The sequence below is a fragment of the Zophobas morio genome, unplaced genomic scaffold, assembly GCF_036711695.1.
Source record: "Zophobas morio isolate AGI-343-1 ecotype UQ-CSIRO unplaced genomic scaffold, CSIRO_AGI_Zmor_V1 ptg000029l, whole genome shotgun sequence".
NCBI classification, from domain to species: Eukaryota; Metazoa; Arthropoda; class Insecta; order Coleoptera; family Tenebrionidae; genus Zophobas; species Zophobas morio.
The window spans coordinates 5,869,191-5,941,279 of record NW_026972134.1 but is presented as its reverse complement, the minus strand read 5'-3'; the positions used below and the strand labels follow the sequence as shown (position 1 = coordinate 5,941,279).

General features: G+C 34.1%; 4 protein-coding genes and 1 pseudogene across 4 annotated transcripts; 1 reads left to right on the top strand and 4 right to left on the bottom strand.

The window, feature by feature from the left end:
* Positions 1-137, bottom strand: part of LOC135137326 (alkaline phosphatase 4-like) — a 3,834-nt pseudogene extending 3,697 nt beyond the window's left edge.
* Positions 138-16,396: 16,259 nt separating this feature from the next.
* Positions 16,397-20,042, bottom strand: LOC135137631 (alkaline phosphatase 4-like). Its single transcript, XM_064067338.1, has 8 exons — positions 19,919-20,042; positions 19,680-19,787; positions 19,353-19,633; positions 19,120-19,180; positions 18,917-19,048; positions 18,701-18,867; positions 17,654-18,170; positions 16,397-17,598 (listed from the first exon to the last, which is right to left on the bottom strand). Exons 2-8 carry the CDS (start codon positions 19,762-19,764, stop codon positions 17,174-17,176), a joined length of 1,668 nt encoding a protein of 555 aa, XP_063923408.1. The 5' UTR covers positions 19,765-19,787; positions 19,919-20,042; the 3' UTR covers positions 16,397-17,173.
* A 20,270-nt stretch (positions 20,043-40,312) lies between these two features.
* On the bottom strand, positions 40,313-41,391 carry LOC135137469 (uncharacterized). Its single transcript, XM_064067134.1, has 5 exons — positions 41,250-41,391; positions 41,080-41,201; positions 40,803-41,025; positions 40,635-40,755; positions 40,313-40,584 (listed from the first exon to the last, which is right to left on the bottom strand). Exons 1-5 carry the CDS (start codon positions 41,293-41,295, stop codon positions 40,377-40,379), a joined length of 720 nt encoding a protein of 239 aa, XP_063923204.1. The 5' UTR covers positions 41,296-41,391; the 3' UTR covers positions 40,313-40,376.
* A 5,979-nt stretch (positions 41,392-47,370) lies between these two features.
* Positions 47,371-48,421, top strand: Sec22 (Secretory 22). The gene is made up of 4 exons (XM_064067202.1): positions 47,371-47,562; positions 47,624-47,733; positions 47,790-48,097; positions 48,147-48,421. The coding sequence occupies exons 1-4, from the start codon at positions 47,488-47,490 to the stop codon at positions 48,293-48,295; spliced, it is 642 nt and encodes a 213-aa protein (XP_063923272.1). The 5' UTR covers positions 47,371-47,487; the 3' UTR covers positions 48,296-48,421.
* Positions 48,422-61,350: 12,929 nt separating this feature from the next.
* LOC135137712 (uncharacterized) lies at positions 61,351-67,021 on the bottom strand. The gene is made up of 5 exons (XM_064067430.1): positions 66,885-67,021; positions 62,342-64,815; positions 61,904-61,921; positions 61,695-61,764; positions 61,351-61,463 (listed from the first exon to the last, which is right to left on the bottom strand). The coding sequence occupies exons 1-5, from the start codon at positions 66,946-66,948 to the stop codon at positions 61,351-61,353; spliced, it is 2,739 nt and encodes a 912-aa protein (XP_063923500.1). The 5' UTR covers positions 66,949-67,021.
* Between the last annotated feature and the right edge of the window lie 5,068 nt (positions 67,022-72,089).

The window sequence follows — 72,089 nt, the reverse complement described above, 5'->3', positions numbered from 1 at the left end:
AAAAGAGCTATGCGATTTTTATTTCAAAATAATTTAGAATGACTAAACTCACTTTTATTAGTTTCGAAAATCACAGCAGCAATGTTCTGCGAAAAAATGAAAGAAAGAAGATACAAAACCAAAGGTAGGGTTGCCATTATGAAGAATATCTGGGAGCAATTGTAATGATAATTGATCTAAATGCAATTAAATTTTTGCTTTAAATAATAATTTTTCATGTGACCGAAGCATGTAAATTGACGTTGGCAAATAGTTGTTAAAGATTTCGTCCAGGGATTTGGAAATACTTATTTAAACAAACATTAAATATTTATTCGCACTGGTGTTTTATTGTACTATTTTACAGTTACTCTGCACAATTGAAAGTAGTCTTAGATAGTCTAATGAAACCAATAAACGAAAATTTCGCAAGTTTAATTTGTTTAAAAATTGATTATTTTAGTTGTTTGTTTTACGATATCTGTATGTTAATATATAATATGAACATGTTAATTGTATTACTTACGCGATAATCTTTGAATTATTTTATGACAAGTGTGCGGTATTAAGAAAGACGATTTCCTCTAACTTTATCCTGTAAATGTAGCATGACACTGCTAATCGTACTACAAATAAAAGGCTTATTGGATTATTTTAAAATTATAATTTGTTTATTGTCAACGAAATAGCTACAGATCTGTAATAATTAAAAATGTCGCACCCGTTTTCGGTAATATTATACTAATGAAACATTTTATTTGTTTAAAAAAAATTTTGTTTCCGCTTGAGAATTATATATGTTGTACCAAGGCGGTAGAAGATTCTTTAAAGTGAATAAATAAAAAAATCATGGTACTTATTGTTACTATTATTACGTGATCGTCATATTTATCTGTTTAAAAAAATTCTCCTTCGGCGTCTACCAACAAAGTCGCTGAACTGCGTCAGATTCAGTGGCCCGTGTATTTGAGAGATCTTGAAGTTTATAAGTAGGAACTTAGTTTGTCCCCAAAAGAAGCGAGAAATACATCCTCTGTGCGTGAAGTAACTTTTTTAAGTCTACACCAATCTTTGAAGATTTTGAATGACTTTTCACATCGCTCTCTTGATTTGGACGGTAATAGATCTTCGGTAGAAGTGGCCACAGTTTCACTCACATCAAATGGAATGCCATGGACATCCTTACAATCGTTTTCATATTCTTCCATCACTAATTTATAAATTATTAACCAACAACTATTATACATGCACAAAATTGTTAACAATTTATTTATTTATATCTTGTTGTTTGATTTAACTATTAGTAGTCTACAAATTGACAAACTTAAGTAGTATTTGTCGAACAATTTTTTAAACAATAACAAAATTGAATTTTTCGTTACCAATAAAATATTTCAAGGGTATCATCTACAAATAAGATATATAACATTCTATTTAAAGAAAAAGCATCACAACTCGAAGGAAGATGAAGTCACAAACAAGTTCATCAACTTAAAAAGAGAGTTAGGAATAGAAATACAAACTGACCTGTTTTCCACAAATACCATTACTTTTATTACTAAAAGTAGTAAATAGTTTCCTCCATGTTATAACATGTTTTCGATCATTTTTTTCTTTTCTGTTTTGACGTCTTTCGTGTTTACCATGTCTTATAGGCTTTATTTTCTAAAAATCATATAATCCTTTTGGTCGTTGTTTAAGGTAGGTAAATTAAGTATAGACATATTTACAAACTGATATAAATTTACGAAACTGAAGTGTATGCGAGTGTGGGAGTGAAAGCGAAAGCAAGCACGCAAACGAAATAATCGTAAATAAATTGTAATTTAGGAGTATGATTTATGAAATAGGAGGCGGAATAGTATATTATTAGCCAAGGTTGCAAAGCCAAGCATTCTAGACCGAGCGCAAATTAGAACCCGAGACGCGCAGCGTCGAGGGCTTTGAAGCGCGAGGTCTAGAAGTGGCTTTGCAACCGTGGTTAATATACTATTTTTTTCGCCAGTAAAAACCATAAGACAATAAATTGATAATAAACGTTCAATTTTTTGACGCAACATAATTTTGTTTTGATTTCTAATCAAACTTAATCTAAATCTTCAACACAAAGAAAACCGTTTACACTCGTCGCTGAATTAATCATTTTATCTTCTTCCTTCTACCAACTACCATGCGTATACTCAAGTAATGTTAGGAGCACACATTTATTCATTTTTTAAGAAATAATCACATCAAGTATTGTGTACATAACCTCAATCGTCTTTTTGAACTCGTGGTCGCAAAAGTTGAATTTGCTACCTCTAAATGAGTCGACATTTGCATGCTTCATGGCTGCTAGTGAAAAAAATAATTTAAAAGAAGAATCTAGGTCATCCCGGCCCTGCTTAGTAATACCATAATAAAACAATATGAGATCAGTTAGTCACTGGAACATAATATTTATCATAATTAAAATAAAACCAAGGATGAATTGTACAATATTATCAAACCATACGGAGGAAAAAGTGTCGTAATAATAATAATTAAAACACGTATTAAAATAATAATGCGTTTATTCGTTGAGGCTAACAAGGGGAAGATGTATGTCACTTCAGAGATAAACATACAGTGCTCCAGGCTCCAAGTACTTCCAGTCCCGTGTCCCATGTTCCCATTTCCGCTAACACGGCCTTTCGTGACGAACAAGTGTCCCACTCGGTTGGAAACTGGGAGAGTACCTAGAATTTCAACTACTCAGAAAACATCACACTGATTACACGTAACATTAATTTATAATTTTCAAAACTGAGCGTTTCAGGACTGTGCCTTGGTAGTTTAACCTGTAAATAATAATGTGAGTTTGGCCAAACCGCATTAATAAGCCCCAGGCAACATGATGTCGTCTTTTTCACGTGAATAAATGGTCATCAATTACGTCATAGTGACCAAAGATTTCACGTGATATTGACGTACCAATGACGGTCAAATGTCTCGTCCAGATGACGTCATTTTCTGACGAACTATTGACGTGATGTACTGACGTCTTAGAGTCGTCATTTTGTAACGAACTATTGACGTGATGTGCTGACGTCTTATAGACGGCATTTATTGTCCATTTTAAGACGTTTTTTATATTTTGATTTTTAGAAAAAAATATACAATAAATAAAACGCTGAAATACTTTTATATTTTTATGTTATTTACCTTAAATAAAATATTATAATTCGTTATAATCACCAGGTAAACCCCAAAACAAAATATGTATTAATTAAAGTTAAAACAAATTAGTGTAAAAAATTTAAATGTACTACAGTTCTGTACAACCAACAATGAACTTCAATAAACAAATAAAAAAATATATGTCAATTAAACAAATTAATGATAAACTACTTTTAAGAACACAAACAAATCTACATACAGGTAATTACGAGTCAAATTACTATAAACAAAAAAAAGGATAATATACAATATATAATCAAAAATAAACGTTGCAATAAAATATGCTATTTAAAGAAAAATCAGTTTTAAAAACACAAAGAAATCTATTTAGTTACAAAGAATATTAAAAGAAAACTATAATAAACTATAAATCAGTCTTAAAAACACAAACAAATCTATTTACAAAAAATATATAAAAAAAAAACTAGAATAAAGGGAAAAGACAGTTGAATCGCATTGTTGAAGTTACTTGCTTTGAAAATACACTGTAAAACTTTCTAATTCACGACGTCTTGACTGTCCCCAACACACAAAAAAGTACCGTTAAGAATTAATTCTGTTTTAACAATCATATTAATAACCTAACTTTTTTAAGTTTGCCTTTATTTATTGCACTGAAAAGAAAAACCCATTAGAGTGCATGGATTAATGGAAATGCAATCATTTTTTCGTCTATGGGCAATAATAGCCAAATTATTAAATTTAAGGGATTACAGCTTAAAGCAGAAGACAAATTCTGCATTTTAAAAATGCTAAATTTACTTGAATCTAACGGATAATCGTAAAATGGTTGCATTGACAAAAACGTATAGCCTATCAGGAAAATCTCGTTGTCAATACTTTTTACAATGAAGCGAAATGTGCCATGTATAGTAAGTAATCAAAAATATCCTAATATTACAGGCATCTACCTGTATATAATATCCAATACCTATTATGTGTTGCATTTCCGGAAGCGGCCACTGACCCTTTTGGGTATCTTTACCTGATTTTGTAAATAGCACTGTAATTTTAGTACTTCTGTAACCGTCCTATATTAAACATCAAAACCGAACGCTGTCCATTATTTCAATTATAACAAACAAAGGTCCTTCGAGCAATATCAAGGTACAATTCGGAAGACCATACATGGTCGTATCAACCGGATTACAAAAAACGTTGGTACTACGATTCGGATTGTACGAAACATTGGCACTTCAAGCAGGAGCATTGGTCCCTGGAGCCGGAACAATTATGTTATATGTATATATGAATTCATTGTATTTTTTTAACTTACAAAGAAATCTACTTATTCTAATAGGCAAAGATAATCTTGTAATTCTTCAAAATTTGTTTAGGTGTGGTCTTGGCGGCATAACTTCTATTTTTGTTTTCTTTTTCAGTAGTCAGATTTGATGACGTTTCCATGTTGGAGATTTTTTCACTCGTTTCCTTTAGCATTTCTTTCGTTTCGCACATGTGTTTTGTATTTGTTTCAAATCTAGAATAAAACTATGTTCGTTAGCATTAGTACATAAATAATTACAGTAATATACCTTTTTTTTATGGCGCCTCATTTTCAAAAACAATCACCGTAAGTTCTTCATAATCAGTGGGAGTATCTTCAGTGATTAATGGTGGTCTTTCTTAAAAAAACTGCTTTTGTTATCTACGTACTGTTATCAAAAATAACAGAAACATGTAAAAATTAAAATGATTACTTTATTAGTTATTAACTTACCTAGTGTAAATAAGTATAACCCACACTGTACAGAAATTTTCACAAAACTGCGTGAGTAACGGATACACGAGAAAGTTTCGGCAGTTGAGAACCAACTGGAAATATTGGGATGCTTCACTGTGAAGTGCAATAAACATAAATACCGAAAAAAGGGAAAGTCCGAATGCACGCCTCAAACATCTGATGTATTGTATGGTAAATACGGAAGTTGAGCATTATTTTTTCATTAGATGAAATAAATTTAATAAAACTAAATATTAAATCACTCTCTAATTTTTTTGGTAACCATCATCACTTTATAAACGTCTTTATAAAATCAAAATTCGACGAAGGAATTCTTCAAAACCTTGTCCCGTTTTAGGGACAATGGACAAAGAATTTTTATGACTTTGTTTGTGTCGTGGGGTCTTTTCACTATTATACGCTCAACCCCGGATGTTCTATTTATAATTTGCCAAGCAGGTACTTACAAAATAACACTTCCAGAGTATAAACAAGTTTTCAGAAATAATTATTTGATTTGAAATTATTAGATGAAAAAACTTGTCTTTGGTGTATTTCTAATAAAGCCGTTGTTTTTTTTTTTGCTCTAAAGATAATTAAGCATTATGACGGCCACTTTTTAAAGAATACGACGATCCACATCTAATTGATCATATAATCTATAAAAAAATGACCAAGAAAGGACGGCCTTTTGACGTCATTAATTGACGTCAAAAGTAAGTCATAAAAATCTCGTCATTATCACGTGATTTTTTGGGCGAATGACGTCGCCGACGAGTTATGACCAAAAATTGACGTGAATTAGACGACAGTCTGCTGCTTGGGGCTTAAAGTAACTTAACTAACCATGGTTATTTTAACATTAACACGCTGTTCCAGTACGTTCCAGCACCCATACCCGTACAAGCCACAGGCCATATGCGCTACCGGTCCAGGCTTCCGCAAGACCAGCACATTACGTGCCCATGTAAGCTCTGGGACCTAGCTACAAAAACCGCCCCTGCACTACTGGTCCAGGCTTCTGCAAGACCAGCACATTATGTGCCCATGCAAGCTCTGTGACCTAGCTACAAGGTACCCGGCCAGGCTTCCGTACATCCGGTAAGACCAGTGCCCGTACCAGCGCAACATACGTTACCTACGTCGAGTAGCTGACCCAGGGTTAATATTCTCCAAACCTGCCACTCCGACGTATTTTTTTTTTGACTCCGAATTGCCCCAGGGATGTCGCTAATCTCGAACCGGTCATGGTCCAGTAATTTGGTCACGCGAAATGGACCCCTCCACTTGGGCATCAGTTTCTGGCTGCATCCTGTGACTGGATTACACTGGACCTTCGTCATTACCAGGTCACTGGCCTGATACAAATGATTTTTCTTCTCCTTGCGTCAAACCGTTCCTTTTGTTTTCGCTGATCTTCGGCGATGCGGGTAATAATTTCCTCTCGGACCTTTGTAACATCAACTGGATCGGCCGCAGCATTCACAGCCCTGTTGGGTCTGACGCGGAAACCCATTATTAATGCCTTAAACCAATAAGTGCGCTTTATTAGTTCGGACGTTTTTTCAAAACCCAGGTGACCGATATCATCATGATGAAGTCTTAATAATTGGAATTTGATTGTTTTTAGAATTACTCCACGGAGTCCCCTAGCAGTTATTTTATAGACTTTCCCACCTTTTAATGTCGCATATTTTGATTCCCTTTGTGTTTTATTTCAAATTGGTACTCGGTTAGTGCAATAATCCACTTATCGATGCGATTATTTAATTAATTTTTAAGGAATGCGTGTCGTACTGCATTACAATCAGTTATGATGGTGAAGTTAATGCCCAGTAAATAATTTCTAAATTTTTTTACGGATTCAACTATGGCTAACGTTTCTAACTCAAAGGAATGGAAACGCTCCTCATTAGGACGTGTAGTGCGACTGAAGTACTCGGTCACGTGTTCGTTTCTATCGATTACTTGAACGAGAATGCCTGCGATTCCAAATTGACTTGTATCCGTATATAATTTGGTTTCCAAGGAAGCATCAAAAAGTTTTAGAATAGGTTCTGCTACAAGTAATGATTTTTAAGGACAGAAATGAATCGTTTTGGTCTTTATTCCATGTCCACTGAGTATCCTTTTTCAATAATTCACTAAGAAGTTTGCTTTTAAATGCATAATTTGGAATACATTTACGAAAATAGCCTGTGAGACCTAAAAACTGACGTACTTCATGGACACTAGTTGAGGTTGGAAATTGTTCCACTGCATAGATTTTACGAGGATTAGGTTTAATTTCAGAATTAGGTGTAAGTGTAATATCTGAAACAATGATCTGACCTGGAACGACTAAAATTTTTTCTAACGAAATAATCAAACTGAAAATTCTTATGCAGGCAATAAACACATTTTGTGTCCCGCTGTTGACAAATACATGCGGAAGGATGAAATCATCAAACTTATCCTTTAAGCTGTTCTCATTGACGAGAAATAATCCAAAAAGGTTTCCAGGATTTAGAAAGGTTTTTTGAGCTGTCTAGATCTTAAAAAATGAAAAGCTTAATTTAGATGAGCTCCATATTAACAAGAAAATTTTATTAGTTACTAGCTGACCCCGTGAACTTCGTTTCACCTACAATTTAATTCTGAATCTGCAAAATCGAATGCTTTGAAATCTTGCAGATGTTTTAAACATATGATAAGCATAATAAATTTTTATTCAAAATATATTTACTTATCCCCTCCAAAAAATGGAATGAATGAATCCTATCTAAAATGTCCAAAATAGGATGAGACTATACTTGTGATTTATCATTCCATTCATATTTTTTAGTTTTGCTTATAGGGGGTGTCTCAAAAAAATTAATCACTGAGTCAATTTATTTTATTGATTGAATCAAGAATTGCAAAACTGAATTTTGAAATATTGCAGACGTTTTGAAGTTACTGTTTGACATGGTAGGTTTTCAATCAAAGTATATCTGTTTATCAAGCCCAAAAACTTGAAGACGTCATCTCAAGATTTTGCCGAATAAATCCCATTTAAAATGTGGAAAACATCATCAGTATATTTTCGTAATTTATCGTTGCATTCATATTTTTTAGATTTGCTTTTACAGTGACAAAAAAATATATGGATCAGTCAATTTATTTTAGTGAATAACTCAAGAGTTGCAAAAATGAATACTTTGAGATCTTGCAGACGTTTTAAAGTTATTGTAAGCATGGTAAATTGTTAAGAATATTTATTTATTCCCCCCAAAAAATTGATGGAATGGCTCACTCGATTTTCGCAGATAATTTTGGAAATACAATACAGTTATTTTTAGTATTACACTGCACCAATCCAAGGTTGTATACGTGTTGATAGTAAATGTTGATTAGGTCATCACAAAATTGTGTGAAGAACAGACTCAACTCGAAAATGCTGAATAGGTTTCATTATTCTTTTGGTGCGAAGGAAGTTCTGTCGAAACAACGTTCGATCAATTTTTTGACAATGGTTGATATAAATAAAACTCAAAATACGAAGTATCTACTCGAATATCAAATCAAAATATTTCTAGTTTTTCTAGATGATACTAATACTTCAGTAAGTAACAGTTGATGCTCAAGTAGCATCTCGATACAACAAAAAAGGACAACAGTGACAGTGTTCAACCATCAAGGCAAAAGTCGAGTCACCAAAATATAAGTTAGCATGGGGTAGAGACCTTGAGATGGGAATCTCTATGGCCAGTGTTAGAAAAAACGCACTGCACAATTTATGCATAAATGAAAGTTAATTACATGAAAAGTTTTCGATATTCCTGCTCCTAATGTGTTTTTCAAATTTAATGCACCTTTTGACGACGTCCCACGTTCATGAAAGTCACCATGTTTATTTAAAATTCACTCTTACGATCCTACTGGTTTTCTACGCTGCTTTACAGACAGCTCAGTTATTTGCACCCCGATGCTCATTTGTAGATTAAATGCTCACAAAACGCGTAGATATTCAGTTTGTGTCCGGGGAGATACAATGTTTCCAAGTAGGTACTCAGTACATAGAGTAGATGCTCAGGTACATAAGAGTAATAATGAAGTAGGTACTTCCCCAGGCAACATGATGTCGTCTTTTTCACGTGAATAAATGGTCATCAATTACGTCATAGTGACCAAAGATTTCACGTGATATTGACGTACCAATGACGGTCAAATGTCTCGTCCAGATGACGTCATTTTCTGACGAACTATTGACGTGATGTACTGACGTCTTAGAGTCGTCATTTTGTAACGAACTATTGACGTGATGTACTGACGTCTTATAGACGGCATTTATTGTCCATTTTAAGACGTTTTTTATATTTTGATTTTTAGAAAAAAATATGCAATAAATAAAACGCTGAAATACTTTTATATTTTTATGTTATTTACCTTAAATAAAATATTATAATTCGTTATAATCATCAGGTAAACCCCAAAACAAAATATGTATTAATTAAAGTTAAAACAAATTAGTGTAAAAAAATTAAATTTACTACAATTCTGTACAACCAACAATGAACTTCAATAAACAAATAAAAAAATATATGTCAATTAAACAAATTAATGATAAACTACTTTTAAGAACACAAACAAATCTACATACAGGTAATTACGAGTCAAATTACTATAAACAAAAAAAAAGGATAATATACAATATATAATCAAAAATAAACGTTGCAATAAAATATGCTATTTAAAGAAAAATCAGTTTTAAAAACACAAATAAATCCATTTAGTTACAAAGAATATTAAAAGAAAACTATAATAAACTATAAATCAGTCTTAAAAACACAAACAAATCTATTTACAAAAAATATATAAAAAAAAACTAGAATAAATGGAAAAGACAGTTGAATCGCATTGTTGAAGTTACTTGCTTTGAAAATACACTGTAAAACTTTCTAATTCACGACGACTTGACTGTTCCCAACACACAAAAAAGTACCGTTAAGAATTAATTCTGTTTTAACAATAATATTAATAACCTAACTTTTTTAAGTTTGACTTAATTTATTGCACTGAAAAGAAAAACCCATTAGAGTGCATGGATTAATGGAAATGCAATCATTTTTTCGTCTATGGGCAATAATAGCCAAATTATTAAATTTAAGGGATTACAGCTTAAAGCAGAAGACAAATTCTGCATTTTAAAAATGCTAAATTTACTTGAATCTAACAGATAATCGTAAAATGGTTGCATTGACAAAAACGTATAGCCTATCAGGAAAATCTCGTTGTCAATACTTTTTACAATGAAGCGAAATGTGCCATGTATAGTAAGTTATCATAAATATCGTAGTATTACAGGCATCTACCTGTATATAATATCCAATATTATGTGTTGCATTTCCGGAAGCGGGCACTGACCCTTTTGGGTATCTTTACCTGATTTTGTAAATAGCACTGTAATTTTAGTACTTCTGTAACCGTCCTATATTAAACATCAAAACCGAACGCTGTCCATTATTTCAATTATAACAAACAAAGGTCCTTCGAGCAATATCAAGGTACAATTCGGAAGACCATACATGGTCGTATCAACCGAATTACAAAAAACTACGATTCGGATTGTACGAAACATTGGCACTTCAAGCCGGAACATTGGTCCCTCGAGCCGGAACAATTATGTTATATGTATATATGAATTCATTGTATTTTTTTAACTTACAAAGAAATCTGCTTATTCTAATAGGCAAAGATAATCTTGTAATTCGTCAAAATTTGTTTAGGTGTGGTCTTGGCGGCATAACTTCTATTTTTGTTTGCTTTTTCAGTTGTCAGATTTGATGACGTTTCCATGTTGGAGATTTTTTCACTCCTTTCCTTTAGCATTTCTTTCGTTTCGCACATGTGTTTTGTATTCGTTTCAAATCTAAAATAAAATTATGTTCATTAGCATTAGTTCATAAAAAATTGCAGTAACATACCTTTTTTTTTATGGCGCCTCATTTTCAAAAACAATCACCGTAAGTTCTTCATAATCAGTGGGAGTATCTTCAGTGATTAATGGTGGTCTTTCTTAAAAAAACTGCTTTTGTTATCTACGTACTGTTATCAAAAATAACAGAAACTAGTAAAAATTAAAATGATTACTTTATTAGATATTAACTTACCTAGTGTAAATAAGTGTAACCCACACTGTACAGAAATTTTCACAAAACTGCGTTAAAAATGAAGTGAGTAACGGATACACGAGAAAGTTTCGGCAGTTGAGAACCAACTGGAAATATTGGGATGCTTCACTGTGAAGTGCAATAAACATAAATACCGAAAAAAGGGAAAGTCCGAATGCACGCCTCAAACATCTGATGTATTGTATGGTAAATACGGAAGTTGAGCATTATTTTTTCATTAGATGAAATAAATTTAATAAAACTAAATATTAAATCACTCTCTAATTTTTTTGGTAACCATCATCACTTTATAAACGTCTTTATAAAACCAAAATTCGACGAAGGAATTCTTCAAAACCTCGTCCCGTTTTAGGGACAATGGACAAAGAATTTTTATGACTTTGTTTGTGTCGTGGGGTGTTTTCACTATTATACCCTCAACCCCGGATGTTCTATTTATAATTTGCCAAGCAGGTACTTACAAAATAACACTTCCAGAGTATAAACAAGTTTTCAGAAATAATTATTTTATTAGAAATTATTAGATGAAAAAACTTGTCTTTGGTGTATTTCTAATAAAGCCGTTGTTTTTTTTTTGCTCTAAAGATAATTAAGCATTATGAAGGCCACTTTTTAAAGAATACGACGATCCACATCTAATTGATCATATAATCTATAAAAAAATGACCAAGAAAGGACGGCCTTTTGACGTCATTAATTGACGTCAGAAGTAAGTCATAAAAATCTCGTCATTATCACGTGATTTTTTGGGCGAATGACGTCGCCGACGAGTTATGACCAAAAATTGACGTGAATTAGACGACAGTCTGCTGCTTGGGTCGTACTTCGAATATGAGTATCTACTCAGTTTTATTCATACCACCCAATGTCGCGCTTCAATGTTTGATTATGTTGATTATGAGCACAACGCTGATCAACTTCCATATCCGAATTACCCATGAAATAAATCATTGCGGTTTGCACCTGAGGTAGTTCGCCGCACATTTGATTGACTTCGTGGACCTATGTGAGCTTGTCGTCTTCTCGGCATTTTAATGAACTTCATAAAACGACACAGAATTATTTTCACAGTCAATCAAATCTGTAAATGTTGTCTTGAGAATTTTAAAATATTGAAAACTTCAAATTAAATCCTCGAATAACGGTAAAGTTTTAGGTTTAGTCGAAACCAACAAAGTGAATATAGGTAAAAAGAATGGCATATCAAAATGAATAAGAAACTTTCGCAATGTGTAATTAAATTCACTTTAACCAAGACTTTTCTTAAAATAAACGGACGCTTTTTTTTACGAAAAAACAAAGAACGATTTGAAATGCAATATACTTTTCACAATCACACGGAAGAATTAGTTTTGTATGACACGTCAGTTAGACGACAGGTCCGTCAGAAACGCCAACTATTGAAATTAATTCGAAGTGGCGATTCCCATACAAAATTTTTAGAATTTTTTTATTTTTTAACTTTCTTTTAAGTTATCCTTATTTTTTTTATTTATAAACCATCCCCGTAATATAAAAAAAATTTCAAATCGGTCAAGCCGTTTTTGAGTCTTAGCGAGACTAACAGGAACAGCAATTGATTTTTATTTTATAGACGATTAAAAAATGGGGGTTGGTGGTAGAAAGGTGAAAATTTAGGGTTATGTGTATTTTTTGATGCCAAATCTTAAAAAAATAAAAATAAAAAATTTTGCCCAAAAAATAGACAAACATTTTTTAGGGTGACCCACCCTTATCACTTACGAGTTTAAAAAATAGTTTACAACTTATTGTCAGACCTACCGAATATGCACAAAAAATTTCATACAAATCGGTCAACCCATTTCGGAGAAGTTCGGTTACAAACACTGTGACGCGAGAATTTTATATACATATAATGCATTATTATTTTAGAACAAATTTCATTACCATAAAAAAGGTTATATTGATTCGACCTTAAAAGATAGACATATGCTGTCGCGGACTTTTCTTTAGATCTTTTAGAGGGGAACAATTTCGTCATACATGATTTTCACGTAACTTTAACCGTTTAAGCAGCGTAAGCAACGGAAGCTGTCAAAGGAGGAATAATTTTCCCGTTTTTCCGAATTTTTCATTGCTACTTCGCTCCTAATTATTGTAGCGTGATGTTATACAGCCTATATGTAGATATGATACATGGACTATCCAACACAAAAAGATTTTTTGAATTTGAACCAGTAGTTTCTGAGATATGCGTGTTCAAATAAACAAAAGCTTCAGCTTTATTATATAAGTATAGATTTGATTAATTATTTTTTGTTTGTATTTCAGATTTAATTGTTACAAGTAATTTTAAATATTCTTATAAGAGCAGTAAGTGAACATGAGCAAGAGCCTGATTTAAACACTCGACAAAATGTAAGATTTTCTATCGTAGGAACATGAATAAATAACTTCAGTGACTTCAGTAATGTAGTCAACCACCCACAGCTCCGTGCATTCAAAATTATTATAAACGGTACGTTTTACAAGTATCGTCAAATTGGGACAAAAGGTTTATTGAAATAGACACATCACGCAATAACTAACATTTTTCTCAGCTTCAAGCAATTGGGCAATTCTTAAAGATTGTATTTAAATGGAAGTGTCTTAAATCTAAATGTCTAATACCACATGGGAGGCACATGATATGAAAATAGGAGCAGTTTTGAATTTTAGAAGCATTAGAAATATCTGGTTGAAGACCAGTCACAAAAGAGAGGCGCTAGAAGAGAAGCAAATAAGATTGCATGTAAGATGCAAGAGCTGGAATTTTTACAGAATACCTAACGAGCCAATTTCAAGTTGATCATTTTGTACTAACGCAATTCACTACAATAGTTAACTTTCCATTGCAATTTGCAACATCAAATTGCGTGACATTTAGTAGGTTACGCAAGTGGTTGAAATATTTGGCTTCGTTATCTCGAAAAATAACGCTCGTCCTGAAGTTTTAGCATGTGTTGCTGTTAATTTATTCGAAAATCCTAGTGGAAGTGATCGTGAAAATGAAGAAAGATTGGCGAGAGAGCTAAGGTGTCAACGTTGCATTAACGATAATTTTCAACTTAAAAATGCATGATAATTGATAACTATTGACATAAATCGGTGCCGCAAAGTTGTGATTTGCGTTATCGCAAGTACCCTCTAATAAGTCAAGTTCTACAAAATGAGAATGTCAACTTAGACATCTGTACACAGGCAGGTCTGTATCCATTATTATTATCCGTTCACGTTCTTTATATAGTAGGGTTGGCCAAGAAAATCTAGTGAGTTTTTGTGGTGTTCGATGCAGAAGAATAAAAATTCCCGGAACTTTTTTCGTTAGGTTATGTTTTATTAAATTAAAGGTTAAAAAATATGCCAGAAATATAAACATTGTTGCCGATACTTTCAGTTTTCAGTAGCAATGACCAAGTTAACGGTATCAATTTCTTAGAAAGCATCAAACTTTACGCTATTTAAAACAGTTATTCGGCTTTTTGTAAGTGTTTATTTCATATGTAAGGAACAAACACTAAAGTTTCACTTAAACATTGTTTTTATATGAATGGGGGTTCTACATACGACTATTGTCGCATGCCACATTTAGCATCTCATCTTTAATTCTCAATCATCAGTTCGTTCTGCTCGCCCACTCTTCTTAGACATGGAAATTTCGATTTTTGTGAACAGCCTATTTCCATATCTTCCAACTTTTTTCACTTTTCTAAGATTACTAAAAGAGTTGGTAAAAGACAACAACCTTGCTTTAGTGCTTTGATGGGTTTAGCTCTTCTGAAACATTTTTCCGGCCTTAAATTGAATGATTTACCTATATAGCTATTACTAATGCTTACGTAAGTGCTCTTTATTTGCTTTTACTAAGTACTTCCAAACGCTTATTAATAAGAAAGTTACTATACGTCTTCTCCAGGTCCATGAAGAGTTACAAAAAAAAAATGAAAATGCTTAAAATTTGGTGCAAAGTAACAACGTGGATGATCTAACTAAAATTATACTTATTTTGTTGTACGTCAGGTAGTTTTTCACATAATACCTTGGTAAATTTAGAACGAAAGATGCGTAAAAATATCATGCCCCGACAAGCTACAATTCACTCCATTTCCATTATTTCGCCATGAAAATCTGTATCATCACCGTCATTTTCAAATTCAGATTTTGAATCAGATTCACCTAGCGAAATAATGAGAGGAGATATAGATTCGTACGAAAGATTTTCCATATTTTTTTCCCAATCTGCCAAAATAAGTTTTTCACAATGTTTCCAAAAATTTTGCTACATGCTTGGAGTACATTTAGAAAGCGCCTCTAGCCATAAATTCTCCACCCTATTTTTTAATGAAGGTTAAGAATTTATATGCTTGTTGTAATAGTTCTTACAAAATCCTCACGCCATTTCAATTGGATTATATTGACAATGGTACGGAGGTAATGGAAGAACTTCATGGCCACTTTCTCTTAATGTCTCGTCTACCAAATGTCTTTTTTTTTCTATTGTTTCTGAAGGGTTTAATTAAATCTCAGAATTGTTTCTTCGAAATTTTTTTGTCAAATTCAGCATTATGTTTAAAGAGCCATTCCTGCATTTCACATTTTTTACTAGAAAAAGTGGGTGGTTGATCCAACTGAACCGAATGATACGGTGCATTGTCTAAAACCACCACACATTTTTGGTTCAACATTGCCAAATCAGGAATTAGCTGATTAACCACCCAATTTTGAAAAATTATTCCGTCCATCGTTCTATGATAGTCTCTATCGTTATTTTTTGAATTTAAAAAGTTGTTACAACCATCGAAGAACCCCGTTGAACACCCCGCGTGGAGAATAGTAAACCTTGATCCTTCACTTCTAATTTTGGTGGGATTGCTTTTTAGATCAGTATCGTGCACCCAGCGACGAATGGACGAACCATTTTGAAAGATGCATATTTCATCCAAATACACGAAAGTCAAATTTTCACAAGAATTTAGAAACTGTAAATATATTCTCAAAAAAAGTAATTCTAGGCTGCAACGACATGTTTTTGTTCATATAGAATTTTGCGACCATTTACTTCCCTGTGTTTATAACCCATTGACTTAAGAATTTTGTATAATGTGGTTCACCCCCCTTTAAATTCCAACTGTTCCCTAAAATATGCCAAAAGAGTATCTACAGTGAAACATTCGTTTTTTTCATTAAGTTGCCAAATTTGTCGTTGCAGGTCTTTCCGAAACATATAATTTGTAAATAAATCCATTGGTTTTCGCTTGCCAGATAGTGATGTTTTTAAATTTTGGTCCCCTATTGATAAAATTTTCGCCACAGTTGATGTTCCCCCCTATGAGAAAAAAATGAATAGATTTTGTCATTTTTATTCTGTATAATTTCGTGGGAAGAGCAGCATTTAAACAAGCAAAACCGGCAAAACAAAAAAACGAATTTGTCAAATATTTCGGATGCCCTCACACGATTAAGACAAACGACCACTCATCAAAACGTCTTTCTATAAACAGCGAGTTGTCCCTAAATAATGTGTACACTGTGGTTGTACACTGTATAATCATAATAATAATATACATTCTTTCCATAAACTAAATACATAATTATGGTATGGGAAACGTCACATATGTATAAATTTATTACAATGGAATCACACATATCGGGTGTTAAATTAAAAAAGTCGTCAAGTTGGCGTTGCTTTTTAGATAAAAGAAAACGTATGGAAAAACGGTTATCTTTTATTAATTCATACTGCTTTATATACCTAATTGACATTTCCGCGTTGTCAGCTGTCATCGATAAAATTTGAGGTTAATTGTAGACATACTTCACAATGTCTACAAAAAATCAAAGCCAACATGATGACTTTTTTAACTGAACACCCGTTATGAAACAACAAGACAAATAGCACTAATCAACGCAAATACCACTAATCAACGCAAATATCGAAAGCAAGCAACTCATCGATCGTGTAGATGGCGCGCTTCTTTAGAAAATTTGAAATTTTTGAATTGAAATAAATGCGTTAATTCAGTGTTACAAGAAAAAAAAAACTTTTTCTTGTAACAATTTTCTTTGTTTCAATCAAGACAAATATAGGAACCATTTTTACAAAAACTGGATAGTTTTATATTTAGTGCGAAACGATAACCAGAATAAGTAAGATTATTCCCCATGAGCAAAGGCTTGAATAATTAGCTGCAGAACTTTTAAAGTTATTACAGTAAGGGTTTGCTGTCGCCCTGGGTCCTATACAAGCAGCATAACTAATCAAATGTGCTACATAATTCTGCTCCATAACTCCTCTTATCAGGTGAGAACTTGGTCCTGTAGCAAAAATACCAACATCTTCACCACCGTGGGTTTCGTCATCAACTTCAAACGTGGCCAGATGTTGATATTCCGGATTGTTGAGACGATTTATATCATCTGTTCTTACATCAATCCATGGCCCGAGAATAGAAGAAACGTTCGGCGAGTAATGATAAGCAAAACCAGGTCCATTCGCGTAACTCAGAGTTAGCGCAGGTTTGTCATCCTCAGTTTCAAGTCCATAACCTGTAACAGATTTTTTAAATTATTTTCAAAGACTAAAAATGTAGAAACTTTTTACCTAGAATATCATTTCCTCTCTGTCCATACCCGTTAATAGTCATGGAATGCGAGTGATCAGCTGTCACTATAATTAAAGTATCAGAGTCCGTCTCTTCGACTACCAAAGAAATAGTTTTTTCGAATTCTGCAGATTCAGCGAGAGCAAGTCGTGCGTAGTTGTCGTGGTGGCCATGATCAATACGTCCTCCTTCTATCATCAAAACGAACCCATTTGGGTTTTTTTTAAGAATGTTGAGACCTTTGAGTGTCATTTCTGATAACCTTGGAGTTCCTTTTGGACCTTCGTCACGGAGGAGATCATAAGGTACGTGGTCATGATGAAAGAGTCCGAGGAGACAGTCGACGTCACCAATATTTGCTAACTGTTCATTGTTGCTCACAAAGGCTGCGCTTAAATTTTCATGTTTTGCTATCCACGATTCAGTTAGGTTTAAGCCATCGGTTCGGACACATTCACCGTCACTGAGGTCTTGAGTGATGTAACCTAGTTGTTGGTACCCTCCCCCTAATATGACCTAGAAAAATGTATCTTTATTATTGCATCTAATTAGAGATTTATTTGGTTTTGGCATCAACAGAATGCTTTTTCAGAAAATTATTAGTGGTTAGTTCTTGTAGGTCTCGAAAAAATAAATTTTTACATTTACTTACTTATTAAATCCAAGAATTTTGTATTCTTGTTTACTACGTAATCAATGAAGTTATTAAAAAATTTTAAATACATTATATTAATTTGTAATCAAGTTCTCATATAAGTAATCAATTTCTTCATAGTTTAAAGGTCTTAAATCTTTTATCTATGTAAACTAATTTTTAGTAATTCATGAAATTCCAAGGATTAGAAAACAAAAAACAACGTGAATAACAAAGTAATAAACTTTAGTCATCGTGTCTATAAAAACTTACTCTTTATTACCACGGATAGCATCAAAAATAACAAATTGAAAATTGTAACGATAAGGAGTAAATTTGATAATTCAAAGTCTTTGTCTTGCTGTTTGGATAATTTTTACTATGCCTACCGAGAATTAATTGGTACACTCACCTTGAAATTCTTTCCTGGGGCATCCTCTACTAGTTGTCGTGCAATATCTTTAACGAAAGGTTTAAAATTTTGCGGAACTTCGCTATCACATTCCCAATCGCGATGATGACAATGGGCATAGGTCGAAGCAGGAGTGGCATGGGTTATCCTCGTCGTAGTAATAATACCTAAACACCACTTATTAATTCCAACACAAAAAAACACAGCAATTCTTACCAGTGTCTTTATTGGCATTTTGGGCCCAAGTCATTATACCCTCGATTTTGCTTTTTTCGAAAATTTCTGAATCCGGTACTTCTTTGTGGGCTTGGACATCTACACCGACTGCTTCGTAGCGGGTTTTCACACCTATAGAATAATTAGGTATAGAGGTTCTAAATGAAAAATGCGAATTAATTTATCTGTGTATAAGAATATACCTGAAAAAAGAGCGGTAGCTGTTCCAGCAGAATCTGGTACTTGCATGTCCACGTTATAAGTCTAAAAGTTAGTCAAGGTTAGGAACAGTCTCTACCATTTGTCCCAAACACCACAAAGAAATTGTCAATCAACTAACAAGCTGGTATTTTTGTCGTACTTGTGTTTGGTAGATTGTTAGAATTTGAGTTAGTGGGAATTAAGTTGTATTTTCTAATCTTCGTTCTAACATTACCTTAACTAAAGCTACACTAGGAAAGTTTTCGTAAACAAGTTTGTGATCTTCACCGCTTTTGCCGTAGTTTCTTTGTCCTTTGTATATTCTGGTTGCCGTAACCGTCGGAATTCCCATGCCATCTCCAATCATGATGACTACATTCTTCGCAACGTGTTTCTTCGGTTGTTGATCAAGTTTAATCATTTCTTCTAAATAGTCGCCAGCTACTCCATACCAGAAGGTTTGGTCTTCTTTAAGTAATTGTGCGTCCGGTGTTGGTTCGATGTTCTCGAAAAGATCTATGCGATTTTTTATTTTAAAACGATATAGATTGAATTAACTCACTTTTATTGGTTTGAACAATGACAGCAGCAAAGCTCGGTGAAAAAAAATACGAAAGAAGACACAAAACCAAAGGTACGGTTGCCATTATGAAGAATTTCTGCGAACAATCTGCAACAGTTGATCTCAATGCAATTTAATTTTTCCTTAAATAAGAAATTTTCATGTGACGGATACATGAAAATTATTGACGTTGCCAAATAGTTGTTAAATAATTTGTTCAGGGATTTGGAAGTACTTACTTATGCAAACACTGAATACTTGTGTGCACTAGTGTTTTATTGTATTGTATTAACAAATATTGAAGGTGATTGTTAAAGGTTGCCATACAGTACTGATAACATAGGCTAGCGAAACTAACAAATGAAACGCCATAAGGAATTCCCATTTGAAAAGTTACCTACACGTGTTTTTTATAAATTGAGACATTGTTTTCGTATTTCCATCTTAAAATTATGTGTAATTTGTGTAAAAATTAATTATTTTAATCATTTGTTTTACGACACCTTACTTTGAATATGTTAATTATATTACTTACGTGTTAATCTTTAAATTAGTGTGTGATAAGCATGCGGTAATAACTTACCTACGTACAAGATAAAAAAATTGGTCTAAAGAGTTTAGACAGTACTTCCCTCGCTGTCGGAAACTTGACGACTGCATGCCTATTGTGTTTTTTTTCTCATTACATTTTTGTAGTGGGAATTTAAAAAAAATTGCGATGACGTCATCAACATTTTTGCAAGGACACGTATATCAGTTGGGATAGATGTAGTGTAATACTAAGAATAAAATTATTATATTCTCAAATTTTCGGGAAAATGAATTGGGTCGTTTTGAATATTGATTTGTAATAATCAATAAAATAACGAAACAATTTACTCACGTATACGTATCAGAGGCAACTGAAAATCGTGTATGTATAAACATTCTTAATTTAAGATGACAGGCGTAACAGCATACGTGAGAGTCAAACAGAGAAACTGTAAACAAAACGACCATCGGTTTTATTGCTTCGACTTCCGCTTATTATATAAAACATTGGGTTTTATTTTAATTCTTGACGGTGAAATTCACAATTGGTTGATTATAAACATGTCTATTTCACATTCGCGGAACCAAGTGAGCGCATAAAACAAATGCAGGTCTGTAATGTTAAAGTCGATGTAAATAAGCGTGCTACCCTTATGTTTCAACCGAGTTTTTCCTTTAACAAATTTTGTGTCTACCAAATTGCGTTGGTTGGGGTGTAATACTAATAATAAGTGTTGCCTTTAATTTAATCAATAAAATAAATTGACTTCATTAATTTTTTTGAACCACCTCTTAAGAAAATCTAAAAAATATGAATGGAATGATAAATCACAAGTACAAACTCATCATATTTTTTGCATTTTAGATAGGATTTATTCAGCAAAATTTAAGGGTGACGTCATCAATTTTTTTAGGAGGGATGAACAAATACATTTTGAACAAAAGTTTACCATGCTTATAATGACTTTAAAATATTCCCAAGATTTCAAAGCATTCGGTTTTGTAATTCCTGATTAAATCGATAAAATAAATTCACGCCTTCATTAATTTTTTTGAGTCACGCATATGCAAATCCAAAAATATGAATGGAATGATAAATCACAAGTACAGCCTCATCATATTTTGTACATTTTAGATACGATTTATTCGGCAAACTTTTGAGCTGACGTCATCAGTTTTTTGTAGAAGATAACCAAATATATTTTGACTAAAAATTTATTATGCTCTTTATAACCTTAAAACATCTGCAAGATATCAAAGCATTCGGTTTTGTAGTTCCTGATTAAATCAATAAAATATATTTACGCATTCATTAATTTTTTTGAGTCACCCTGTATATGGAAATCCAAAAAATATGAATGGAGTGATAGATCACAAGTACAGACTCATCATATTTTGTACATTCTAGATATGATTTATTCCACAAACTTTTGAGCTGACGTCATCAAGTTTTTGGAGGGGATAAGCAAATATTTTTTGACTAAAGATTTATGATGCTCTTTATTGCCTTAAAACATCTGCAACATTTCAAAGCATTCTGGTTAGCAGATTAAAAATTAAATTTCAAAATGTTGTTTTATAATTTTGATTTTTTTTCCAAAGATCTGGACGTTTCGGGTGAAAAGTCGATTCAGAGTTGTAAACTACATATGTAGGACTATGTTATTTTATACAATTGAAAACCCATTTACTATGTACAATTTTGAAGTGACGTCATCGCATTAGTGGTGGGGATGATTAGACAAATTTTGGTTAGCGTTTTACCATCAACATGATATTCTTAATATAAGTACAAAATTTCACAACAATCGGTCGAGTACTTTCGGAGATTATCTGTCTAATAAAAATCCGGGACGGCAGACGGACAGACGGACAGACGGACGGACAGACGGACGGACAGACGGACAGACGGACAGACGGACAGACGGACAGATGGACAGACGGACAGACAGACAGACAGACGGAAATGGGAGACCTATTTCTTCGTCTTCTAGGGGTCATGAAAGATCGAGAAAACGTAAAACTAGAGAGTCGGCCGACGGACTCGATTACAATACTTCCTTTGCTTACGCTCGGGAAGTAAAAATATATAAGTGGGAACATTTCCTGTACACTTGTCTTATAAATGTAGCAACGGTTTTAATCATGTATAATTTCTGAGAAACAATTTGTTAGTTTTTTTTACTTCCCGAGCGTAAGCAAAGGAAGTACTGTAATCGAGTCCGTCGGCCGACTCTCTACTTTTACGTTTTCTCGATCTTTCATGACCCCTAGAAGACGAAGAAATAGGTCTCCCATTTCCGTCTGTCTGTCCGTCTGTCCGTCCGTCTGTCCGTCTGTCCGTCCGTCTGTCCGTCTGTCCGTCCGTCTGTCCGTCTGTACGTCTGTCCGTCTGTTGTCCCGGATTTTTATTAGACAGATAATCTCCGAAAGTACTCGACCGATTGTTGTGAAATTTTGTACTTATATTAAGAATATCATGTAGATGGTAAAACGCTAACCAAAATTTGTCGAATCATCCCCACCACTAAAGCGATGACGTCACTTCAAAATTGTACATAGTAAATGGGTTTTCAATTGTATAAAATAACATAGTCCTACACATGTAGTTTACAACTCTGAATCGACTTTTCACCCGAAACGTCCAGATTTTTGGAAAAAAAATCAAAATTATAAAACAACATTTTGAAATTTAATTTTTAATCTGCTAACCAGAATGCTTTGAAATGTTGCAGATGTTTTAAGGCTATAAAGAGCATCATAAATCTTTAGTCAAAAAATATTTGCTTATCCCCTCCAAAAACTTGATGACGTCAGCTCAAAAGTTTGTGGAATAAATCATATCTAAAATGTACAAAATATGATGAGTCTGTACTTGTGATCTATCACTCCATTCATATTTTTTGGATTTGCATATACAGGGTGATTCAAAAAAATTAATGAATGCGTAAATATATTTTATTGATTTAATCAGGAACTACACAACCGAATGCTCTGAAATCTTGCAGATGTTTTAAGGTCATAAAGAGCATAATAAATGTTTAGTCAAAATATATTTGCTTATCCCCTCCAAAAACTTGATGACGTCAGCTCGAAAGTTTGCCGAATAAATCATATCTAAAATGTACAAAATATGATGAGCCTGTACTTGTCATTTATCACTCCATTCATATTTTTTGGATTTGCATATACAGAGTGACTCAAAAAAATTAATGAATGCGTAAATTTATTTTATTGATTTAATCAGGAACTACAAAACCGAATGCTTTGAAATCTTGCAGATGTTTTAAGGTTATAAAGAGCATAATAAATTTTTAGTCAAAATATATTTGGTTATCATCTACAAAAAACTGATGACGTCAGCTCAAAAGTTTTCCGAATAAATCGTATCTAAAATGTACAAAATATGATGAGTCTGTACTTGTGATTTATCATTCCATTCATATTTTTGGATTTGCATATGCAGGGTGACTCAAAAAAATTAATGAAGGCGTGAATTTATTTTATCGATTTAATCAGGAATTACAAAACCGAATGCTTTGAAATCTTGGGAATATTTTAAAGTTATTATAAGCATGGTAAACTTTTGTTCAAAATGTATTTGTTCATCCCTCCTAAAAAAATTGATGACGTCACCCTTAAATTTTGCTGAATAAATCCTATCTAAAATGCAAAAAATATGATGAGTTTGTACTTGTGATTTATCATTCCATTCATATTTTTTAGATTTTCTTAAGAGGTGGTTCAAAAGAATTAATGAAGTCAATTTATTTTATTGATTAAATTAAAGGCAACACTTATTAGTATTACACCCCAACCAACCCAATTTGGTAGACACAAAATTTGTTAAAGGAAAAACTCGGTTGAAACATAAGGGTAGCACGCTTATTTACATCGACTTTAACATTACAGACCTGCATTTGTTTTATGCGTTCACTTGATTCCGCGAATGTGAAATAGACATGTTTATAATCAACCAATTGTGAATTTCACCGTCAAGAATTAAAATAAAACCCAATGTTTTATATAATAAGCGGAAGTCGAAGCAATAAAACCGACGGTCGTTTTGTTTACAGTTTCTGTGTTTGGCTCTCACGTATGCTGTTACGCCTGTCATCTTAAATTAACAATGTTTATACATACACGATTTTCAGTTGCCTCTGATACGTAGGTATACGTGAGTAAATTGTTTCGTTATTTTATTGATTATTACAAATCAATATTCAAACGACCCAATTCATTTTCCCGAAAATTTGAGAATATAATAATTTTATTCTTAGTATTACACTACATCTATCCCAACTGATATACGTGTCCTTGCAAAAATGTTGATGACGTCATCGCAATTTTTTTTTAAATTCCCACTACAAAAATGTAATGAGAAAAAAAACACAATAGGCATGCAGTCGTCAAGTTTCCGACAGCGAGGGAAGTACTGTCTAAACTCTTTAGACCAATTTTTTTATTTTATAATTTTATGTCTATTTTTCTTTCTCTATTTCTATTGGTTCGATGTGACTCTTGCTTCTACTTGAAGAATTTGTCCATTGCTTAGAGGAGATAGGTAATAATAGACAAATAATTTTAGGGTGTTAATTATTATTACTTTTATCTCTGAGTTGTACTGATCGTCAGGCCGTAGAAGCAATAAACCGTGTGTTCAAATGAAACATTCCACATGATGATCTGCTGCGTAGAGTTCCTTGGGTGCCAGCTTGTTGAAATTTGAAAATTTCAAACAACTTTCTAATTTATTATGCAGTTTACCAAAATACTTTATTGACATTCGAAAATAACTAAAAAAAATCTTCTCATATTGTCTTAAACTGGGACGTAAGTTAACGAGAGCATCTTGAAAACAACGTACACTGATAATAGGGTGGTGGTGGACATATAGTTACTTTTTAACCCCTGATGGAAAAAGAGGAGTAATAAATTTGAACCCGTTGTGTATCTGTATATCTATAGCACCCTAGCTCCCAAACGGATGAACCGATTTCAATGTTTTTACTTCCCGAGCGTAAGCAAAAAGCGTATTGTAATCGAGTCCGTCGGCCGACTCTCTACTTTTACATTTTCTCGATCTTTCATGGCCCCTAGAATACGAAGAAATAGGTCTCCCATTTCCGTCTGTCTGTCCGTCTGTCCGTCTGTCCGTCTGTCCGTCTGTTCGTTTGTCTGCCGTCCCGGATTTTTATTAGACAGATAATCTCCGAAAGTACTGGACCGATTGTTGTGAAATTTTGTACTTATATTAGGAATATCATGTAGATGGTAAAACGCTAACCAAAATTTGTCTAATCATCCCCACCACTAATGCAATGACGTCACTACAAAATTGTACTTAGTAAATGGGTCTTAAATTGTATAAAATAACATAGTCCTACACATGTAGTTTACGACTCCGAATTCAGTTTTTACCCGAAACGTCCAGATTTTTGAAAAAAAAATCAAAATTATAAAACAACATTTTGCAATTTAATTTTGAATCTGCTAACCCGAATGTTTTGAAATGTTGCAGATGTTTTAAGGCTATATAGAGCATCATAAATCTTTAGTCAAAATATATTTGGTTATCCCCTCCAAAAACTTGATGACGTCAGCTCAAAAGTTTGCCGAATAAATCCTATCTAAAATGTACAAAATATGATGCGTCTGTACTTGTGATATATCACTCCATTCATATTTTTTGGATTTGCATATACAGGGTGACTCAAAAAAATTAATGAATGCGCAAAATTTATTTTACTGATTTACTCAGGAACTACAAAACCGAGTGCTTTGAAATCTTGAAGATGTTTTAAAATTATCATAAGCATGGTAAATTTTGTATCAAAATGTATTTGGTCGTCCCTCCTAAAAAATTTATGACGTCACCACAAAATTTTGCTGAATAAATCCTGTCTAAAATGTACAAAATATGGTGAGTCTCTTCTTGTGATTTATCATTCCATTCAATTTTTTTCGATTTGCATATACGGGATGACTCAAAAAAAATTAATGAATGCGTCAATTTATTTTATTGATTTAATCAGAAATTACAGAACCGAATGCTGTGAAACCTTGGAGATATTTTAAAGTTATCATAAGCATGGTCAGTTTTTTATCAAAATATATTTGCTCATCCCCCCTAAAAAATTGATGACGTCACCCCAAAATTTTGCTGAATAAATCCTATCTAAAATGTACAAAATATGATGAGTCTGTACTTGTGATTTATCATTCCATTCATATTTTTGGATTTGCATATGCAGGGTGACTCAAAAAAATTAATGAATGCGTGAATTTATTTTATCGATTTAATCAGGAATTACAAAACCGAATGCTGTGAAATCTTGGAGATATTTTAAAGTTATTATAAGCATGGTAAACTTTTGTTCAAAATGTATTTGTTCATTTCTCCTAAAAAAATTGATAACGTCACCCTTAAATTTTGCTGAATAAATCCTATCTAAAATGCAAATAATATGATGAGTTTGTACTTGTGATTTATCTATCATTCCATTCATATTTTTTAGATTTTCTTAAGAGGTGGCTCAAAAAAATTAATGAAGTCAATTTATTTTATTGATTAAATTAAAGGCAACACTTATTATTAGTATTACATTGAACCACCCCAATTTGGTAGACACAATTTTTTTTAAAGTAAAAACTCGGTTGAAACATAAGGGTAGCACGCTTATTTACATCGACTTTAACATTACAGACGTGCATTTGTTTTGTGCGCTAACTAGGTTCCTCGAATGTGGTATAGACATGTTTATAATCAACCAATTGTGAATTCCACCTTCAAAAATTAAAATAAAACCCAATGTTTTATGTAATAAGCGGAAGTCGAAGCAATAAAACCGATGGTCGTTTTGTTTACAGTTTCTCTGTTTGACTCTCACGTATGCTGTTACGCTTGTCATCTTAAATTAAGAATGTTTATACATAAACGATTTTCAGTTGCCCCTCATATTACTAGACAGCGGATTTCTGTCGGGCTACGTCACGATTATAGGTGGGGACGCGCTGGATCGCCGGGACTCAGTAGCGGGTGATAGATAATTACTGAATTTAATCGGTACTAATTCCATAAATATAATTAACGATTTATTAATCAAACGGCTAAGTAAATGAGAACGGGAATTAACAGCAGAGTGCAACGAAACAGCGTTATTCTAATCTCAAATAAACGAAGTGCAGTCCGCAACCGCAATGAATTCGCATCCCGTACGAGCCGTACCGAGTTTGGCCTTGCCTAGCCCGACAGAAATCCGCTCTCTACATCTTACACAGTTGCCTCTGATACGTATACGTGAGTAAATTGTTTCGTTATTTTATTGATTATAACAAATCAATATTCAAAACGACCCAATTCATTTTCCCGAAAATTTGGGAATACAATAATTTTATTCTTAGTATTACACTATATCTATCCCAACTGATATACTTGTCCTTGCAAAAATGTTGATGACGTCATCGCATTTTTTTTTTAAATTCCCGCTACAAAAATGTAATGAGAAAAAAACACAATAGGCATGCAGTCGTCAAGTTTCCGACAGCGAGGGAAGTACTGTCTAAACTCTTTAGACCAATTTTTTTTTGTTGAAAATTTGGTTCAATTGGTATGGTTTTTAGTGATGTAACCCAGTTGTTGATATCCTCCTCCTAATATGACCGAGAAAAGTGTATTTTTATTGCATCTAACTAAAGCTAACTGGAGGCTTATTTGGTTTTGGCACCAACAGGATGCTTTTTTAGAAAACTATTACTGGTTAGATCTCGTGGGTCTCAAAAAATACATTTTTACAGTTATTAAATGCAAAGACTTTTTACTGATTAAACAATTAAAATGGACTCTATAATGGTGAGGAAAACATAGTAGTAATACCAATAAAATATCGAACATAGATTAAAAAATAAAATTTGCCGAAGTTATCAAGTTCTCATACAAAAAATGATTCAACTTTTTATTGTTTCAAGGTCTTCAGTAGTTTATCCAAGTGATCTAATTATTAATATTTTATGAAATTTCAAGGATTAGAAAACAACGTGAATAATAAGGCAATAAAATTTAATCATCACATCTATAAAAACTTGTCTTTATTAGTGCGGATATTTTTTCGACATTTTAGAATGTTTGTCTTGTTGCTTAGATAATACTTATAATTTTACTATGTGTGATGAGAATGAAATTATGCAATCACTCACCTTAACTAGCTCTATTCTCATCTATGTCTTTATTGGCATCTTGGGCCCAAGTCTGGACGTTGCTTTTTTCGAAAATTTCTGAATCCGGTACTTCTTAGTGGGCTTGAAATCTACATCGACTGATCTGTAGCGGATTGTCACACGTATAGAATAATTGGGTATAGAAGTAATACATAAAAAATGGAATTAATTTATCGGTGTAAAAGAAAATATCTATAAAAAAAAGTGGTAGCTGTACCACTTGTCTCAAAAACCACAAAGAAATTTTCAATTAACCAACAAACTAGTACTTTCACGGTACTTGCTTCGTAGATTTTTAGCATGTGAGTTAGTAGGAATTAAAATGTAGAAGTATTGTTACGTTTTACGGGTATTTAAAAATCGGCGTGGTTAAAACTCGACAATTTGTTCCTCGGTAATGCAAATTTATACGACTAACACCGTGATTATAATTCCGACTCAACTTATTAGACTCTAATATTCTCTCGTTGACTGAATTAAAAACTGACTGCTGCCGACTTTGGTCTCTATTTAAACCTATACGTTCCTTTCTGGACAGTTCGCTGTCATTCGCGTTAAGCCCAGAACCGATCCTAGGCGCCGTCACCGATGATTATTTCTAAATTGCCTACTTTTGAACTGTTTTCGGGCAGAGAAATGGCACTTCTCAGCCTGTAATGACTCGCCTGAATAATTTCATGTCATTGGCGTATATGTGGAAGGCAAGAAGACCCTATATTTTCTGAGATGTTATTTAAAAAGATGATAAACAGAGCTGACAGTAGAGCAAGTGACTGACTGAGATCTTCCTATTAGATACGATAAAAGTAAATTTATTAAAGAATCCGTAAGGCCAAATTTGTTTAACTTGTCAAGCAATAGCAAGTGATCCAATCTGTTAAATGCTTTTGAAAAGTCTATAAAAATTACATCCACCTGATTTTCAGCGTCAACAGATTCGGCAACAAATTGGGTGAAGCAACAAAGATTTGTGTCAATTGCTCACCCCTTATGAAATTCATGCTGGGAGGAGGAAATTTCATAAACTTTCGAAAAATTACAGATAAGACTAATGGGTCTAGACTTCTCGATTAACGGACTGTCATCATTTTTAAATATAGGACCAATAACGGATCTTTTTCAAGTGAAGAATAAAACTGAGCTTCAGGGAGAAGTTAAATAGAATAATTAACTGATATGCAACGGGAGTAGCGCAATGATTTAAAATAAAGGCCGGAACCCCGTCAGGCCTTAAAGATGTCTTCTTCTTCAAATTCACTAATGCACAATACAGCTGAAACTTCTTCAGTTCAGTTACTTAATTGTGGATAGTGGAGGAGGCTGGAACTGAACATAAGATTGTTAAAAATGGTCAGCGAATGAGTTCACAATTAAACCTACAAGTTCCACACCTTTATAACTCATGATTCTGGTAATCTCTGTCCACTCTGTAGATTGTATAATTATGATCACATATTTCGGAGTTAAATACTGTTACGTTGAACGGGTACTTAAAAAATCAGCGTGGGTAAAATTCAACACAGCGATTATGTACAAAATAATTCCGCCGCAACTTGACTAGCTTTTCTATAATAATGCTCGTTCTCGAAAGTGGCCTCTATTTAAACCCATACTTCCTTCTAGAGGTTCCGTGATCGAGGTCTTTCTGGAATACCCATCGTGACTTCCGCTTTCAGGTTTTTCTTTAGCGAACGCACATACTAGAAAACCCACAGGCGTCGTACAGGGTTTATTTCATAACACTGTTCCCTCCTTAGTTCTGATCGTCTCGATCAAAAACGTCAACAAAAATGTTCATTTTCGTCTGCGGCCCTCGTCGAATTCTGTAAACGACATCGTTGATTCTCATCACGATAGTATATGGACCTTCCCAGTCTGATGACAACTTCGGGCAACGACCTTTCCTTCTTCTGGGATTATAAGTCCATACCAAATCACCTACCTGGAGTCCTGCTGAGTTACCCTTAAGATCGTAGCTTATTTTCATTTTGTCACTCGCTACCTGGATTTTGTGGGGCACCGTTTCGTGAACGCTCAGCAGTCTGTCCTTCAAGTCATCAGTGACCTCCTTTGGTTCTTCACTCGGAGAGCAGAACAAGATGTCACAAGGTAGACGACGTTCTCTTCCGAAAATTATGTGCGCCGGTGTCTGACCCGTCGTGTCACAGACAGCTTAACGATAAACTTTTAAGGGATTCGCAAAAATCGAGACTAATCTCGTTCTCGTCTCGGAATGGCTTAAAATTTGGGACGATACCCGAGACCGATACCAGAAAATAAGCGAGACTCACTTTCGAGACCTTTTGCCGAAACTCTCGGCGAGATCGAGACCAAATGCCGAGACTCTCGAGTATCGGTTTTATAAAATTATATGTAAATAATTTGAAAAAAACATTTATTTAGTTCTATTCTAATAAAATATAAAACAGAGAAAGATAATTAAAAACGAGTATGTTACGAGTATATAAAAAAATCAAAGCATAATTTTATTTGCATGAGGGCAATGAGCCCAGGAACCAATACACAATTGACTTCGTGCAGTTTCGGCTGTGAGCCGATTTCTTTCTTTCCGCATAATTTGTCCTGCCCTTGAAAATACTCTTTCCACAGGTACGGATGTAGCAGGTATGGCTAGAATATCTTTGGCCATTTTTGCTAAATTAGGGTAAATACTTCTATGAATGTTCCACCATTCTAAAATGTTTATGGTAGGTGCTGGGGCTGGTTCTGTATAATAACGGTTAAGCTCAGTTCTCTAACATTCTGCTGGAGACAAATTAGCAGTGGTGTCGTCAAAAAATGCCAATATACTGCTTAGGGGATTGTTGTCTGTTGATGCCGTTGATTTTGTAGGTTGATGCTTTGGGTAGTCAGTGTCCTCATAATGGGGGTAGTATTCCTGCTGAAAAACTTTTTCAAAAAATACCACTGAATAATGTTTCAACTCTTTTCCCCATGCAGTTTGATCGAATTTCCGTAGGTTATGACGCGGATCTAATAATAGATCCGGGTTAGTTTTCTGATAGTGTTTCAGGATTTTTCTTTTTCCATTTTCACATGCATTATAAAAGCATATGTCGGTTTCGTCAGCAATATTCAATGAATTCATGAATGACTCCAGTCTATCAAGTAGTAAATTAAAGGCTATAACGGTTAGTGATAAGGTAGGATATTGTTCTCCTTCCAAAACCACTGAAAAATTTTTAAAATATTTTAAAACTTCTTTCAGTTTGTTCACCCAAATCCATTCATAGGCAGTTAGAGAATAGCGCTTTAAAACGGCATTATTTTCAGAGAGCAGTTGTAAAGCTTCTTTCATACTGTAAGCAACTTCCAGCATTGCCTGCGTACTGTTCCATCTAGTTGATACATCTAAAGGAGGATCCTTGTAGGTTATTCTTTTTACTTCACAACAACTTCTAAACTTATTGCATAGTTGTTCTGATTTACGTATTTTTTTAAATATTCCACGAATTTTTTCAACAAATGATATTCTATCAGCATCGTTTTCCTCCTCAGAATCTTCTTCATTGTTCTCATCAGCACTATAATCATCTTCATGATCCTCTATTCGTACCTCTTCTATTTTTAGAGTGTTTAAAATATCTTTCACGCCTAAGTTGCAAATGTGTGCCATACATCGGAAGTGGCTATTTTTTTCGTCAAATCTAATGCTTTCTTGATTCAGAAGTTTTTTCAATTCTGCTATAAACATGTCGTTGGCAGAAGCATTGTCCATGGTGATGCCTTGAATTTTTTCTTTAAGACCGAAAAATTCTATAGATGAGTGAAAGAGTTTTGCAATGTCTAAACCTGTATTATTATTATTATACAAATCGATCGGGCAGAGGCCGAAGCCTGTTATGCCCGCGCAGTTCAGAGTGATAAATACAGGTTACATACAGGTTAAATACACATCTAAGTACTAGCGACATCTAGAGTATCATATCTAATTTTAAAACTAATGACGGAAGGACTGCTCACTATTTCGTCACGTAAAGAGTTCCAGTGATGAAAGACTCTGTTGGAGATAAAGAACTGTCGGATTGTAGTTCTAAAAACCTCTCGAAGCAATTTAAAACGGTGCCCTCGGGTTCTTTGGTCGGTATTTAGAGTGAATAGGTGACGAATTGGAGACAGCTGATTCGTCAACGCCTGGAAGGTGACAATTAAGTCGCCTCTCAGGCGCCTTTGAGTCAAACTGGTCAAATTCATAAGTGACAGCCGTTCGGAATATTGAGGACGTGTTCTACCAAACGGGACTCTTGTTGCTCTTCGTTGTACAGATTCCAGCAGAAGTAAGTCTCGTTGTAGAATGGGGGTCCAGACAGCGTTAGCAAACTCAAGGATGGGCCTCACGAAACTTTTATAAAGTTTAACAAACGTGGAGTAACTGGGTTTGCAGAAAGCCTTGCTTAAAAGATACAGCACAGAATTAGCTTTTTTAACAACACGTATGATGTGTTGCGACCAAGAGAGATCTGAACTGATGGTTACCCCCAGGTCCTGACAATAATCCTTTTTCTCCAATTGCACGCCACCAATGCTGTACGTGAACTTGGGATTGTGTTTTCCAATATACAGGACGTTGCATTTTTTAATATTAAGAGGCAGAAGCCAGTCATGAGACCATTTAAGAATAGCGGCAAGGTCCTGTATCAAAAGCGAATTGTTGGTGCTGGTATTGTAAAGTTTGACATCGTCTGCATACATGGCAAAGGGGGATGTTAAAATGTTCTTTAGATCGGCGGTGTATGCCAAAAAAAGTAATGGTCCCAACGTTGACCCTTGTGGTACTCCACTCTGCATCTTAACTGGTCTGCTGAAAGAATCACCCACTTTTACAGAAAACGTACGCTCGCTGATGAAAGACTCGATCCACTTGATGAGATTTCCACTTATAACTAGACACTGCAGTTTGTACAACAAACGACGTTTGGGGACCTTGTCAAACGCCTTGGAAAAGTCTAAAAAGATGACGTCGACAGAGTTGCCACGATCAACCTCTCTAGTCCAAACCGATAAACAGGTGAGAAGGTTCGATTGGATCGACTTTCCGGGGAGAAAGCCATGTTGCTCGTTCGGAATTAAGTGGTGATCTATTAAGTATTTAATCAGCTGGTCATATATTATCGATTCCATGATCTTACTGACCACGGAAGTAAGACTAATAAGTCGGTAGTTACTTGCGTCAAGTTTATCCCCTTTCTTAAAAATTGGGCGGACGGTGGCAATTTTCCAATCAGCAGGCAGAGTACCGGAATCAAAGGACTGCTTCATAAGAATACAGAGTACTTCGCTGAAAGTATCAGCGCATTCATGCAAAGTTTTGGCGGTTATGAGGTCTGGGCCAGGAGATTTGGATACCTTTAATTGCTTTAATTTTTTGTGGACGACGTCTGTTGTGAACGAAATGTCGCTAAAAGAAATAGGTTTGCATATATTATTCAGCTTTGGTAAGCAACCTGAGGGTTCTATCGTGAACACGTTAGAGAAGGCGTCAGCGAAAGTATCCGCTATTATTTTATTATTATCCAGTACCTCCCCGAATGTATTTTTGAGCCGCGGAGTGGAAACAGGACCGGTAAACTTTGTTCGTATGTACTTGTACAATTTTTTAGCGTCTTTAGCTTCGGCTACGTTTTTTTCGTAGACACACCTAGCTTCTTTGATGGCTGTCGACAGTCTATTAGAAAACTCTCTGTGAATTCTGTAGTCTAATTCAGAGCCGGATCTTTTATATGTACGCCACAGGGCTCGTTTTCTATTTATTTGTTGAAGAAGCCTGCCATTAATCCATGGTTTAGTTGACGATTGTTTCACGAAAAAGGATTTAGTGTGACGGTGAAGGAGACTCTGTAGAGTGTTTTTGAAGGTGCTCCAGTTCTTGACAATAGATGCATCAGAAAGTAGCGCTTCCCAGTTTGTTTTAGCTAGGTCATTGTTTACTGCCCGGTAGTCTGTTACTGTCCTCGTAAACGAGACAGTCCTTCGTCGAGGAGACTGGCAGATTTGTAGATCTATTTTTAGGGTTGAGTGGTCTGAAATACCAATAGGAGCTAGATAGTCAAGATTTGTCAGGGAATGGTCGTCGGAGCAAACAATCAGATCAAGAGTGGAGGGGTTTTGGTTAAGTCTATGCCTCGTGGGTTGAGTTACTAACTGACGTAGATGACTATGAGTCAGAAGGTCGACAAAAAGTTGCGAGGAGGGTTTGTAACTGCACCTAGGATCAATAGGCCAAGTTATATCTGGCATGTTAAAGTCACCGAAAAGAAGTAGTGTTGCATAGCTGTCTGCTAAATGGGATAGAGATTCTACTAGAATTTTATCATTGTCCACGACCGAGGAGGGAGGTCTGTAGATACACCCTAGCAGAAGGGTGGTGTCTTTATTTGATAATTTGAGAAATAGTGACTCAGTACCAGGTGTCTTTGTGGGGATATTGCTGACATGAAAGGTTGAAAGCACTTCGTCAGCTAAGTATATACAAACACCCCCTCCTTTACTGCCTATTCGGTCTCTGCGAAAGAGGGTATAACCGTTTAATGAAACCATCCCGTCAGGTATAGAAGAAGTCAACCAAGTTTCGGCTAATAAGATTACGTCAGGCTTGTCTTGTTGGACTAAGGCACAGAGATCATTGTATTTTGCCATAAGCGAGGCGACATTAGAATAAACTATTTTACAAACGTAAAAGTTGTTGGGTTGCATTGCAAAATCTTTATTAAAAAGTGAGATCTACAGGTTCATTTAGTAACCGGTTAAGATTTACAGTACCGGTCTTAGTCGCGTTAATGGCTTTCCTTATTTTCCGCTGTACTTTTATGCATCTGTTTTTTATGCTTTTGTGATCCAAAACAGTGTATATTTCATACAATTGATTGACAATACCTTCTGCGTCATCAGTGTACTTATATATTAGGGGTAAAATATCCTTTTCGCCATGCGCTTTCCCCATAAACTCGACCGTTTGGTTGAAGTCAAGGGGAAAAGTATCGTGTTTCTCGGTGATTAGTTCTCTTGCAGGCAATAAAAGGTCAGACATAGGGGTCAAACTTTCAGTGGAATCACTTGCCTTTAGCTTTTTTGACTTTCCGTCAAGAGAAAGATCAAGAGAGTTGGGTTCTGAGGTTTCTTCATCGACATCATCAGTGGGAGGGCGCTTGTTGCTGCTAGCAGGAGCATTAAAAGAGTGCAGATCAGTCGTTGTCAAGGCCACCAGGGTTGGGGCGGAGAGTGGATTTGGAGTAGCTTCAACAGTTAAATTAGGGCACTCGTTCGCGTGGTGTCCAGTTAATTTACATTTAAAGCAAATGTAATCGTATATAAAGAAAATTCGATAATTGGTGTTCTCGAATTTAAGTACTAGTGAGGAGGGTAACTCAACCGTGTCAGATGGTTGGACATATATCTGTCTTCTAGAACTCAATACATGACTGTACTCTTTGTCTTCATCATCTAGAATAGCAGCTTCCATGACCGTCATTTGGGATAACGTCGTGAAGCCGAAAGCTTTGATCTGGTTTTCCAAGACTCTATTAGGAATTGAAGGACAAACATTTGAGAGAATGATACGACGCGCTGGGTTAATTAAACGACGTACGCAGATCCCTTTATCCTTTATGCTTATTGATGAATGGTTTGACACCACTTCATCTACCCAGAATGTGGCACTAAGGTATATGCAAATACGTTCTTTTGAGAGTTTGAAAGCGTAGATGACGTTCTTTGGCGAGACAATCCTACCTATAGCTTTTGCATAATCAGTTAATGTTAAGTCCGCAATAGCGTTACAAACTATCGCTTGTTCTTTTGTGGGAAATACTAGCGAATCGCCAGTCATTTTAAATAGAAGTGGCTTATCGCAGTAAACAGAAAAAGCTAAGCGATAAAATACTTTAACTATTCTAGACTGCTGCTGATATTATATGAAATTATCCCACAGGGGAGACCTGACCCCGTGCAGGTTGAGAAAATTCCCTTTATTGTAAACAAAATAAGTAAATATCCTAAAAGTTAACAATAAATGGAAAGAGCTCACCAAAACGACCAGGCTAAATGTTTTCCATCAGATGGTAAAAAATCTAAAGTTAGAGAACATAATTTCCAGTTGTCATCTATGTAATGTGCTGTTATTCCATAATAAGATTTTCTGTTAACAGACGTCCAACCGTCTACAGTAAAAGAAATTTTACTGCTAGTGTCAAGTAAAAGTTGTTTTACATTTTCACGCATTTGTTCGAAATATTTGAGAGTTGTACAACGTAGTTTGTCTTTTTTTGGCATTGATAGATTTGGAGAAATTAATTTGAAATAATTCTGTGTAGCTTCGTCATCAAAAAAGTTATACGGCAAACTTTTTCTTGATGTCCATATAACTGTTTCTTTAACAAAAATGTCTGTTGCATCGGCTGTTTTCACCAGATGCTGAAAAGCAAAAAAATCGTAGTTGTATTTATATAGGTTAGTAATCAGAACTTATTACTTAAAAACATGTGATTACGTTATTACGAGTATTATTATATGAAATATGTAAAATCTTTTCTTTTTATTTAAGATTTTGAGAGATTTTCAGAGCACGGAGCTTTGAAGCAACCAATGCAGTTAGTTCTGATTTTTTGTTTTACAGTCACATTTTGTGACAATGAAAGACTATTGTTTTACACAACTTCTAAAAAAATTTAATTGTCGTCAGAGGCAGAGGCATTAAGTTTTGCTAAAAAAAATCATAAAACAACCCAAAATTGGATTTTAATATCCAATTATAGTTCCACAGTAGGACCTTTTTTTAAAAAGAGTCGAGCCCCCAAAGAGTAGCTAATAATTTTATAATTTGTTTTTTAAATTGGAACTAATGATTTTTTCGCAAAAGATTCAGCTTTAATTATCACAAAACGTGACTGAAAAAGGATAAATTCGAACTCACTGCGTCGGCACCGGCCGTTTCAAACTTTGGTAAATCCCCCTGTTAATTATATATTCGAGAAGTGAGAAAAAAATAACATTCACATTCACACAAAAACCTATATTGTACCTGTATTTACCTTTGAAGTAGACTTAAATGCATCCTCCAATTTCAGTTGCCCCTTCTCTGCGACATTAACATTAACCCTAAATATTTCTTCATATGAGTTTCGATGTATTGACTTTAAATGTTTTTTTAATCCACTTGTGTTGGAATCCTTCATTTTTATACATTTTCTTGTCGAACACAATTTACAAACACCTATTTTAAAATTATTTTCCATTTCAAAATGAAAAAAATCTTTGACAGTTCGTTTTTTTTCTGTGCTTGCAGTCGAAGGTTCACTGTCACTATCAATCGCGTTATTAAGATGTACAGATTCATTATAATTTGTTTTCTTTGACTGCATCTTAAAGATCCTTGTTCAAGGTAAAGCCTACTAAATTTTTTTCAATTCTTTCTCAATAATATCTCAGTCTGGCACGTCAGCGTACTTACACTCGAATGCGAATAATATTACAATGCTCGACAAATCATTAGAAATTGAACTGGTTTTCTTAATTCTCAGAAAGTTCTTGACCCCAGTGGATGTAGGAAAACAATTCTAGGAAATAAAGACTGTAGCGAGACTTTCGAGACTTTCGAGACTCTCGCGAGACGATACCGAGACTATAATAATCGAGACTCTCGAAAATCGAGACCGATATCTACGTTTCGAGATTTGACGAGCCCGATATCGAGACCCATTAAATCTCGACGAGACGAGACGAGACCGAATCCCGGAATTTAATTTAAACCAGTAGGAACAATGGAAGGTGTCGATCCCCATCATTCTGTTGTTCGGGCACCACCTTCGAAAGATGTTCGTCCACGGCACGATTGAACCGTTCTACCATTCCATCTGGCTGTGGGTGTAACGGCGTAGGCCGTGTCTTCCGTATCCCTAGGACTTCAGTAACCCGGCCCGATATCTACCTCCTCTTCTTGGTCTTTTTTAAGTTGGGCTGTACTCCATTCTTCATTTATACTGGCTATTTTTAGTTTTCCTGTACATTACGTTGAGGAGATCTCTGTTGTGAACGTCTCCTTGGAGCTGGTGATCGGGCACAACAATCGCGTTTGAGATGTCCTTGGCTCCTTGGCACCCACAAATATAACGCTCCATGTTTTTCTTAGGCGGCGTACCGTTCTCTCGTCCTTGAACTAGGCAATTTATTATTTGCTGTGAGAATTTTTCCAACAGATATTCTAACTTGTCGTTTTTTTCGGTCTGTAATTCTGCCACTCTGACTTTGTGGCACGTTCTTCAAGAATTGTATGCTACCTCCACTTCCAGCGCACGAATCGGGGCGTCAGATGATGTTTGATACTTTGATACTTGTAGAATTTTCTTAACTTCAATGTCGTGAATCCCATTTACAAAGGTTTTTGTCGCAGGTCTCTCTTGAAAAGATGGTGGTGCATCGGAATATGCAAGACCTACCAGTCTCTTGACATCTGTGTCAAATTTTTGTAAAGATTCCCTGCTTTCTGCATTCTTGTTTGGACTGGGGCTGCAAAAATCTGTTTCAGATGTTCATCCCCAAATTGAAGTTCTAGGGCAGCAGTTAGGGCTTTGTATCTGTTTCTAACTTCTTCAGATAAAGTTTGAAGTATGTCCATCGTTGCGCCTCGTAAAGCTATTACCAACCCTGTCGCTTTCTGCTCTTCTTCCCAGAGATTTGCCATCGCTGGTGCTTCGACGTGTCTCTTGTATGATGACCACGGCGTCTGACCATCATAGGTGGGTAATGTGGGCCGATATCACATTACATGAGCTAGTTGTTGCTGCATTTTTCATTAACTTTTCGAATTTCTTCATTTTAATCTCTATTCTATCTTCTAGAATTTTCACTCGATCTTCCATACATTCCTGTACTAATTTGTCGAACTCACTCAGCTCTCTTAGTTTTCGATCCATCAAGACCACATTTTTTCCGACAAGATTTTGCATAATCTTCAACTTTGTTTTCCATAATCCTTCATTTGTTCTTTAATTCCTGTTATTTCATTTCTGTTTGTTTCCACTTCCTTTTGGAATTTTTCAGTTAGGCTGATCTGCTTATCTATTTTTTCGTCTATCTTTTCCATTCTTGAACCCATTCTTTCCATTCTTGTGTTTATTTTTTTGTCCATTTCTCTGTTCCTTGTATCCATGTTCTTGACCATTTTTTTGTTTCTTGCGTCCATTTTCTCGTTCATTTTCTTGTTTCTTGCGTCCATTTTTTCCATTCTTGCGCCCATTTCTTCTTTCATTTCTCTATTTCTTGCGTCCATCTGATGTGCGTGCATAGCCATCATCTGCTTTACTTGTTCCTCCATTTTTGCAGCTTGAGTTCTAATCTCAACATGCATCAATCTTCAGAATTCTTGTCGAAACTGCCCGTAGATATTCCGTAAAGTCAATTTATTAATCTTGAACCTCACTCCTGACACCAGTGTTACGTTGAACGGGTATTTAAAAATCGGCGTGGGTCACACTCAATAATTTATTTCTTGGAAACTCAAATTTACACGACTAATTGCACAGCGATTATGTACAAAATAATTCCGGCGCAACTTGACTGGCTTTTAACATTCGCTGGGCTCGACTCGACTGAATAATGTTCGTTCCCGAAAGTGGCCTCTATTTAAACCTTCCTTCTAGAGGTTCCGTGATCGAGGTCTTTCTAGAATACCCATCGCGACTTCCGCTTCCAGTCTTTTCTTTAGCGAACGCCGCCCGGCCAGTAACTGGTATTCGTGGACGATACTGTTTAACCTCTCGGTCCTCATAAAAATATCTCTTTCTGAATGTTTTCGAAGTAAATTTGAAATAACTACAATCATCAATACAAAACAACGCTTAGAAAATCATATTATTTTAAACAAGGTCACGCAATTTTTAAAAATTTTATTACATAGGTATCAAATCTAATAATATACATTTTTTTTACAATGTTTTACATAAGGTCTGGATTCATATTGGGTGGTGCATAAGGAGCTAATAAAGTGAAAACATTGTCCACAGGATTCTCAGTCACGTCGTACTCAGCACAAGGTTCTTTCAAAGCTTCCAAAAATCCCATTTTCAGTTTTTCGATAGATTCATCCCCTGGACATCTCTTGTTCACAGGTTCCATAAAACATTTCTCCATGTCACGCAATTCTCTACAAAAATATTTCGAAAAAAAATAATCCCCCATTTTTTTAGTACTTACTGACAGGAAGTCTTCACATCTAAGGCAGTCGAAAAATTCATGCATTTTGCAAGTTCAGGCGGAACGCCGTCTTTCTGAAAGTCTTCGCCACACTTTTGGAGGTAAGTTCGTACTTTAGGTGCTGGAAATTTTAAATAAACAAACCGCAACGAAAGAAGCAATACTAACAAAAAATTTCCTCCTTATTCTCGTACATGAAATCTAGCAGTGAGTACATAGTATCGAAGGAAAGTTGCGGCCAGTCTTTCGCGTCTTCAGGAAGACATTCCTCCAGTTCTTCGATGAATTCGTTCACACAGCTCTGAATATTATCCTTTAAGGTTTTTAGAGGCGTAGCAACCATGGGCCCTGCGGTTGCGTGAATACATTTTGTAGCGTTGTCCATAAGTTCCTAGAAAGGTCAATAAAAGTTAAAAGAAACTTCATTAAATGCTAAATTTTGTACTGCAAATCGCTGATATTCTTCTGTTGAGTTCTGATAACATTTCTCCTTCATCAAGTCCAAGTAAGCGTTTCTGGCTCTTGTTATTTGGGCCGTTAGATTGAGGCCGCTCTCTGACCAGCCACCTGAATTTACCAAAATAAATATCGTAAAAATAAATATTGCGAACTTACCAGAAATATGTATTGCTACAGCAAAAAAGAGCAGGAAGTACTTCATTATTTGTCTGTTAGAAGCAGCGATCGAGAGTAGGTATTGAGTCGGAATGGTAGAGAGGTTGCGTTAATGCTAGCCTTAATTATTCTTTTGAAACGATCTAGTCTTATAAATAAATTGGAGAATTGTCGTTGTGTATAACCGTAATTGTGTAGCAGGGTAAGGAAGTGAATCATTTTTTGAGGTGGCGAAAGACAATTATTCAATAATGGCAAGTGGGAAATTATGGTTTTTGCGAAGAATTTTAATGTTGCTGGATAAATCTCAAACAATGCGCCTCCGATGTTAAAAAAACTTGTTACTAGTTTTATTATTTTTATTAAGACTACAATAAAATAAAAAAAATAAGAGGACGTCCATTGTATTCAGAATGATTTTATTTATAAATCCATAGATTTTCTTTCTCTTTGATAATTTGATTTTAAAACTTTGAATACATTTTAATATAAATTGCTCTAATATACTCTTGTGTGATTTTTTTGTTCAATTCAATATTTTAAAATATAAGTGGTTTTATTTTGAAATGTTCATGGTTCTGAAAGAAAAAAAAACATTAATCAGAAGATGAAATAAAGCTAACGAACTATATAAAATTACAAATTAAAAAAATGTACTCATTTATTCATTCTGAAGCACGATTAGTAAAAGAATTATTTGTGATTGTGATTTAGAGACAGTTTCAATATAACGCACTTTAAGACCCTTTTTTACGTTTTTAGATGTACAAGGTTGCACGGGTAAATATTTTAGGTAGGTTGTAAGAAATCGCTGAACGTCTGCTGAGCATGAACTATTATTTAATCAATAAATTTGTTTTATAGTGGAGAGGACCTTTCAAAAATTTTATTGATTCTACTCAGTAACAAATGCAGATTTTGGAAAAAAAAATAAAAATTGTACAACTAAATTTTACTAAATTTTAGCAACTCATTCTATCAGAATCAGAATTTTTCTGTTCCATAACTTTAATCTCAAAATTTTGTAAAGTAAATCCACTTGAAATGTTTAAACTGGCAATATATATGTTACATTTTTTTACCAAAATTTACTGGCCTACGGTAAAAACTCAATACGGATTCATAAACTACAAGTGGAGCAGTATGTTATTTTATAAAATTTAAATAACATTTACTATTGTAAAAGTTGGAGACGACGTCATATCATGATTCGAGGGAATGATCAGACAAATTTTGGTTAGAATTTTACCATGTACACGATATACTTAATATACATACAAAATTTGGTAACAATCTGTCCGTAAATTTTAAATATCTTATCTGTCTGATAAAAATTTACACAAACGCAAACAAACGGCAGACGACAGACAGACAGGCGGAAAAGAGAGACCTAGGTTTTCGTGTTCTAGAGGTCATGAAACGTCGAAAGAACATAAAAGTAGCCAGTCATCCGATGGACTCGATTACAATACACCAACAAAATTTGTTCAACCATAAATAGTCACCCGAAATTTTGTAATTATACGTTATACGTATTTGATATCTTAAAATTTATTTATAATCTTAATGGTCATATGTGACACAATCTGAAATTAAGGATAGGTTTCTAAATTGGAAGAAACCAGAGAACTTTAATAAATATATATTAATGGCAATAATTTATATATGAATAATGAAAAAATTAGTCTTTAAAATCTTCAAAGAACATTTAACATAAACACCGAATAAAGTTGAATAATAGCAAAAAAATACTCCTATAACGATGTTTCTAGGAATTTTAATAGAGAATACTCCGCGCTCGAAAGATCAATATTTAGGCATTGTTTCGCAAATCAACACAACAAATCATCTTTTATTAAACTTAGAAACGGTGTGAATGAGCTATTATTATGTTTCTGTCATCCACAAACAGAAACGAAGACATGATATGAATGGGTTTCTTTAACACACCGAAGTTAAATGCAATTTTTGCCCACAAATGTGTCACCTTTTGTAATGATACACGACGATCTCAAAAATTGTTTCATATGCATATACAGCGTGAGTGACTAAGCGCGCGTTCCTCAATATCTCATTAATTATTAAAAATAGAACAAAAGTCAAAAATCAAAGTTGTACGGTTCTTTGAGGACTATATTCTAAAATAATTTTTGCGCAGAATGTTCCGTTCTTAGAGGGTAACAAAAAACTTATTTTTTTTTAGTGAAATAGCCTATATATTTTACAGAGTTTGATTGACTTGTTCTTAGGATTTACAGTTTATTTTTCAAATTACGAATCCAGCTTGCCACGTTATTTCAATTTTCATGAAATTTTTTAGCAATAGAAAAGGGTAACAAAAACATTCCAGTAGGGTTATTTTTAAAATCTGCCTTATAATATTTTGTGGAGAGTTAAAAAAAATACCTATTTTGTTGTGGCATAAATAAGATTAAATTTTTATGAGCAGGGTGGTTTTAAAAATGTTTTAATTATACATGTCCTATTTTATTACTAATTACATTTGATTCTATTTTTTGTTTTCTTTCTTTTTTACTGAATTTTTTGTATTAAAGTTAATAGTTACTGCAATTTTTTATTTTTTAAACTCAACTCGAAAATCCTGGATATGTTTCACTGTACTCTAGGTGCCAGGGAAGTTCTGTCGAAACAATTTTCGACCAAATTTTTTGAGAGATGCATCGACATATTAGAATAATGAGGATAAAAATAGAGTAAGATACAATCATTACAACAGTAAAATATAGGGTGTTTCATCTGAAAGAACTGAAATATCGATCTTTGAAAATTGTAAATTTTTAGATTTTTGGATAAACATTTTGTATACTAAAATATTATTTAGTTGATACCACAACAAAGCGCGTACTTTTATTTTTCTTTCCACAAGATTTCAAATTGGAAAAGGTGGCAACGTCGCATCGAAATTTCAAAAGTAATCGGTGGTTATAAAGCCTAAGAACAAGTCAATCAAAATATGTAAAAACATATAGAGGCTGTTTTGTTTAAAAAAAACTAAGTTATGTGTTACACCTTATGCAGAACATTCTGTAAAGTTAAAAATAATTTTAAAGTATAGTCGTCAAAGAACCGTTCAACTTTGGTCTCTGACTTTTTGTTATTTCTAGTAATTAATGACATATGGAGGACTGCGCGCTTAGCGACTCACCTTGTACATATTTATACCGGGTGTCCCAGCGTACCTACCTGTTCCACTCAATAATATCTCAGTTATTATTTTAAAACAAAAAATTGAAATTTGGCATGGTCAATATATCTAACACAGTCTTATTAAATGGATAAATTACTAGCGTCGTATTAGTTTGTTTCGCCAGCAACAACATCAATTTTCTTATTTTTTTAATACAAAAAGGGATACTTTTTCAATACATTAAGTAGTGCCCTTCTTTATTTTTTCATCGATATATCACATGATGCGATGATATTTAAGTGAATGTTTTAAAACGTCCTTAAGATAAAAAAAAAGAAATTTAAAACAATCATATCCAACTAAAAGTATTTTAATAAAATCAAAGTTTAAAGCAAAATAAAACTATACAAAAACAATAACTTTAAATTAAATGTTCAAATTGACAACCTTCCGCCTATAAACAACATTCTGCTCGATGAAGTAGACCCCTACTTGTTATTACTTTTAACATTTCTTTATCAATCCTGTCACATTCTACTTTAATTTTTTGCTTAAGGTTTTCTAAGTCTCTTAGAGATTGCTGATACACCCTAGCTTTTAAATAGCCCCACAAAAAAAATCGAGAGGTGTTATATCTGGAGATCTGTCAAGCCACCTAATTGCTCTATTTTTGCCAATCTATCTATGAGGAAATGTATCATTCAAATTATCTGTTATTACTCGCGCGTTATGTGGTGGTGTACTTAGATCATATAATAAATAGATACCAATACTCAAACTGAAAGCTGTGACTAGACATGAAGCTATCTGTTGTCGTTTTCTACGTCAAGGGGAGTAGTATAATGCTATCCTTGTGTGATCACCACATCTTCATCTTTGTTATATGCATTTCATCTGTATATGTCTATTTCACTTCCATCCTTGTACCGCACCAGCGCAACAAATCGCTTTTGACAGATGTTTCTTCTAACCTATCTTTCGAGTTGTTGTACAAAAAACAATTTTAGAATTTAGAACAAAGCTATTTTAAGTGATGTAGTCATAAAGGATCACAATTGCTGCCCAATAATTTACTATTCCTTTCGTTATCTACTGTGAATTATTTATAAAATCAAGCTGTCAACATCTTTCTTCCGAAGTTAGTTCAGACACACTTCCTAAAATTTAGGCGCGCAAAATTCAAATAGTGATCAGGCAAGGATAGCTTCATTATAATCCCTCCATGCACGAGAGAGATGTGTGACAGGAGGATGTCGTCACAGGCTGTCCTAGGGAAAGAACACGGCATGGTGGTATCTATTTGTTATATGATCTAAGGTGGTGCACCATTTTGTTGGAAATACATTCTTTCTCTCACGACGAGTGGAACATCTTCTAATAACACAGGAAGTTTAAGTTTAGATTATCTTTTAAGTATTTAAGAACATCCTTTTTTTTAAAGATGAAAAGATATGCGTCCGCAGGTAATTATCGGTGGACTAATATTTGCGATACATTTACACGTAGCCAATAAGATATTTTTTATTTAAAAGTTGTTGCAGTTGGCATCGAACTTTTATTTGTAGCTATAGTGGAATGAAATGAGGCGCAAAAGAATCGGCTCTTCAATTTTTGGTAAAATATGTAACATGTTGCCACACAATAATTCCATCTAACACCGTAGTGGAAAGGATGTTTAGTGTTATCGAGGATGTTTTTAGGACAAAACGTCATGCCTTAGCTGACGAAAATTTTGAATGTCACTTATTATTAAATTTAAATTATGAATATAGTCCTCTTGCGTGAAGTATGTATTTGTTTTATTTTATTTATCTACTGATGTAATTATGTAACAAATGCGTTAGTAAAATAAATCACTCGCTGCTCTTTTTCATTTTAACACGTTTTTTCTTGACTCTTTTGACACATACAATACAACAAATATCTAAAATTGTGTTTTCATCAATTTTTTCGAAGTGCAGAAAGGAATTGTTCCAATCAGTGATACCGAGTCATATATCATTGAAAATAAAAAAAAATGCTCTTTTTTATAGTACTACAATCTGTACTCTTTTAGATTAAACAAAAAGTCCATGTCATTTGCGGTGAAACTGAAGCTAATGCAATGCCAATAGTCTACTCATTTAATAGATTGTGTTACGTATATTGAACGTGGCTAAGTTCAAATTTTTATATTTTGTAATAATAATTGAGATATACTCGTATGAGTGGAACAGGCACGCTGGGACACCCGGTATACACTTCCAAAATATTCAAGTGCTTAACTGACGAATTTAATATCTTTAGCTTTAATAATTTTAAGATATTATATTATACTCATATTACACATCAAATTGTGTGTTTTTTTTTTATTTTTATGGTCATAATTTATTAAACATTTTCATTGCTAATAAGTTTTAAATGCAAAAAATGTGTTCCACTTTTTATATTGTTGTTTTTATACTTATGTTGATAATTATAACCAAAAATAATTATTAACCATATAAGCACCATATCATTAATTAACTTGAAAATAACTTTTTACGAGCAACATTAGAGAATAGTAATCGTTCTTTTTTTAAATAAGTTTCTTTTTTTTTCATAAAAGAGAGGTAATAGTAATAGAAATTTCACAACAGTTGTACAATTAGTAGGTATAATTTCGTTTAATATGCTAAGTGTACCACGATAACGATTACTCCCAGACTCCAAAATCGTTCGATTAAAAATTCGGTAACAATCATAAATCACGAATAAAGGAACGTTTAATCAGTTAACGCCATTTCCTACAGTTATAGCTTTTATTATTATAAAGTAAATCTATGTTTGCAGTATAATCTTTAACAATATAAACACAAATCAACCACACTTTAGATAACATTGTTGAAATTTGTGTGGAATTTAAGAATATTCTTTCTACGTGGATGTATTGTTGGTTGCTCACAAAAAGCCATTTGGCTTATCAAATCGGTAACAAAGAAATCTGTACTGTCATTATTTCATAAATTGACGCGTGAAACATGACGTGTAAATAACCTAAATCATCGTAAAAATTCAATACGGCAAGGAAATAAGTAGTGCTACTTATAATTAATAATTTAATTAACTACAATGGTCTTAATGACGATGATAGCCCGTGTGGCTGACGGGCTTCCACTAGCTGCAACAATGCAGGAAGACGAACAGGTAATAAATCAAATAATTACACCTTTGCAAACAAATTAATTCCAGGCTTTTTTGATTACAGTCAGGTCGCAGCATCTTAGACTACCAGAACCAGGCAAAAATGCTTTTCCGAAAATTAGGCCCGCAGTCACCTCCAAGGTGTACAATAGAAACCGGACCATATTTGTTCCAGTAGGTTATTGATAATCCATTTTCTTTAATTACCCAATATCGATATCCAATTGCAGTTATTTAATCGAGTACGAAGTTTGTTATTTAGTATTATGTGAGAAAAATTACTCCAAGCGATTGGCGTACTCATACCTGGAAGACATCGCACAAGAATTCCATTCTCAGCATGGTAAAAGAGTAAATACAGTTACTAGACCATATACATTTATTGAGTTCGACACATATATCCAGAAGGCCAAGAAAGTATTCACTGACTCAAGGTCGCGGCGCAATTTAAACACCATAAATAATCAGCTCCAGGATGTTCAGAGGATTATGGTGCAGAACATTGATGATGTATTGCAACGAGGAACAGTTTTGTCAGGTATGGTTTCAATTTTTTAATTATTTTGAAATAACGCATTGTTTTCTAGAGCTCGACACTAAAACGCAGAACCTCTCTATGCTAACGCAAAAATACAAGAAGGATGCAACTTATCTCAATACTAAGTCGATGTATGTGAAAGCGGCAGCGGGATGTATTGTGGTGTTCGTTATCTTTCTATACTTCTGGGTTCTCTAGGTGAAGACGGGAAACTGATCAAATTCTTGCTATCACGGTTATGTGGTGATGTTATTTTTTTCCTACTAGGGAGCTAATTTGTGGTCTAGACACTATATTTACTTCAATAAAAATTGTTTTATTTTTTATGCTGGTTTATGAATAAGCAGCAAGAGGAACATTTTGTGGAGGCATGTCTTTGCATACTCAAAATATAGTTTGTGTAGGTTTTGATTCAACATAAAGTGCACATTAAAAAAAAGAGTCATCTGAATAGGCAGAATTCATTTTTTCGTGTATTAAAATTTTCAAAAGCAATTTGTTTTATGGGAATGTTTCTGTAATGTTTGAAGATCTTTAAAAATAGAGAACACATTAGTGTTAATTACAAACGAAGTCGTAATTAGAATTTTTTTCAAATTTGAGTCGGCAAAGGAGGATGCATTTTATGCCCTCTTGAATATATTTTAAGGAGAAAAGCTCTGTTAAAGTCTGTTCACATTTTAAAAGTTCCTTGTTAGTACAATTTACCGCACAAATATGTCACAAGATTGCATAATTTTAATTTAGAGATAATCAACATGTTACTTATTTTGTTGAAATTCTATTATATTCTCTACTATAAAAGACTTCAATATAAGAAGGTCTAGTTCTTTGATATACCGCAATTTATGGCCAACACTTTTTACGAGGGAATTAAGTGGTAGCAAAAGCGGAAAATTCTTCATTGCCTACGAGGTCTCCAGCTTGTAGACATTAGGCCATTATGACTCAAAACGACGCGACGCTAAAAACTGGATAGTGGTTAAAATAAAACTCGGCACTGTAACACACAGCAAATCTTATAGAGTTGCAGAAAGGTTGAAGAGAACTCAACTTCAACACTACAATTTTCTCTCGTGTAAGCCAGGCTCATCACGTAGTGCAGACCGGAACGCTTAAAAAACACTTCAGTGAGCCATCAAATTTATTTTTAAAATAATGTTGCTATGGTGTCAGTGTTGGTTTACTTTTTGAAGGTAAATTTGAATTTGGCACATGCATGAAAAGAAAACTCTTTCAATTGGTTCACTCTTTCGTGTGGGAAATTCAAATGATCGGTTTCAACCGGTTTTGTACTACATGTGGGATGGGACCTGCTGGTCGACTACATGCAACGGATTATCTTTACTACTGTCCTCCGTCGTGAATAGTGAGCCCTTTTCTTCGTTTTAGATAAAATAATTTATTTTAGAGTAGTAGGTACATTTTTTGTTATTAAAGATATGGTACCTAATTGTAAGTAAATATTTTTTATGTAATTTCGAACAACCCTTGGTGCCCTTTAATCCTTTAAATAAATTATTTTAGTATAATTTTCTGTAAAACTCGCTTTAGATATAGTGCGGCCAATAATATTCTGATGATGAGATTGTCACGGACACTGATGCTATAAAATTGTCAAGCTGCAGATGGGTTCTTATTCTTCGTAGGGTGGTTTGTATTTGGATAATTTGAGTCCACAAAAATATAATACAGGTGATTATTTTATCTATACACGCCTGAATACTTTCGTGTAGGCAACACATTGTACACACCATAAGCAGCTTTGATCAATCTAGTAATCTTTTAAAATTAGCGATCATAGTAAATGCAACAACATAAAAATCACCTATGTCATCAATGACAACAAAGACGTCGAGCAACTAATAATGGCAAAATTCAAACAAAATAGAACGTAGTTTATTCAAACCTCAAACGAATATAAGGAAAATAAAATAAATAAATAGGCATCCTACAATTAGTGTTCAAACTGCCCGCTTTATCTTTGTTCACACGCTATCTTGCGTTCAAAATTTTTACGTAAGTACTCTAATTAGAATCTCCGGTGTTATATGAAAATTTGTAGAACACCATGAGACCATGACCCATGACCCTTTCGCACAAATGAACCTCATTTTCATCGATTTGCCCTCAGGATGTTAAAAACCGAACTCTGACTAATCTGCATTTATCTTGCGATCTGACTATTACTCCAGCCCCGCAGCTAGAAAACTTATTCAGGGGGGGGGGGGGGAAGTTTGTCGACAGAGGGGGCTTCATGTAAATATATATACATATTTTGATAATACTACTTTATTTTTTCTCAGTTTTTACATTTTTCACAAACAGCTGTACTGCATCCAAAAATTTGTGCAGTGGCCAAAAACACTAGGTAACAACCAATTTCTTTGAGTTTATTCTTAGATATTAGAAAAGGGCGACCCTGTAGGTTTGTCATGACAACAAACAAGAACACATGAATAATTGTAAAAAAAGTAATGAGCTGTAGTTTTTTTGTATTCTGTATTTTTGCCTTGTATTTCCTAAAGTTCATTAAAGCTTCTACGAGCACGTACCTCTTGACTCCTTTTGAGTTGTGGACGGGCAAGAAGCCCAACGTTAGCTATTTTAAGACTTTTGGTTGTCGTGTTTTATGTCATTAGAAGAAGCCAAATCAAGATAAGTTCCGACCAAGATGTAAGGAAGGCGTTTTCGTCGGATATTCAGAAGAAATCAAGGGATTTAGAGTATAGTTCCCAGAAGAGGGAAGAGTATACATAGCTCGAGACGTAGAATTTATAGAGAAAATAGATTTAAAGTTGAATGATGACTGTGAAGATCTCGTTCTTCAAGATCTGGAAGAAGGAGACGTCATACCTCAAACTTCCACGATCGACGTTCCCATAGATCCTATGATCGAAGACAATCGACAAGAAATCCAAGATAGCGACCAGAGAGCAGCAAGTGAAGAAGAGGGTTCTGAGAATGAACATTTCGATCAAGAAGAAGCGGCATCAACTAGACGTGGTCCAGGCCGTCCGCGAATCGAAAGAATTGGCTTGAAGGGAAGACCTCGAAAACGATACAACCTCAGAACCGAAGAAACCACGTTGGCAAGCGAAGCACCAGTATTTGGTTTTCTTTCCGAAATTCCATTAGATCAAGCGTTGAACGGTGCCGATGCGAACGAATGGTTTGAAGCTATCTGCCAAGAAGTAGAAAGCATTGTTAAAAATGATACTTGGAAGATGGTACAGTACCCCAATCGAGAAGAGATCATCGGGAGTCGCATAATTTTGAGAAATAAATACAAATCTAATGGTATGCTAGATAAAAGAAAAGCCAGATTAGTGGCACAAGGTTTTAACCAGAAGCCAGGTGTACATTTTAATGAGAGGTTTGCTCCTGCAGCTAGAATGAGCTCTATACGTCTGCTCGTATCCTTGGCAGCAATTCACGACATGAAAATTGAACAGCTCGATGTAGCGAATGCTTACCTGAATGGTACCCTCGAGGAGAAGGTCTTCATGAGACCTCCAACCAATCTAGCTAATATTCTTGAGTCTATCATACAGAAACGAGGCCGATCAAGTGTAGTCGGCGAGAAAGCCGCAAGAATGTTGGAAGACTTTAGGGACGGCAAGCAAATTTGTCACATACAAAAGTCCCTGTATGACCTACGCCAGTCCGATAGAAGCTGGCATATGATGTTGGACAAGGTATTGCGAAAACTTGGTGCGATTCCAACCAACGCCGATCCGTGCGTATATTGTGTTGGACGAGGGGAAGATGCAACGATGGTTGTTATTTATGTCGATGACATACTGATAATGTCAAGAGATTCTAACAGAATCAAGCAATTTCGAGAAAAATTGTGCAAGGAGTTCGAAGTGAAGAAACTCGGTAATGTTGGCTATTGTTTGGGAGTCGAGTTTGAAGTTGAGAAGTCAAAGATAACTATGCACCAAAGAGGCTACATCTTAGACCTCCACAAACATTTCGGCATGGAGAATTGCAACCCGATATCAACTCCCATGGAGCCGCAGACAAAGCTCGTCAAACCAACGACCGCTGAAGAAGTGAAGAATTTCCCGTATCGCGAATTGATAGGTGGCTTGACATATTTGGCCATCACGACTAGACCTGACATCTGTCACGCAGGGAGTTCCTGGGACAGTTCAATAACTGTCATGGCAAGGTCCATTGGACAGCAGCGAGGCGAGTGCTTCGATATCCGAGGGGTACTCTGAACTATGGTCTTGTGTATACAAACTGCCCCGATCCTGTAAGAGGCTACGCAGATGCCGACTGGGCAAATTGTGCTATTGACAGACGATCGTATCCTGGATACGTCTTCATGTTAGCAGAGGGACCCATTCCGTGGGACTCCAGGAAACAAAAAACTGTGGCATTATCATCTACAGAGGCTGAATACATGGCATTAACAGAAGCAGCCAAGGAAGCCACTTTCATCCAGAAGTTCCTGCTGGAGTTAGGGTTCGCACAGTTGTCACAAATGGTGCTATTCAGTGACAACCAAGGCGCATTGAGACTGGCTCAATATCCGGTCTATCATGCGAGGAGTAAGCACATCGACCTTAGACATCACTACATCAGAGAAGTGGTGAAGAATGACTCATTAACTATACAACATGTCCCTTCGGAAGATATGATTGGTGACATCTTCACCAAGGGTCTAGCAAGTATAAAGTATGGTTCCTTCACGGAGCGGCTATATCTAGCACAACCCCGGGTCGAGAGGAAGTGTTAGATATTAGAAAAGGGCGACCCTGTAGGTTTGCCATGACAACGAACAAGAACACATGAATAATTGTAAAAAAAAGTAATGAGCTGTCGTTTTTTTGTATTCTATATTTTTGCGTTGTATTTCCTAAAGTTCATTAAAGCTCCTACGAGCACGTACCTCTTCATTCGTAATATTTATTTTTTGCATGTTTAGTAGTAGGCTATCGAATAAAATGTGACATGACAGTTGCTTTTTTTATACGGTCAACATTAACGTTAGGGTGATATTGCCAAATAATAATATACCCTGTAAGAAAATAAAGGGCGGGTGGGTGGGGCTAGTAAATATGCTTCAGCAATCGGCATTATATTGAAATTTTATTACTAAATTGAAATTTTTAATGTGTAAGTCTTCCAGGGGGGGCAACCACAACTGCTAGGGGGGGCTCAGCCCCATCTTGCGCCCCCGTAGCTACGGGGCTGGATTACTCACGTGAGGATTATCTTCTATAACTTCAATCAGGGCAGCTTCATTTTCTGACGTTGTTAGTACACAACGTCTAACCTTAGTTTTCTTAAATCGATTAACTTCTCTTAACTTTTTTCTAGTTTTCTAAATGCTTGGTTAGAAGGAATTGTATCGCCTGGCATATAAACAAACGGCAGCATCAAAAATTCCATCACACTTTCCCAAAGTTAAAAGCACATCGTTTTTTTTCGGAACTCGGAAACATTCTTAGCAAGAGTTGAAAATAATTTCACTGCTAATTTGTCATAATTTTGCTCATATTTTGGTTCAATCACTGCCATTTACACATTGTGTCCTTCATAATTTGTTTTCTGCTGTCCAAAGAGAAAAAAAACGATCACCGACTCAAGTACAAAACCGAGTGTTCGGAAATTTGTGCACCAAAATATTAAGATGTCTAGAAACATTTACTAAATGAGAGAAAATATTGAAAACAATTTCTGGGCTTTACTATTCAAATTGTGGGACCCCAAAAATTTAATTTTCTTGGTAATTTTTTTTATAATAAGTATTATGGTGTCCTAGTTTGAATTAAAATTTCGGGCCGAGGAAAAAAAATGGGGGTCACTCGGTCGATTCACGTCCTTTTTGGATGATCATGTCACTTCTGTTATACCGCGTGATCAGAAATGAGTCTGATGGCAATCCTGGATTTTTAGTGGAAATTGGTATCATGTTTTCTATAATTTCCGGTTGTCATCTGTGAAGATTGACAGGTTGTTGACATTTTTAAATGTGTAAACACAAAGTGAAAACTAAGGGTACATGAAATTGATGTTTATCTAGTTTCATAAAATACACGCCAATTTACGTAATTAATTATTATTAAGGTTTTTCTTATCGGAAATGTGTAAATCTTAGACGACGTTAACACGGGATGTAAATTTACTTCTCGAGCGTAATTGAGTCCGTTTTCTAAACTTCATGATTCCTACAGTACGAAGAAATAGGTGTCCCGTTTCCGTCTGCCTGTCCGTCTGTCGGCAGTCCCGGATATTTATTAAACAGATAATCTCCGAAAATATTGGGCCGATTATTGTCAAATTTTGTAGTTGTATTAAGAGTATCATGCAAAACGCCAACCAAAATTTGTCTAATCATCCCCACCAATAATGTGATGACGTCACTTCAAAATCGTACATAGTAAATGGATTTTAAATTGTATAGAATAACATCGTCCTACACATGTAGTTTATAACTCTGTGTTGACTTTTTACCCAAAACGTCCAGATTTTTAGAAAAAAAATCCAAATTATAAAACAACATTTTGCAATTTAATTTTGAATGTGCAAAGCCGAATGCTTTGAAATCTTGCAGATGGTTTACAGTTAGATAAGCATGATAAATTTTTAATCAAAATACATTTACTTAATCACCTGCAAAAATTGATGACGTCAGCTTAAAATTTTTCCTATTAATCCTATCTAAAATGGATAAAATATGATGAGTGTGTACTTCTTATTTATCATTCCATTCAAATTTTTTGGATTTGCTTATACACGGTAACTTAAAAAAATAATGAATGCGTGAATTTATTTTATTGATTTAATCAGGAACTACAAAACTGCATGCTTTAAAATCTTGGAGATGTTTTAAAGTTATCATAAGCATGGTAAATTTTTTATCAAAATTTTGTTGAATAAATCCTATCTTAAATGTGAAAAATACGATGAGTCTATACTTGTGAATTACTAATAATTAATATTTTTTAGATTTGCTTAAACAGTGTGTCTCAAAAAAATTAATGACTGAGTCAATTTATTTTATTGATTAAACCAAAAATTGTAAAACTGAATAATTTGAAATCTTGCAGACGTTTTGAAGTTATTGTAAGCATAGGAACTTTTTAATCAAAATGTATCTGTTTATCAACCCCAAAAAATTGATGACATTATCTCAAAATTTTTCCGAATAAATTGTACCCAAAATGAACAAAATATGATGAGTTTTTACTTGTGATTTGTTGTTGTATTAATATTTTTTAGATTTGCTTAAACAGGTGGCTCAAAAAATTAATGAATGAGTCAGTTTATTTTAATGATTAATTCATGAACTGTTCATGTCATTTTCCCAAAAAATTTTGGGAATGAAATACAGATTTAGTATGCATGCACCAATCCAAATTGATATACGTATCCTTGCAAAAATGTTGATGACGTCATCACAAAATCGTGAAAAGAAAAAACTCAACTCGAAAATGCTGGATACGTTTCAATGGACTGTAGGTGCGACGGAAGTTCTGTCGAAATAACTTTCAACCAATTTTTTTTTCTTTGTAAATTCACAGTTCATCTTAAGATTTTTAACTCTTGCTGGCTCTAACACAATTTAACAGTCATGAAATTGTTCAGATAAACCACACCACATGTTATGAAATTCACTTGTTCACTCTTTGTTTAACAAGCTGTAACTAAGATTTCTGGATGCTTTTACTGAGTATTACATGATAACACACTTCTTAATTTTTTATTAAAGTTTTGGTAAATTTTTATTTATACCATTTAAACTGATTCGAACGCTGGCACCTACATTTTGAGAAACGAACTTTGAAAATTCGTGCTTAAAGTTATACTCTCGATTTTGATCGTATTGAATATGTGTTTATGTTTTTTTTTTGTTTGTTTGTGATGTGGGGTTTGATATAATTAATAACTTGAGATAACCACAATTTACCATTATGTAAATTCTTTGTTGTTGTAAACTGTTGATAAATGTTACATAATTTAACTTCATGTAATTACTTGTTTAAAGATCTGGATACAGTGTGGCATAACAGAAATTTGTTAGCTTTACAGTCTAGTAATTTATTTAATCATTAGAATTTCGGGGGTACAAATTTCAGATTAGCACGTCAGAGTACGAAGATGTTGACGCGGAGAGTTTCCCTAATTTGCTTTCAAATTAGCACGAGTCGTGCTGTCTGTCAATCATAACAAATTGAGATATTGAAGTCTACCAATTTCGACAATGTTAGCAGGAAGGACTTTGGTTCACGTTGGTCTCGTACCGCGCTTTTGACTGAGATCATAAATGGCCCTTCCAGCTTCTCCGAGAAATTAGTTTGCTCGAAAGCGCTTGTCGAGAGGCTGGACATACAATACAAAAATTAACATGTAGCAAGTTAATGTCATTGATTAAATATAATATTAATCGATATTAATCATAAAGGTCATGAATGGGTAAAGGTCAAATTCTTTTACTATTTGCTACCTGTGAACCCATGACAACCGACCACTGCCGATGTAGTACGGAAAGGGTCATAAATGGCTCTTGCGTGGGGCTCTTTTGCCGGCGCATCTTTAAGATTGTTTAAACAACGGACGCTCCCTCCTGTCATATTACCTCCGTGGCCTCGTAACTTTCTTTAGATTCCGTTGGGGTACCTAGGAACTCATGGAACGAGTGGACCTTTTAGCCTGGCGATAGTCCAGTGGTTTTTTTATTTGTGATATTCAAATATTTAGTTGATTCGTGACATTAAAAATCATTGTTAAAGGCAGGAGACTGAAAGTCCTTTCCTGCCTTTAACAATGATAAGACGGCAACATTTTGCATCCACTGTTTTAATGTGCTGTCTACGTAACATTTGATAATGGAATCTGTCGAAGTATCTATCAATCTTCTGAGGTCTGCAGGCATAAGAGGCATTCCTATTTTTTCACTCCCGTCCCATACGTTTACAATCTCGTAATAAGGTGATTGAACCAGCGTGAATCTTAAAAGATATAAGTAGAAACTCTTCTTCAGCGTAAAATTATCTGAGTCATCAAGCCGACTGACAACATGAATCAATAAAATTTTGCATTTAGACGCCTTATCACAGACTGGTTTGCAATCTCAAAACTCCTACAGAAAAAAATTACAACGTGATTCTATACATAATAAAGAATCCTTCGTTTTTGCCATAAATAAAATAGTTCTACCCACCAGAAAGTAGGAAAAACTTTAAAATAAAAAACTCAAAAGTCGAACGAACAGCTGAAAAAACAAAGTTTGGGAAAAATTTGCTTAAAAATTAAAAACATCATAAAGTAAATTAGAAGCCTGGAAAATAATAACACTTACCTATATAGCATGTAGATAAATCGATTACTGCTTAGAGACGACAGAGCAGACTTTTTGAAGAAAAGTAAAGCTAAAGAAAGGATTGAATATCATCTTTATCTTCAATTTTTGTTCTAACACATTGAAATTTTTTTGAAAGTTTGACTTCAGGTGCGAGGGAAGTCCTATCTAAGTATCTTTAGACCAATATTCTGAAGTAACAAAAATGTACTTAGTGGGTTGGATGGTATTTTTGGAGTACAGTAGTAAAACCTTTTACTTTGGATAACATTCTTTATAAGTAGGTAGATATGTTGAGCAAGTAAGTGGAAAAATACACATTTTTTACTTGACTTTCTTTGACAATTGAGCATCTAAAGAATTTACCATCCATTGTTTTCGGTACATCGAAAAAAAAGTCCACATACCTAGACCTATGTTTTTTTTTTCATTTAAATAAAGTGGGTTATTGATTTATACAAGGAAAGAACGTCCCTTCGTTCGTGAAAAGGAGTCGTGCAAAACCTTATAGACACTAAGTAGGTACTAGGAGTTAATTCGAGGATTAAGCTAATTGTAGTAAATATTTGTATACTAATCTTACCACGGTAAGAAATGACTTACCGCATTAAGCCTTAACAGCTTGACATTGGGATATAAATATATAATGATATAATTATTTAGGACACATAATTTTGTAGTTTAAAATTTTATAAAAAAATCCTTTTTTATAAATTTTATGTCTATCGGAAACACTCAAAATCGTAAATTTTTCAAGCAATAAAGACTGCTCGTAGCTAATGGGGAGATAGAAACCATCTTCGCTAAAACAGAGGTACTTCAAAAATCTTTTATCATTCGTTCTAGAGTGGCAATATGTTTAGCATGATGAGGATGTTCACTGCCTTCAAGTCTACAGATACCGAAATTTGTTTCTAGGAATGTGTTGATTTATTTAAATATATATGCAAAATTTAGGTTGAAAGAATTGATAACAGCAACTCAAGTAACGAGGAAGAAAAAAAAGAAGAAGAAGGATGATGTCATCAACCAGTCAGTGGAGAGAATTATGATTTTTCTTTTATTGTAATAATAATAATAAAGCCAAGAGATTTGAAAGCTTCTGAAGTAGCTGCATTAATATGATTAATGATTATGAAAAGTGAGTTTCGAATCAAAGATAACACCAAGATCTTTAAAAGTATCAACTCGAGATAAGAAAATGTTATTTAACGTGTAATTGTATAATATCTGTAAATTTTTATTTGTGTAAGACATTACATAGGATTTGTCAAAATTGACAGGAAGTAGATTACCATTACTCCAATGAAGAAATGTAGTAAGGTCATTCTGCAGAATAAGACAGTCCTCCATACTAGATATCGTTTTAAAATTTTTTTATATCATCAGCATATATGAGAATGTTGGACTTAATGTTCACAATAATATCATTAATGAAAATCACAAAAAATAAATCATTTATCGCGCCATCTTTTGTGCAGATGGCGCGATAAATCTCGCCAACCCGACTAGGAACCGCGCACTTCACTTCTGCCACGTTTTTTGTGTAATTTAACCTCAATTCCATTTATAATGTTGAACTTCTCTGACTCTGATATCAACGACACCTGAACAAGTGTTACAGTTTCAAAAAGAGCAATAAACAACATTTCAATTCGTCATACAATCTTGTGAAATTTTAAATAACAAATAATTCTTATGTGAGATTAAAATTGGACATCAGGTAATTTATACGATGGAAACATTCATCAGCAAAATATTCACAAAACAAAAACTAGCAAAGATTTATAGAAACAAAAGATCTGGTGTGAAATAAACTTGTGCAAATAAAAATATTATGTGAGGTTAAAACTGTAGAGTACGAAAGTCTACATTCAATTTAAATTATACAACAAAGAAATTGACTGAGGTTAAAATTTGTTAATTTAACTGCCGTAAATGAACTATTAGCAATCTTGTGTGAACAATTAAGAAGTGTTATAATGTAACACTTACGTGTTAACATCAAAAAACTTATTTATAAATAGACAAACAAAATGAAACGAGTCCTGACTCGGTGAATTTCATGAAAACTCCTAGCAAATGTCTGTTAAATTGTGTTAGAAACAGTTAACGATTAAAATCCTAACCTGATCGGTGAGTTTACAAACAATAAAGCAAATTTACAGTACATGTAGCGTCGATTGAAAATTACCACTTTTTCCGATTTAAAAGCCGCAAGAATTAGCTGCGCGTATTGGCGGAAAACTGTGATGTCATCATACAAAAGCAACTAAACTAACCAAACTACCTTACCACGTGGTTACACTCAAAAAACACACCCACATTAACTCTTCGCGATGCCGCCATCTCTGTCTACCAACCAACCCTCTAACTAAAACCCCTCAGCGAGATACCAACCATCAGGAAAAGAACTAAACGTGCACAAGGCCTATGTTTAACGATATTTTTTAATTGAATTTTTTTTCTCAGATTCAAATTATTCAAATGTGATTTCGCGCCGCTGTTAATTAATTTCAACGCGAAAATTTGATTCAAATTCGGTCACCACAACACTAATAACAAAACTTCGAAAACTGCAAGATGCGATTTCGAGTAATACACGTCGCTATTTACGAAGCTGCGATTGGCTATTTGTACGTTAGCCATTTACTACTAAAAATGATAAAAATAATTGAAACTAAGATTCCGGTAGATATCGAAGAAACATTCCCTCGAGAATAAAAATTAAAACTAACCGTATTAAAACATCCAACTAATAAACCTACGCTAATTATAAAATTAAAAACATTCAACATGACAGGCAAGTAATTTTTGCATTAATTACTTAATGCGATAAACACGCTGGGCGCGAACACTTGTTCATGAGGAAACGGTCACTGGGTGGTTAGATGAAAGCAGAAATAAGTAGCGAGGCTGAGAGTTGAGAAAATAGAACCATCAACGCTTAAATTACAGTGAAAGCATAAGCATTTCCGAAAACTACGACCAAATTATTAAAGAACGGGAACATATTGAAGGGTAATAAATTAAAGGTAAAAATTATGTACTGCAAACTGATCAGATGATATGGTTTCGGATTGGAAACGTCTCAGTGTCCATCTAAAATATCCACATCGCAAACTCTGAGAGTCGAACACGAAGACCGAGAAAACATTGAATTAATTTTGATAAAACGTTCGGTAATTTATCGGAAGAGCTCCCCCTGTGACTTAAAAGCTGACACAGCCCCGGTGGTCTCTATTCACACGAAACGTATGGGGAGCCACAAACAAGACTGCATTAATTATATAGTACAATCAACGTCAAAAATACATTACGGTCGTGGCACGAAAGTTAAGATAAAGTCATGCATGACTGAAGATAGACTTACACAGACACGACATGGAAAATTTTCAAGTCCAATTTTCTTCAAAATTCAACAGACATTCGGGCAGAGATTCGAGTTGGAACATTATCGTTGCTCGCAAGAGCAGCACGACTAGTAGCACCTCAGATTTTGACTCACCCTTCATTTACGAGTCAGAAGTACTTGCAGTTTAGATCGCATTTGGTAGTTCCATAAGAGTTACTAAATTTTAGCTCTCGTAAATCAACCAAATTTATGCAGTTAAGCTCTTAAATTGTTCGAATTTATGGTATTTTTGGGATGCATAATCTGTTTTTCGTTGCATCATCTCGACTTGTCGTGGAAGCGTTTCTTTATCTCTGTTTTTTCTGAATATTTATGTATGTGTCTGGGTTTCGCCCGCTAGGTACTGTGTCACTTCGATTTTTCTACCTGGTCTGGTCCAGTTTTCACTACAGCTTCGCCTGATTAATCTTCATTCCGCTTCTGTCCAGGAGTACAGAAGGGTAATAAAAATTATTTGACAGAAGTTCATACTTTTATTTCATATTTATTATATTTTTTTTCAAAATTTCCCTATAATTTTTATATCTTCACTCCTCTATCCAAACAAACAAACTGGCGCCCGATTAGTCTGGAGATTATAAATTGATTTTTTCCAGAAGGCCGAGACTCCAAGGCGGCGACATCATGTCTGGCTGTGTGAACGTTATTGCTGGCAATACTTTGAAAGACAATTTTATTATTCTGTTACTGAATAATTGTTTTAATTTTTCTCATAGCTACTTTTTTTTTAATATAACATTTACCAAAAATTGCGCATTTATCGGTAATCTCCACGTTAAGTACTGCTTACCTACAGTAATATTAGTAATATTCGAAACGCCGCTTGAAGTGAAAAAACTGTGAAAATATGTTTATGATCTTACCTATAAAAAAGCAGATCCTGTGTTGACTGTTATGGAATTTTAGAACATTTGCGTAGTGGTTCTTAGTAAGCTGCGAAGGGCAGTTACGTGTAAAATTATTAAAAAATATTTTATACGTAAAAAATAATAACTTTTATTAATTTTTATTACAATGTAACGATAGTGCAATAACAGTGTTACATGTGATGGCAGCGTAATATTTTATGTACAGTCGCCTGAGGTAGAATCTACAACAACGGTGTTATGTGGATATTTTTTTTTTACGGACAATAGTATATAATAAATAGTAAGCCTACTGATATATTTATTTTTAACAAAGTATGTATGTATTGTTTATATTAATATATTACGTATTATAAACATTTATAAAACTTTTGTTAAATGTATATATATAAAATATAATTTAAGTACTCCATACTAAGACAAGCAACAATTTTCTTTTGAAAACTACATTAAAATAAGCACCATCACTTCTGAGCAATCGCAAATTAGATATCGATGACGTTACGTATACGCGTTGCAAACTCTAAGTATTATTTTAAGGCGCTTTTATGGAAAAATTTAGACTGATGTAATCAAACAACGATTTCATCAGAACACATAAAATATTAGACGATGGTATTTTCTCTTTTGTAAATTCTACTCACCAAATCTTTTTTATCTCGAGCCGCTACATCTAAAAACTGCAAAATCCTATCTAATTTCGCCAAAATTTTCTGTTCACTAGTGGTCCCCTGCTGTTTATAATAATGCTGCTTTATTTTATTCAAGCAACCTTTATTCAACTGTCTAGGAAAATTTCTCTTCACTTTTGTCCTCACCTGACCTACCTTCTCATATTTATATTCAAAGTGGTCATCTTTATTAACAAAGAAGTCTACTATATAATCTTCGTTACCAGCAACAGGAAACAAAAGCGGATTTGGCAGAAATCTTTTAAAAAAGTCGACACTAAACACGTGTTTCTCGATAAAAGAAATGAAAGCTATAACATTTTTCAGTGCATTTACTTCTGAACGCTCTTCAAACTTATCAATGTCTCTAATCGCCACACCGGTCCAAAAGTTGATTATAACGACTGACATGCTCATAGCGAAGAGGAAGAAAAGTAAATAGCCGCCGAATGGAGTTGTTTCGAAGTCTACCTCGCTTATGTTTATTTCTCCAATCGTCATGAAGTACGCCATGAAAACGGATCGATACAAAGCCGTAAAGAATCGGTGATCTTCAAACATGATGTGGAAACTAGCAGCGAAAGCAATCATGAGTAGCGAGAAAAATATTAACAATAGTGTGAAAGTTCTGAAGACTCTTTGTATCATAATCGACCAGTGGGCCAGTTTCGGGTGATAACCAGCAGTTAGTAGAAAAATTATTGCCATTTCAACAAAAATAAAAGCTCGGAATTCACTTAGGTAAAAACTAGCAACTGAAGTGACCATTAGAAGAATTTCGCAAGTTTCATGAAGAGTTGTTGGCCTAAAGTATAGAGCGCGTAGATCATTCACAAAATCTTTAGGTCGCAGAAAGACCCAAGATTTCAGTCCTATGTTGAATATACACACGCAGAAGCAGACGATGTGTTCGGCGAGGGACGAATACGGGAATCTATAGAAGCCAAAACTTAAAAGGAAAAAAATTATTGCTTGGAGGAATAAAATCATCCAAAAGTGGAATTTGACTTTGAACCACTTTAGCATTACGTAGGTGTGTATCAAAGGATGTGACAGCAGCTGCTCCAGATTGTGGTACTTTCCAATGAGCGAAATAACATCTACTTCTGTTAAATTACCATCAGTTAGACGTCTAAAACGAAACTGCATCGTATATTCAGTAGAATTAAAATCTATTGTGCGTCTGCTATCAAACACCAAGCAAGAATCAAGGAAGATGTTTAGATCAGTCGGATTTAACAAGTCCAGAGGACACTTACCGGCCTTGTTTTTGACAGTTAAACATACATCAGGACGTCTTAATAGTTTCTGAATAGCGTTTTTGTGACAAAGACGAATGGCGTAATGAAGAGGTGTATTACCTGTTCTTTGATAAACAAAAGTAGGGTCTATTTTATCTGATTCTAAGAAAATCGCAAACAGTTCTCGCTTTATGGAATAACCTCTAGCCTTGACAAAACTACTGAATTGTTCTTCACTAATTCTAGTTTCTTTCCAGTTTAAAATTGCTTTGAAAATTGTTTCGTAGTTGTTACGAGCTGATATTTCGAGAGGGCTTAGCAAGTTTACTTCAGTTACTTTGTTCGGATCCGCTCCATTTTTAAGTAAAAATTCGACGATTGGTAACATGTTCTGAGATTTGTTAACAGCAAATTGCAGAAGAGTGTTTTCTCCATTATCACAATTAGAATAGCAGTCTATTTTCTTGAAACTTAAAAACTCCTCAGTTTTGTACTTCGAAATCCAGAAAAATAATTGCAATCGGTGGTCCATTAAGGCATAATTGTAGCTTATGAGGTCAATTTGAAGATCATTTTCGATAAAGCACTTCGTGGTGGCATCATTAGGTTCACATATTTTCTTGTATAGTAGAAGTTTGCCAAGTTTTCTTAAGTTTTCTAGTATTTTAGCATCTACGTTTCTGTTGTATAAACTAGCTACATAATCTATGGCAAATCTTCCATTAACATCGCACCTGTTGACGTCTACTCCTGCATCGATTAATATTTTCATACATTCTATGAAGTTCTCGTTTCCAACGTCTCCATATTTTAACGTGAACACAATAACCGAATCAGAAAACCTTATCTGATTTAAATCTTCGCTTTCAGTTAGTTTTATCACTTCTCTCAGTTTTGGAATATCGAAGGCCGCTGCAAGGAAGAATAACAATTCTTTCGTATCGTGCTCACATTCTTCGCAACAGACTTTAAAAAGTGACAACATAACGGCTCTTTTGTATCTCGTTTTGGATTCAGGAACAGAGAAGGTACAAGCATTTTGACTGTCGTGATCACTGAACATTACCCGTAAAGTTTCTACTTTTCCCAAAATTTTGTGTTTGGAATATAGTTTTTTAAGTTCGTTGATGTTCTTATCGCATGCGGAGTTAACACTGTGGATGAGTTTGTAGAGGTGCATTGGTTTTTGACATTTTGTTTTATTATCTGGAACAAAATTTAAACTTGAACTAACTTTTAATAAATATTAGGATATACATGAGGCAATTTTAGGTTAGATTTGCATTATCGCAAGTCACCACATCTTCCATAGCAACGAGACTTGCGATATCGCAAATCCAACTTGAAATTGGCCCCAGAGCAATTTAAAGACAATGAAAAACAATCGATGTAAAAACCGTACAGATAAAACCTATACAAATGAAATAGATAGCATACTCCGACAGCCAGTCGTTAATTTCATACAACTTCAGCAAGTAGATTACTGAAAATGGATGTGTCTCGATGATCTAGTATACGACAATTACGCATTTACCGTGGACTATTGAAAATTATCTTATAGAATTAATTTTGGGGTACAATCTAAAATTATCTTAAACCCTACAAGCGTTCCATTTATAGGTTCCATACCACACTTTTTTTCCCGAGCGTAAGCGAAGGAAGTATTGTAATAAAGCCAATTTTTATGTTTTTTCAACGTTTCATGACCTCTAGAATACGGAAACATAGATCTCGCGTCTGTGTCGATTTCTATTAGACTATATGTATATTAGGAACACGTGTACGTGATAAAATGCTAACCAAAATTAGTCTGATCAATGTTATTTTAGTAGTGTATGTATATTAATTATTATCATTAATACTTATTATTATCGTTATTAATAATATGACAGTTTATTTTTGAAATTACAAAACCGAATACTCTGAAACCTTGCAAACGTTTTACGGTTATCGGAAACATGGTAACTGGTTAATTAAAAATTTTTCCATTTACGACCCCTCTAAAAACTGATGACGTCATCTTCAAATTTTGCCAAATAAATCCTATCTAAAATGTGTAAAATATGATGAGTCTACATTTGTGATGTATCATTTCACTCATATTTTTTAGAATTGCCTATACAGGGTGATTCACAAAAATTAATGAATGAATCAATTAATTTTATTGATTAAATCATGAATGACTCACTCGATTTTCTCAAAAATTTGGAAATACAATACTACTATTATTATTATTATTATTATTACTATTAGACTGTACCCATCTAAAGTAATACACGTCTCCTTGCAAAAATGTTGACAACGTCATCACAAAACTTTGTAAACGAAAAATTCTCGTAAAAAAAAACAAAATTCACAACATACTTACTTTTTCGAAAAATTTGAATGTTTAAAAAAAATCAAGATAGATTCATAAGCCACATGTACAAAAGTGTGTTATTTTGTTGCTGATGATCAAACAAATTTTGATTAGCCTTTTACCAACTGCACGATATTTTTAAAATACATAATCAATTTCAAGTAATTTCGGAAATTATCCATCTAATAAAATCGGCAACAGAGCAAAGATGACAGACAGACGGAAACGCGAGACTTAATTTTTCATACTCTATGTGTTCATACACGTTGAGAAAACCTGAAAATAGCCACTAACCCTATTACATTACTTCTCTAGTTTACGAACGGGAATTAAAAAAGCAACCTTTCTAAAAAATATTTAAAACGGATTAATGCTATATGCTTTTTTAATAATGTTTTATACTTAACTAAGAACTATTTAATTTGAATTATCATATTTATACGACTATAGTGGGTAATATTTCCTCAACGATTTTTTTCACGTTCGTTGATCTACTCGTATGCTAATCTTTAGTTGTAAATCCCTTCTGTCAGGAAATTACCGGCCAGCTGTTAATTTACATTTAGCTAATTACGTTTTTAAACGAATTGCTGTTATGAAAATGTGGAAGATGCTATTTGCTAGTTTTTAAAGTAATCATCAAAAAAGTGGATATTAGTTTGTGTCACTATATTTAAATTTAGATTTATTCCTTTGCGGTAAATTATCAACACGTGAAAATGCATTTAAAATAAAGAAATAAATACTTTGGTATGACGAATGTCTCGCGTGTGTAAGTCTAAGAATATGTTGTCGTGCATCCGATAGGCGCACCACCCGTTCAAAGAAAGACAGAAATCTTAAATACATGTCCAAAATAAGTGTACAGGAATATGTATTGATTTAGTGTTTTACTACGTACTCTATTAATATTTACCTGGCTCAAGCTTGTCGATATCTACGTTAGTTTGTTTGTCATCTAGGAAATCGATAAATTTCATGTCGTGAAAATATCTTAATAACTTTAAACAAAAATGAGCATTAATATCAAACCTTCTGTGAAAAGATTTTCGCTTAAACTAATTTTATGTGCGAGAAGAGCTCCTTCTTTGTACGGTCTAGCCAGGATTGATTAAAGTTACGCTAGGGCGCATGTTCGTCAATGACAAATGCGAAAAGGGAGATTATGACATTTTAAGCATTTGACGACGCATTTCGACGAAAATTTGGAGAGTGAGAAAACGGTTAATTGGGCATAACAACTAGATTCACCAAATTTATTGTGTTGTTTGTCAGTAAAAAGGTTTCGTCGAAAAGGGAACAAGGAGCATAAGGAAAGGGAAGTTTCGTACGACGTGGCTTCAGGTGATTTATTGCCGCAGCTATTAAACAGTCAATCGCATATTTCGCAGGATCTTGGTTTTACGATGAATCTTTTATGTTTAATATTTTTTAAAACAAAATACGTCTCAAATAAGATGATATTACATATTTTCGTATGTGAACATGCATTTTGAAGCACTGCAAATATATGAAAACACAAACGTACCTAATTGAAGTAATTTTTATACTTTTATGAAAAATGAATGTAGTTAAGAGTGCTTTATGCTAAATATAAAAATTGTGTACCAAATATCATCATCTCTATTATTTTATTATTATGGAGCTTCGAAGCGGAAAGCGGTTTTTTTTTCTTTGATGTGTCAGTTTATTTCTTTTAGGGCCGGTTGCATAAACGCAAATCAAATTTAATCTCTGATTAAGAACAATTGTAACTATGATAATAACAATCGTTACTATGGAGTTAATCAGAGATTAAATTTGATTTGCGTTTATGCAACCGGCCCTTAATCTAACTGAAATTGCGCTGCGAGTACAAGTACTTGTATTTGAGAGATCTTCAATATGATTATGAAGTTTGTCTCTATTTTTATATGGACAATCTAAGAAAACCATAGACAAAACTAAATGGACACAGGAGTTTCAAACTTATTTAAAGAAGGAGAGGTCTTCAATATTTACATTATTGTGATTTTCCAAACTACCTACGTACTATGAAGTTATTATCTTATTATCACAATTCCCACACAAACTTCAATAAAAGAAAGAAGCGAAATAAAAAAGAGAATACAATAGAAAAACTGTCCAAGCCTTAGTGAAAAGTAATTAAATTGGAGTGTTTTCGATCTGACCAAGACATTGATGGAGAACCTCACCTTTCCAAAATATTAAAGAACTAACGTATAACGTCGTTCCTAAGTGTAGTCTCATATGAGCATTTGGAGGAGTGAACGATGTCTGTGTGTGTTCCTCATATAAAAATCTTTTGAGCAATCTTTTTCTCGAAATTTTATTGTAATTTTTCTTTAAAAAAATAAAACATACAAATAAGGAAATCCTTTTTACAAGAAAATAATACAGTATTTTGATTTGAAAAATATGCAGTCTTGTAGAGAATTTTATTGTGCATTGGGTAGAAATTCTTATTTTCTTTTAGGGTTATAACTTTTTAAGATATAACCAAAAAACGAAAAAAATAAAATCCAAGATTTTGGTAGAATCAGGCAAACAAGTATACAAACTCGAGATGATTTACGACATCCCAGCAGGTGTACTCTAATCCGGGTTATATTTTCAAATTTTGCTTTAGCTTTTACTTCGTATTCTATACCAAATTTAACTGGGTGGAGCAAAACCCTCCGTACATTGCTTTTTGGAGATATCTCAACACAAACAATATTTTTTACTGTATTTGCTGTATTTGTCTTCTCTATCATTTTACATATTTTGCCAAAATTACTGGCATTATACAAGATTATTAGAAATATTTATAATCCTGTGTTCAACGTTAATATCAAAGTCTATCAGATAATACTTTAATTCCTTCTTATTACAGGGAGAATTTCGGAGAAATCATTAGACGATAGTTGAATTCTTGGCCAAGGAGTTCTTATCTGCACGGTATTATATTAGAAACATTTATGACCCAGTGCTTTACGGTGATATCGAAGTTTAACAGATAATATTCACCGAGTTTTTTGCTAGAGAAACTCAATTGTGATCAACAATATTATAATTTCAGAAATTGGGTCACAGACTAAATTTAAGTTCGGCTTATATCAGATTGCTTACTTTACTACATAGCAAAATTAAAAATTTGCATTAACTGTGAAACTTGAATATTAATGCGACTTTACAACCGTGCTTTGTAAATACAATCAATCTGATTGACGTTACTAAGACGCAGTTAGAACACTAATGCAAGTCGAAGGATTTTTTTTAAATAATTAATAGAATTAACTAACGACTTACTGATAAAACGTGCCACTGTTACAATACCTATTAATTTTTTCCACTATTTTCGATGTCCCTAAAGTGGTGTACATACCAGCTGCCTCTACACATAATATATTTGTCGCAACAAATGCCCTGCAGAATTCATATAATTTTTTAATGGTCTTCACTATGAAATGAGGAAATTAAAGTTTGCCTGGTATCTTTAGTAAGATTTGTTTTGTGCATGTGAATATTTTCATGTTGAAGAATATGGTACTTCTTGGGGCATGAAATTTACAACAACACATTTATTTATTTTTCAAAAATTGGTATTGTTACGAAATAAACTCATACGGTGCCCCGGTACGACGCCTATGCCCCATGGGTTCCCAAGTTTTCTGATTTTTACAGCGATGATGACGCATCGTGGTTGACGTCACCTAGACAGCGCTCCCATAAAGACAAGCCTCGAGCGGATTACTCGAAGTCTCGCTTGCAGCGTCCAAAAAAACGCTCGAAGCGGGGTTCGCTAAAGAAAGGCCTAGAAGCGGAAGTCGCCATGGATTCCAGAAAGACCTCGAGTGGGAAACATCGAGAAGGGAATACGAGTTTAAATAGAGGCCACCGTCGGGAGTGGATACTATTCAGAAGAAGTCGAGTCCAGCGAGTGAATTAATTCATGAAATTTCACCACGAAGTTAATTTGTACATAATCACTGTAATAGTTAGTCGTGTAATTGGAGTTATTAAGAAATAAATTGTTGACTTTTATCCACGTCCAAGTGCGCAGTTTAGGAAAATTATGAAGGGCCGCAGGTAGATGGTGCGCAGTTTAGGACCGCCGATAATAATTTATACTTACTATTTTCTCACAGACTTTACAGAACAATTCGCCGTTTTCTATTTGAAAAACCTCTTTGTTTTTCGTCCATTCCCTTAACTTATCGTTTAAAGACGATTTGACTTTTGGCATTTTTTAAAATGGCACAAAATACTAGATAATAAACAATTTTGAAACACTTTTGAACTCCACTTTACGAAAATCTAACACGAACTAATTAATGCAGGAAAAGAACTCGAAAAGAAAGTTGTACGAGGGCTTTAAGTATTTAACACATCAGAGCTCTTCTCAGAAAAGGAAGAGACAATTTGTGGCGGGGTCTGTAAATGGGTGTTTTAATATTTTAAAATCTACACACGGACTTAACTGCGCAATAAAATTTGTTCTTTGATGGTTTACGCAGAAAAATAGATTTGGGTTACTGAATTGCCGGCATTTTGCTAACGGGATTCCGGAGACCCTTTTACCCAAAACTCTGGTTGCATTATCTTTCTTTGTAGTACCCGAAATACTAAATGTGATCTTCGCCAGAAACGTGCTCAGGGGTATAGAAAATTCAGATTTTAGAACAAAATAGACAGAAAAAGCAAAATAGGTCGAAAAATGCAAAAAAAAAAACGCTCATGATCAAAAATACGCAAATAGGCAAAAACAAGTAGGTTCAAATAAAAGGATTCTTTCAGTTACACATTTATATACAACTTTTATGTATTTGCCTGTTACCAAAATGAAAAGGCATTGGCCCTCTCTTTACTTATTTGGAATGGTATTTTTTATAATTGGTTGGATTTCAACGCAAAAAACAAAGTAGTCCTGCTCATTTTGATGCAAAGTAGTTCGCAACCATTTAGAATAGAATTTACGAAACGATTGTGCATGAATAATAAATTTCTAGTGAAGATAAGACGTAAGCGGTATAATTGAAAAATATATCAAATTATCAAGACTGTCTACACTTATGGAGCTATTTTAACGCAAATCAATTTTTGACAAGCATGCTTTACATTGATCTCAAACAAAACTTGCTTTATTTTTGCTCTAAACCACTATACAATTTTAATGATGCGTGTCTCGGTGATAGCTGTATTTTTTCCTTTTCATGTTTTATTAAAATTTTTGATGAAAGTTTTTCTTTTTAATGGGTATAATTGTTTGAATTTCATTATTAACCTGTTACTAGTAGGTTATTTCGCTTCATGCAGATGTTGCCGTATTATGCAGGAATATTTAATTTATAATTTTCTGCTGTTGACGTGTTTTCGATCTTTATTATTGCGGTAAGTTTTTCTACGGACTTTCGTTCAAGTTTAGTGTGGTGAAGCGAATTATTTTCGTGCTGAGGGTTTCTTATCGATTTCAGTCCACTAAAATTTAGTTCGTCGTGTTGGATAATTCGCCAGTTGTCCTTCCTAAAGAATAAATGCTAACAATAGTTTAGTATTAAATATTCCGTTGATAACTAATAAAAAGTAGAGTAGATCAGAATACTGAACACCTAAGTAGATAAATGCAGATTTGTTACAAAAAGTGGTTAATTAAACACCTCAGCCAATTCCCGTAACATAATCCGTTAATAAAGGATGCAGATTTGTTTCCATTATACATATTTTATACAAAAGATTAACAGAGTGTTCGGAAATTTGCACATCAAAAGATTACTACATTGATTGAAGAACTGATTATGAAGAATGACGGTGTATCATTGTAATTTTCTTCCAGACCACAATTTCGTAGGAAATAGAATACGAAATCACTACAAACCGACAAGATTGCAGTTTCCTGACAATAATAATAATAATTATTATTATTATTAATATTATTATTATTTGAAATTGGACAACAGGTACATGACCCAATTACAGTCCAATTATTAATGAAACTGATATTACCGGCAGCTAATATAGCACAGCTATCATACTGTGGTGCCCTAAAGGTATATTAGTCAGCTAGCAGGTAAATATTAAAACTGTTAAAACAGTTCAAAGGTATCACAAAACTGGTGGTAGTTGTTGCACATTTCGCTAA

Bases quoted from the DNA above. Each gene is read 5' to 3' on its own strand.
- LOC135137631 (XM_064067338.1), bottom strand. From the start codon at position 19,764: ATGGCAACCGTACCTTTGGTTTTGTGTCTTCTTTCGTATTTTTTTTCA. The intron at 18,868-18,916 runs GTAAGAATTGCT...AGTGGTGTTTAG, and splicing joins AAATGCCAATAAAGACACTG to GTATTATTACTACGACGAGG. The intron at 17,599-17,653 runs GTAAAAAGTTTC...AATCTGTTACAG, and splicing joins GAGAGGAAATGATATTCTAG to GTTATGGACTTGAAACTGAG.
- LOC135137469 (XM_064067134.1), bottom strand. From the start codon at position 41,295: ATGAAGTACTTCCTGCTCTTTTTTGCTGTAGCAATACATATTTCTG. The intron at 40,756-40,802 runs GTTAGTATTGCT...TAAAATTTCCAG, and splicing joins GAATAAGGAGGAAATTTTTT to CACCTAAAGTACGAACTTAC. The intron at 40,585-40,634 runs GTAAGTACTAAA...ATATTTTTGTAG, and splicing joins GATGTGAAGACTTCCTGTCA to AGAATTGCGTGACATGGAGA.
- Sec22 (XM_064067202.1), top strand. From the start codon at position 47,488: ATGGTCTTAATGACGATGATAGCCCGTGTGGCTGACGGGCTTCCACTA. The intron at 47,734-47,789 runs GTAGGTTATTGA...ATCCAATTGCAG, and splicing joins ACCGGACCATATTTGTTCCA to TTATTTAATCGAGTACGAAG. The intron at 48,098-48,146 runs GTATGGTTTCAA...ATTGTTTTCTAG, and splicing joins ACGAGGAACAGTTTTGTCAG to AGCTCGACACTAAAACGCAG.
- LOC135137712 (XM_064067430.1), bottom strand. From the start codon at position 66,948: ATGAAATTTATCGATTTCCTAGATGACAAACAAACTAACGTAGATATC. The intron at 64,816-66,884 runs GTAAATATTAAT...ATTTTGTTCCAG, and splicing joins TATCGACAAGCTTGAGCCAG to ATAATAAAACAAAATGTCAA. The intron at 61,464-61,694 runs GTAAGATCATAA...ACGTTCACACAG, and splicing joins CAGGATCTGCTTTTTTATAG to CCAGACATGATGTCGCCGCC.